At 36.8% G+C, this 64,772-nt stretch overlaps 1 protein-coding gene across 2 annotated transcripts; it reads right to left on the bottom strand.

The window, feature by feature from the left end:
• Nucleotides 1-4,216: 4,216 nt before the first annotated feature.
• On the bottom strand, nucleotides 4,217-62,210 carry LOC132108258 (endothelin-converting enzyme 2-like). Of its 2 annotated transcripts, XM_059514930.1 has the most exons (21): nucleotides 62,067-62,210; nucleotides 61,892-61,967; nucleotides 34,102-34,188; nucleotides 30,162-30,306; nucleotides 25,858-26,073; nucleotides 19,758-19,882; nucleotides 18,348-18,494; nucleotides 18,164-18,226; nucleotides 17,859-18,047; nucleotides 14,610-14,752; nucleotides 14,241-14,355; nucleotides 13,093-13,203; nucleotides 12,796-12,894; nucleotides 12,589-12,666; nucleotides 11,685-11,788; nucleotides 11,496-11,606; nucleotides 11,333-11,400; nucleotides 8,735-8,925; nucleotides 8,204-8,299; nucleotides 5,407-6,594; nucleotides 4,217-5,017 (listed from the first exon to the last, which is right to left on the bottom strand). In XM_059514930.1, exons 2-20 carry the CDS (start codon nucleotides 61,922-61,924, stop codon nucleotides 6,418-6,420), a joined length of 2,298 nt encoding a protein of 765 aa, XP_059370913.1. In that variant the 5' UTR covers nucleotides 61,925-61,967; nucleotides 62,067-62,210; the 3' UTR covers nucleotides 4,217-5,017; nucleotides 5,407-6,417. The 2 variants fall into 2 exon arrangements, with proteins under 2 accessions (XP_059370913.1, XP_059370914.1); XM_059514931.1 differs by lacking the exons at nucleotides 61,892-61,967; nucleotides 62,067-62,210 and adding an exon at nucleotides 38,071-38,174.
• Nucleotides 62,211-64,772: the final 2,562 nt, after the last annotated feature.

Raw genomic sequence — 64,772 nt, 5'->3', positions numbered from 1 at the left:
GCAGATCTAGACAGGTGGTGCTGGGGGAGGTGGAGGGTTAGTGAAATGGCATGGCGCGCTGCAATGAACTGATTCGATAGAGTAAGGAATTAATAGGTTACGTAGATAGAAGCAAACAAATGACTGGATGAAGCATTCGGCTTTAAGTAAACCAATCAGCTGCTCCGAAGAGTTTCATGACTGAATTATATATTTCTCTAGTGTTATTTCTAGGGCTGATTTAACACGCTCATTTGGTGTAATAATATCCAAAGAAAATAAAGCATTACAGCATTACATAAATAACTCCCAGATCTGTACAGATCCATACAGAATGATGACTGACGTGATGTAGCCTGTGGGAATGCCGTTTATGCCCGTAAAATTCAAGATATGAATTTATTTCCAAATAAAGCAAAAAGCAAAAGTGCTATTTTTCCCGAACATCTGCATGATTGTGAAAGTTTTAGACAGAATTGTCTGCAATTCTCAAATCCAAAGATATTCTTTATAAAAGTTAAGAGACAACTACTCCCTCCTAAAACAGTTGATTCTAACATGCCCCCACATGCCTACATCATGATGTGGGAAGATTTGCATAACACCACCCATATGTTAATGCAAAGAAATAAGGCATAATGAATACAGAATTATTCAGAAAACAAAAAAATTATAATTCTCTCACTATTGCCATGTCGTGGATATGCTGTGTGTTTTATTGTGAAAGTAAAGATACTTTGTTTGGCCTTCCAAAAGAGGACACGACTAGAAATCAGTGGTTAAGTTGTATTTACAACACTGTTTCAGAACAGTTCAACCCAAATATTCAGATGTGTGCAGAGTAGAAGGACTGTTCCTTGTGAGATCAGCCTACAATTCCGGTGTCTGTTTCTAAAAAGTGGGGCAATTCCAACTTTGCAAAGACAGTCTGGTGCTTCTGTCTCACAGTCTTTAAGTAGTTTTTAATATGTAAAGAATTGCCACTGATGATTCAAATGCCAGTTTTGAGCAGTGTAGAGTAGAGCTTGTTGTTTGTTTTTTGTCCAATCACAAATGCAGACATGGTTTTAAGTTTACACAGCGCGACATGCAACGCAACGCCTAAGAAGACAGTATAAGTCATTATAATCAGTAATTATGTCCCCACTGGATGCAACAAATGCCTCATTTGTAATGGGTTTTGTCTCGTCACACTGGGACACACGGCATCACAGTGAGGCATTCGGCCACTCACAACGCACTGGATAGCTGGCCAATCAGTGCACACCTCGCTTTTCAGAACAATTAATTTTGTAAAAATCGATTTCAGAAAAGTCTTTTACCTTAAACCTCATAAACACATTGCATTACATCAAATACAAAAAAATATTTTCCTTTTCAGTTGGTCAAGTTCTGCGTTACGTCAGAAAGAGACTGACGAATGGGGTTTCGCTCGAGAGTGTACCTTGGTCTGCGGGATTTGCATCGCGACCTCTGCCACTCTGTGTGGGTATATAAGTAGCAGTGCAAACAACTCGCATTCAAGCTTTCGCTTCGAAGCCGAGCACATCTCTTGCTGCTTTCACTGGAGTGTTTAGGCAATTCAAGTTTATTTATATAGCACATTTCGTACACAATGGTAATTCAAAGTGCTTTACATAAAAGAAAGTAAAATAATCATGAAGAAAAATAATAACAAAAATAAAACAAGCAATTTTAAAACTTTTAAAATGATTAAAACATTTACTTAAAATGAATTTAAAAACAGTTAGAAAATGATTTTACATAAAAAATTATAAAATAAAAAAAAAACTGTGAAAATACAGTGCAATCAGTTCGGACATTGCACAGTGCTCATTCAATAAATGCACAGCTAAACAGATGAGTTTTAAGTCTAGATTTAAAAGTGACTAGTGTTTTAGCACATCTGATCTCTTCTGGAAGCTGATTCCAGCTGCGGGCTAAAGGAGTAACTAAAGGAGGACTCCCCTTGTTTTGTGTGAACCCTTGGTATTTCTACCTGACTCGATCCTAATGATCTGAGTGCTCTGTTAGGCTTATATTCAGTGAACATATCTGCAATATATTTTGGTCCTAGGTCATTTACAAGCGACTCAGCTGGTGTTGGTGTGACGGGGCGATTCAGCAGTTCATCGGAGCTTCCTGCTTTCAGCTCCCATGTTCCCCTGAGCGCTTCAGCACCACTGAAAGAGCTACTAAAAGAGTTCGGGTTGTGTTTGCGTCTTTTTAAAGATGTCATTTTGTCATTGAGGGGATATGACCATCTTGGAGTTAAGATCAAGACTTGATTACCTTAAAAGGTATAGAGTCCCCTCTGCCACAACCCATTCTAGCTCTTCTTCTCGTAAGAGGGCTACTTCGGCTGGTGGCCAGGGTAATCTGAGGGTTACCATGTGGACTTCCTTGAGGGCATCTTTAACTGCCTGAAACCATCATGGTGTTTTCTCCACCTTCACTGCCCTCGAAATCGGAGCGGCCAAGGGGTATGCTGGGATTCCCCCAGTGGAACATTCTGTTGCACTACAATTGTGTCCTCAGAGCACCTCCACATGGCGTGTTGGTCCCAAGCTTCCCTCCAAGACCTGTAAGTTCTCATCCACGCTTGTGGCCAAGGCTTACAGAGCTGCGTGTAAGGCCGCTTCTGCCCTGCACGCCACCCTACAGGGGTCTCACTTATAAAACTCTCCATAGATTTAATCCTAAAATTTTATGTAGGCACCAAAGCTAAATTTTGCATACGCCCAAAAAGTTTTCAGATTTATAAAACCCTGCAAACCCTGCGCAAAAATATCTTTATAAATCCCAGTAAGAGGAAGATTGTGCGTATGTGCATTTCCACCTCATCTCCTCCCTGAAATCACCATATATGGACTTCACAACAGCTTGTTTTACTATGCATAACCTCATCTGCATATAATTTACATGTGAATTCCAAAGCACGTGGGGGCATGTTAGAATGAACTGTTTAAGGAGGAAGTAGTTAACAACTTTTATAAAGAATATCTTTGGACTTGAGAATTTGCAGACAATTCTGTGTCTAGCAGGTCCTCATTTTTGGCCTGGCCGGACCAGGTTCCTCGAACCCCAACATTGGCCAATTCCTCTGAGGATGGACCTTCTTACTCAGAGACGGGGGATCCTCTGAATTTTTGATTAGTAATATGCATTGCTTAGATCTTCATTTGGACAACTCTAAAGGTGATTTTCACAATATTTAGAATTATTTTTTGCACCCTCAGATTCCAGATTTTCAAATCGTTGTATCTCAGCCAAATATTGTCCTCCTAACAAACCATACATAAATGGAAAGCTTATTTATTCAGATAAACATTCAGATGATATATAAATACCAATTTTGAAAAACTGACACTTAAGGCTGGTTTTGTGGTTCAGGGTCACATATATTCCAACCGTAAAGAAAGTGAAAATAAAACAATTAAAACTGTCCTTTTTATAATATATATCCTTTATTTCATGATCATTGACAGTTCTCTAGGTGGAATGTTGCACTACACGCCGGGCAGAGCATTTTCCCCATCAACTAATATTTCAGGGAATGTCGTCTCATTTAAAAAAAAAAAAAAAAACAACAACAACAACACAATTGTAAGACAGTGTAACCTCTCAAACATCAATGCCACCAGTACAAAAGAAATATGACAACAAACTAGAGTCGAGTAAATGGTAAATGTACACTCCATAAATTAAATAAGGCAACGTCTTCATAAAGATGGGGAGTTTCAGTATTTAATGGTGAGAAGGTGGACAGTATCACTCTCATGTCCCATAATTCTGAACAGGATGCGTTGTGTGGCACATTTAAGGACATTCTAGATGTCAGAATATGATGGAAACCTCCATTCCACTCAAGCCAAAGCGCAAGTCATGGCTTGCATCCAGCAAAAACATTTAGATAATCAGTCAAAAACCTCTTTTGGGTCTCAAAAGGGAATTCTGCTGTTTTTGAGACCCCGGTCGCAAATAAAGCAGGTATACAACACTTAAATGGAATTTAAAGGCTTTGAAATATGTTGAAGTCTATATATGTATGTTGTATTCTGTAAGTCTACAGTTAATTATTAAGGCCAAAACCAAATGCCTCTCCATGGCAAAACTTCAGACTGGCATCTGCCCCACAGTCCTCATGGAGCCATATTTGATAAATATACAGAGAGGAAGCCAAGAGGTGTTCGGTCAGATGTACATCATCCAAGCAAACAAATCATTAAACAAACTTGTATTGATGGACAACATGAAGAAAGACTGACTAAGTAATAATTCACCCAAAAACGAAAATTTGGCCATCATTTACCTCATGTCAGTCCAAACCTACGGAAGATTATTACCGCCCAAAACAGGCATAAGATATTTCAAGAAAAGTTAATTCTGTTCTTTTCCATTCAACTACAGCATACAGTGAAGCACATAAAATGTTCATTTTTGGGATAACTATTCCTTTACCAAATGTGCACGTCACAACATGTACAGTGATTGTTAACAGCTAGAATCTGTGAATATTTGGGATGAAACATTGAGCAGTTAACCTCAATCTTAGCTAATTAGCACGCTCAGCCTCTAGCTATGCAGAAAATCGAGTTGAAATGTGGATTTTTTATGCCAGCTGTGGGAATACGATGCCAAACACGTACAGCTTGAGCTTTTACAATGGTGCAATTCAACTCTGGATTTCAAATAAACAAAAAATCAGCAGCATTCAAAATACATCAAACGACAAAAGCGGCCTGTGTAGGGAAGCAGAAGAAAAACTGGTCTATCACACACTCCAACAGCACAAACATTCAGATAAATGTACTTGCAAGGTCAATTTACAGCAACTGAAAAAGCTGGAGATGGAATCGCATACGCATGCAATCCAACCTGAAACGAGCGATTTCCAAAAATACAATGACGTCTGATGCAACCCCCTGAAACACACTGGGCATGCTGGGAAGTTTAGCAGACAGTAACAAAATGCTTTTGGGTGAATCTCAAAAAATGCCAAGAATTTGACATATTTCAATCCAATACAAAATCAAGCCTATTATTATGATTTTGAAAACATTTCCCCGACTAAAATCAGTTAGATAAGTAAGAAGCTCACAAAGGCTGCATTTATTTGATTAAAAAAAAAAAAAAAAAAAACGTAAAACATTATTACAATAAAAGTAACTGTTTTCTATTCAGATGTATTGTAAAATGTAATTTATTTCTGTGATGCAAAGCTGAATTTTCAGCATCATTACTCCAATCATTCTAATATGCTGATTTGCTGCTCAGGCAATAATTTCTGTTTATTTTTAATGTTGAAAACACAAAGTGTTGTGCTGTTGCAAATTTTTTGTGACAATAGTGAAATTGGATTTTCTGATGAAGAGAGAGTTCAGAATTTATTTTAAATTGAATAGTCTTCACTGTCATATATAAAACTGTGATTTTTTTTCAACCTCTGATTTATGTAGATTTGAATAAATAATGTATATACATTAATTGATTACTGTAATGCATTATTTATACATTATAATGTTTTATTAAATCTAATGGATTTGGGGGAAGAAACATGTAAAATTGACATTAAATAAAAAATAGAAAAATCCTAATAGTTCCAAAAACATTTTTAAGCAAATAATAATAATAATAATAATCTTTAAATTTTGGAGTGAAATATGGTGAGATTCACCCTTTCAGTGGTTTTAAGAATGTAGCATGACAAGTCACCATCTGTAGGCAAACAGTGGGATTACACTGGAATGGAGTCAATGAAGGCAAAGCAGTGCGAATGTTCACTTACACAAGGAACAAACCTAAAATTGTTCTTTGGCAAAAAGCAGTTTAAAATGAACATTTCATTTCAACTTTGTCAAGATCAATACATGACACACAGGATCGGATGAACAAACAGTGGCTCTCCCTATCGTTTCTTTGAAATCACAACTGAGAAACGGGCTTTCATCCTTGAAAGCTCTTCCTTCCTGTAGGGGGTCACAGATGCACTTCAGCACTTCCTGTGAGGTCGCTGCGAGAACATGAAACGTCCTGTGAAGTCATCAAGGATGGAACCAAACGTTTTTCTGTGAGGCGTTCCCAGCGGCATTGCGGAGTTAGATCTTCCAGATCAGAAGACGCGGAATCGGGCTTGTTGTGAATCAAGGGAAGAAGTGCACAAACACACATGTAAGCGTGGGTCGGGGCATCTCAGGGCCCCCCAAGTCCAGCGGACAAATAAATAAAGCGAGTCTGATATAGCAGAGAATTTGATATGGGTTGAACATCAATGTTGGCAGGCACTCGCCTCATCCTCCTGATTTCAGCCCAACTCCTCAAATAACTCGGAGCACATAAATAAAAAAACAGCACTTGACAAAGAGCCAGAGCTGTCTGTGGAGCGCTTTTTGGCCGGGCTGGTCTGTGCAAGCGCGCTGGTGTCTGGCGGGCAACGGTTCACCACACCTCGCAGCGGTGGCCTGAGTTCATGAGGGAGCCCAGCGGACACTGGAAGTGCTCTGCGAAGTCAGGCGAGTTGGACAGAGTGCCGATTACACGGTATTTGGGAGGGCTGTGAGGGTCTGTCATCAGGCCCTCGTGAGCACTTTCTGGTGTTCGGACTGAACACCACACCTGTGGAGGAGAGCCAGAGGAACGTGCATCTGAGACCATGTGTTTACAGTCAGAGCTCTGTGTGTGTATTTTTTTTTTTTTTAAATTTTATTGCTGCTGTATGGTAAAGTAGGCCATGCTAATATAGCTAAAGTATAATAATACTTTGTAGCAAGTGCCTTATTTGCTTCATAAATATCGTCTGTTAAAATATTGGTGACACATTGCAATAAGGTTGTATATGACTTACATCATATGTTAATTAATATTAATTGTTATCAATTTAATAATATCAATGAAATGATATAAGTATACACTAGGGCTGGGAAATTAAAACAATGCATTGCGAATCTAGAAATTATTCTGCATCAATTCTGTGATCTTCCGAATGCATCGCGTTTCATTCTCAAGTCGATCGTGAGCGTAGTTTTTAACCGCAGATGCCGCTCTACGTTTTAGGAACAACCGTAGTCTGCTGTTTCCAAATCCTTACACAAATTAAACCTAAAATAATTATTCATAAAATTTTGAAAAGGCTGAAGTGAATTACAAGGGTGTTCACAGTGGGCTGTGTTTACTTTAATCTCACGTCATAAAAGCATTCTGAGCCGAGGTGAAAGTACAGGTTCAGCTTAACGCACAAGTGAGTGTGTGGATAAAAACTAGAGTAGAGCGCCATCTGCTGTTCAAATCTAAGATCAGAATCGATCTCAGAGAGAATCGCGAGGCATTCTGAAGATTTTAGAATCAATCCACAAATTGATTCTGCATCGATTTATCGTCAGTCTATTAATATTTGGTTACAGAAATATCATACATTTAATATTAAGTAATAATCAACATAAATTTCTACATATCTTTATATATTAACATTAATTTGTTAACATGACAATTGTTTATAAATTATACAAATAACTTCTAATGTATTCTATAATTATTGTATGTTACATTTTTAACGATTTGGAAAGTCACTTATTCTCAGTTTATTTGATAAATAATCCAGTCAAAACATCAATATTGTGAAATAGTATTGTAAGCTGTTTTATATTGAATTTTTTTCAAATGTAATTTATTCATGTGAGAGAATAAGTCTTTAGGCTTCAGTGTCACGTGATCCTTTAAAAAACAATCTAATATGATTTATTGTTTTAAAAAATGTTTCACATTGTTAGTGTTTTTAATGTGTTCTTGACTTAATAAATGGAGCTTTGGTGCACAAAAATCTGAATTATTAAAAAAAAATTTGAAAAGCAGTATATGCATACATACATTTATTTTAAAACTGATACTTTCTTAATTGAAACATATTAACATGAACAACAATTTAAAAAAATGTTCTTAGTACATAATACCTAAAGCACGATCATGTATGTTAATGTGTATGTTAATGTACAGAACCTTGTTGTAGTAAGGTTTTATATAAATATATATATATATATTATAATTCATAAAAAAAATTATTTTACGTATTTAGAAAATGCATTCCATATTTTGTCTGACATGTAAAGTAAGGTTAGTATTTGGTCTCACAGCGTTTTTTTTTTTTTTGCAGTTATACAGTGGGTGTATCACATCATATTTGTTACTATTATAGCAAACTAATTTCTTTTTTATGTGATTCTTTCCATACCTGTGCAAAACCTACGAAGAAGAGCTGGTCGTTTGTCAGATTGACCGCTGGGAGTCTCTTCTCTTCGCCGTTCTTCTTCACCCATGAGCGATATGCCTGCAAACAAACAGATCTCCAAATCAGTCTATATTATCTTCACTAAACTGAACTGCAACACTTGCTTTAGCTTGAAAATAAATTCATTTATGCTGATGTATATATGTGACCACTAGGGGAACCTCGTGAACCACAGAATATTCACTAAGAAATTTCCTATGGGATGATTTTATCAAATGTAACTTCCTTCTCTAATGGCTTTAAATTACCATCCACTCCTATGGGGGACAACCACTCTCAGGCCTGTCATTTCAATTGTTAAAACATTGTGAATAAATACCTTGAGCCTCTAAAAATACTGAGAAAGAGTTTATAAGGCTGGCAAACAGTCCAGATTAGGACACGTCCTTCATTTCCTCAGATGTAGCCTGCACTTCTTGTTGTATATGTACATTTGGTTTTCCTAAACAATGCAAAACATAAAGCATAACCTACATGATAGGCAGCTTTCAGGCCGCCGTTGTCTGCGATGTTTTCTCCCAGCGTCTGTTTGCCGTTGATGTGCTCTCCGTTAATGGTGTACTGAGTGTACTGATCGATCATGCACTCGGTGCGGTTCTTAAACTCGTCCACCGAGGAGTTCTGCCACCACGGCCGAAGGTTTCCATCTTTGTCATACTCTCTGCCTGTAGAACAGAATTAAAGCATAATATGATGAAATATTGAATTGTCCTCAGTCTACCAACTTTCATAACTCAAACAGACTTTCAACAAAAATGGCTCTGCAAAAAGGCATGCATTTGTCCTGTTAACCTGATGCAAGATAATGCAAACGTTTTGCAAAGAAGCTTTGAAACTTTTTGTGAAAAAGAAGTGCACTTAATTATATTGAGTGTATTTTATAAACATTAAAGATACTGAAGAAATCTGAGGGCACTTAAGTGAACTTAAAGAGATACATTTTCATTGCTTCTAAAAACTAACACCATTTCTTTTAATCAGAATTTTTATTTTACAGAATATTGTCTTTTTGTGCTTTAAAGTACACTCATTTTGTTGTTTTAAAACTGTAGTGTGTTATTCAATTTTACATTTAAAATGAATATATTTTAAATGCACTAGATTGCAATGTCATCATCACAAATGCGTTACTGCAAATATATTTAAAATAGTGTTCTCAAATGATTAATCGCGATTAATTGCATCCAAAATAAAAGTTTTTGTTTACATAATATATATGTGTGTGTACTGTGTATATTTATTGTGTATATTTAAATACACACACACACACATGCATGTATATATTTCAGAAATATTTTATTTTTACATATTAAATGTATTTATTTATAATATAAATTATATGAAAATAAATATAGACGTAAATATACATGTAAATAATTTCAAAATATACTGTGTGTGTATTAGTATATACATAATATATATATATACACAGAACTCACACATACAATATACTTTGCAAACAAAAACTTTTATTTTGGATGCGATTAATCACAAATAATCATATGACAGCACTAGTTTAAATATAAAAAATACAAGTTTCAATGGAAATTATATTAAAGTATATTTTAGTTTACCATGAATGCTTCTTCTACTTTAGTTCAAAGATAACAGATTTATGAAATTACACATAAAGATGAAGTACTTCAAATAAAAAAAGAGAATTCTGTTGTTATTTACTCACCCTCATCTAGTTCCAAAAAAGTTATTTTAAAGGGATAGTTCACCCAAAGATGAAAATTTGATGTTTATCTGCTTACCCCCAGGGAATCCAAGATAAAGGTGACTTTGTTTCGTCAGTAGAACACAAACAGAGATTTTTAACACAAACCGTTGCTGTCTGTCAGTCTTATAATGGAAGTGAATGAGAATCACGTCTTTGAGAGTCAAAAAAACATACACAAACAAAACCAAATTTAACCTTGCGGCTCATGACGATACATTGATGTGTAAAGACAAAAAACGATCGTTCTGTGCAAGAAACTGAACAGTATTTATTTCGTATTTATGTCTGAACTGTCCTGAGCATGTTCTCAACAGCAGGCGTGTGACGCATCTTCTTCTTCTTCTTGCTTTGCAGCGGATCGCAGACTTATAAGTGCTTTACCGCCACCTATCTCTCAAGTGGACCATGGACACTATCTACAATCTCAATTAGGAGGATCAATGGTCCATTTGAGAGATAAGTGGCGATAATGCACTTATAAGTCTGCGATCTGGACAGTTCGGACATTGCGATGAAAATCAGAGGTAAAAAAACTATATAAATACTGTTCAGTTTCTTGCACAGACCGATCGTTTTGTGTCTTTACACATCAGTGTATCGTCACAAGCCAGAGGGTTTAATTTGATTTTATTTGTGTACGTTTTTTTGACTCTCAAAGCCGTGATTCTCATTCACTTCCATTATATGACTGCTAGACTGCAATGGTTTGAGTTCAAAATCTTTGTTTGTGTTCTACTGAAGAAACCAAGTCACCTACAGTACATCTTGGATGCCCTGGGTGTAAGCCGAAAAACATCAAATCTTCATTTTTGGGTGAACTATCCCTTTAAAGAATGTTGTTAAACAAACAGTTACTGGTAGACATTAATATTGTGTCCCCTTACCTTGGAAGTTAATGGCTACCAAAAACTTGGAAACCAACATTCTTCTAAATATCTTATTTTGTGTTGAAAAGAAAGAAACTCATACAGGTTTTGAACAACTTGAGGTTGAATAAATGACAGAATTAAAATTTTTGAGTGAACTGTGCCTTTAAGTGTGTCAAGAAAGTACTCTAAAGTTGAGCTACAGTAATCACACTTAATATACATTTATATTTAAAAAATATTTGAAATTAATTGCCATTAATATGCAGTTAAGGGTCAGAAAACATTACCTTCGGTCTCTACGCTTTTACAGAATGTAATTTCCAAATGTATTACATTAGTGCAGTGTATTATTAAAGGTGGAAAGTTTAATTCTAAGGGTCAGAAAGAGGATGAAAAATATTAACTTTTTTTGGAAGAAATCTTGACTAACAATATTATTGGGCATCAGTGGAAGACAAACATGTATGAAGGTGTACTAACCTTGGTCATCAAAGGCATGAGTTAACTCGTGTCCCATCACCACTCCAATGCCACCAAAGTTTAAAGCTCTATGAGACACACAAATCATCAGAGTTATAACAACCTCAGGAAGAAAACCAGGTCTGTTAGTGACATGCTAACTGCTGCAGGCATGTCTGCTCACTTGGGGTGATGCTGGGCATAGAAGGGGGCCTGTAAGATGCCGGCGGGGAAGACGATCCCGTTCTTGGTGGGCATGTAGTATGCATTCACCGTGGGTGGAGTCATGCTCCATCTACAGCAGACAGAAATCATCCGTCAGCTAACAGTACATCTCACATACTTCGATCTTAACACACACTCTTACACTCACTGGTCTCTGTTGGGCGGCTTGCGCAGCTGGTCTGCCATCACTCGTGCTGAGAAGTTATAGAAGTTGATCATATTCTGGAAGAAGTTGTCTTCTATAACCTCATACTACAAGAAAATCACATCATGTGGTCTGTTAGCTGGGATATTTGTAAAATGAATGAAAATTGGCACTTGGTATATTTTTAAATTCATTCACATTTAGCTGACACTTTTATCCAAAGTGACTTACAATTGCTATATATATGCACACCTCTGGAGCAACTAGGGGTTAAGTGTCTTGCTCAGGGACACATTGGTGTCTCACAGTGGATTCGAACCCGGGTCTCTCACACCAAAGACATGTGTCTTATCCTATATTTTTTTATTTGTGTTTGTCTGTTTGAGTCTTCTCACCCAGGCTGAATTTATTTGATACAGTAAAGTTGTGAAATATTATTACAATTTGTGAATATATTGTAAAATTGTATTTATTGTTGTGATCAAAGCTGAATTTTCTGCATCATTACTCCATTCTTTAGTGTCACATTATTCTTCCGAAATAATTTACTCCTCAAGAAATATTTCTGATTATCAACATATTTGTGGAAACTATGTGATACTGATACTTTTTTTCAAGATACCCCGAAGAAGAAAAAAAAAAGATTTATTTGAAAGATATTTTTGGAACATTGTAAAAGTCATGACTGTTTAGTTTTTATCAATATATTATTTTAGTATAATTATTTTCAGGAAGGGAAAATATATTGGCTCCAAACCTTTGAAGGGTACTGTTAAATTAATTGAATTCTTCTTATTTTAAATATTTCAACAATTTCAGCTTCATTCAGTAATGCTTAAAATCATTTAAAACTGGAAAAAAGTTCAGTGATGCTAAAAATGGAAACAAAAGCCATTTGCTGACTCACCCCGTCATACACATCATCAAGCTCTTTGGAGTCCAGAATAAAGTCTGGAAATCCGATCATGTCGTAGATGGCATCCGCCTAGAGCCAGAAAATAGACTTTATCCTGATTTTTTGGCAAGCAATGCAAAGTGTTTACAGTTAAGCTGTTTTTGCAGTCTTGGGTTATCCAGTCATGCTGCTGTCTCTGTAATTCTCACTCTCGCTCACCTTGTCCTTGGCAGCTTGTCGGGTCTGTTCATCCATCCAGTTCAAATCATCCAGCGCTTCTTTGAAAGCTGTGCGGATTTCATTGATCATCCCCTCCGCCTGTGTCATGACAGAACGATCGAGTTAAGAACTGTGTCATTTACTCAGCTGCCACATGAGGGCAAACACACTCCACCAGTGAGAGTTCGGATTCAACAGGAGGACAGAAACTTGCTGTTCAACATTCATAACAGCGTTTTTAAATACATATACAGTAGTTTTTAGTCTAAACATGACATATGGTTTTACGTGACTCACTATTTCTTTGCTCTGTTTGTCGAAAGTGGCTTTGACGAAAAGCGCACCCAATGCAAAACCAAGAGTGTCATCTGTGTTCCCAATGCACGTCTGCCAGCGTGGAGTGCAGGACTGAATATGAAACAGACATATTGACAAATGACATGCAGATGAACTTAACTGACTATCCTGAAACAAGCAATCATAAAAACACTAAATGGGCACCAGATTTGAACTGTGGTTGAGTTAGTTTGAAACATCTTCCTACTAAACAACAAAGAAAAAAGAAAAAAGAAGAAAAAAGCACATCATTCTAAAATTATTATTTCTTTTTATTCTGTCAAAATGGGCTCAACCCTCATGTAACTTAGGAAAAAGTGTGCCTAATTGTATTTACTTTGTACTTGTAGTGTACTTCGAATCTTGAAAAGTATATTTTTTTATTTTTATTCTGTACTTATTTAATATAATGTCAATCAAATAAAAGGCCACATACAGTAAGTCCACTTCAGAAGAGACACTTTAAACGGCTCTAAATCATTGCTTAATAATGTTTTGCACTAAGTTCAACTAACTGCATGTAATATAAATTTAAACTAGTGAATTTTGATTTATTGTAATTAACATGCAAAAAAGTGTTAGTACATTAAAACATTATAAACAGTTCATTAAGTTTGCACTTATATATATATATATATATATGTGTGTATTTTACAAGTATACTAAAGTCAAGTGTACTTCTCTTTCACAAGGGGTGATTTTAAATCTATATTTAAATCAATAGATTTTCTTCCTCATAAGCAATCCAAAAGTTCAGCACGTGCTCTAGTCTAATCTGTAAGTGAATGGGGACTTAAAAAACATAAATATATAAAATAACTGATGCTATATTTCAAGTCTTTTGAACCCATATAATTGCTTAGCATCAGAAACACACTGAACGTTTGACTCATTAAGTTTGAATATATATTAACGCAAATGAGAATTAGAGAGGTGTGAAAAAGATTTTCAGTGAATAATGACTAAAGTTTCATTTCAAAAGACGTTTTTTTTTTTTTGCAAAGCTTGACAATCCTAATCCCCATTAATTTCTATTATATGTGAAACGACAACAGAATTATCACTTTGGCATGAACCATTTCCTAACCACACACTCCAGCGACACACACCTTCTTCGTGCCGTAGAGGCTCTCCAGCAGCTTGTCCTGAGCGTTCTCAAAGCGCTGGTCCAGACTGGACGCTCCTTTCTGCACCAGATTCCAGATCATGTAATTATTCAAAAGACTGGGGAAGAAAGACAGAGAATGCATCCACATATCGAAAAACGGGACCATTTCTACATGTGCATTCATTTATTCATACAGGTAAAGAGAGAGATGGTGTTAAAGAAGCAGTAGAAATAAATCTATTAATATTCTCAGACAGGAAGACAGAAACGGAGACAGTGAGAGAGAGAGGCTGTTATGATCTGATACACAATCTAAACAGACGTCCTCTTCCTGAACTCTGATTAGCTGTAACCATGGAGACAGCCGTACCTGTGGTCGGTCTTGTTGATGAGATCCGAAACCTGTTGCAGGTATTCTTTAGCGTAGACCACCACAGGCTCGGTGTCGTTCAGCTCCAGCGGTGACAGGACGAAGTTCAGATAATCCAGCCATTCAACAGCTGGAGCCAGCACCTATGAACGAAACAACTCCTAAAGTCAGCTGAATGTTTTCATCCGAATGCACTAATAAGCCAAATGGAGAGCAGTGAATGGGGGAGTACCATGTTAAATTTGCCATCCCTCCCATAGATGCTACATGAGAAACACCCTCACATTAGCATTAACTAGTGATATAATATAAAGGTGATATAATACAAAGAATAGTGTTAAAAATGTACATACATAATATAAACCTTCAAGGACTTTCGATGCTGATGACTGTTAAACATGTCATCAGTCTTGTGAAAAGGGTCCATTGTGTTAGGAATGATTTTGGGCCACCCTTGACCATCCTGCTGGTGTGGATGCAGCATTACACAACAGCAAAAATGTTCAGTTAAGCCAAAATGTGCCAAAATTATGGAATAAATAAAAGTCTAACTTCATATCGGAGAATTACAACTTTATTTGTTGCAATCATTTCTTATAATAGTCTCATTCTCAAATTGTGACTTCATTTCCCATAATTGTCACTTTATTTCTCACAACTGTCTTTTTATCTCACAATAGTGGGGTTTCCATCCAAAGTTGTAAATTTAACTTATGCGCAAATTGGATTATCGCATAGAACATTTGCGAATAAGCACTTCACTTCCTGCTAAACTGTTGCTAAACACCACTAAGAAAAGTAGGAGAAGCCACTGAATGTAATCATTTTCATATATAATAAACAATCTATGCCTCAGAGCGACTGATTTCAGATGTGGAAGCCTGCTGTTTGGGAACGCAGTCATGGAAGACATTCTGGAAGGGAATTAGAAAAGACTTTGCTCAGGCATTTCAGAATCACCATAACATTTCATTTGCTCTGAAGTGAGAGTTTGTCAGGTGTTCCCATCCCATAGCGCAAAGTCACATGACTTTTTTGATGCACATGGAGGAATTTATTTGGCAAATGCGTTTCTATCTCCCATTATTCACATGACCCCTTAAGTCTAAAACCACCTCAAGCAAGTGTAAAAACTATTTCATAAATTAAGGGATTTTTTTATAGAAATTTGGCATTTCCATCACTCATTTCTGATGCAATACTTCAAAATGCATGTGACATTAAATCTCGTAAGTGTTGTGTGTTGTTTTAAATGTTTTTTTCTTTTCCTTCATGTTTTTAAGTTGAAAGATTAAACATAAAGTGGAGTTTGAAAACAACTTTTTTAATGTTCCAATTGTAACTTTATTTCTAGTAATTGTAACTTTATATGATCCTTTATATTATAATTTGATCTTCCGATGTGGCTTTCTATTTCACAAGCTGACCTTGTTTTTGTAAATGTGGCTTTATAACTCTCATTGTGAGTTTATATCTTGCAGTGTCACTTTAAATCTAACAATAACACATTTTTATTTCACAGTCCTGAGTTTATAAATTGTGTCGCACTTTGTGACTAGCAATTTGTCGTAATCGTCTCTTTATATCTTTCAATTGCAACATTATATCTAACAAGGAGACTTTATATCACTCATGATTATTTCACTCTCCAGTTATAACTTCAGGAACGGGGGTTATGATAATCAAGTGTCTAGTTTTGTGAAGGGGCAATGCTCTTCAATAAATCTTTTTGTAAGCCACCAATACATGGAGTGCTCCTTTTAATTTTGATCAATTTTCCGTAACCTTGGCTGTGAGAGCTCTACTTGTTTTGATACTTTCCCTTAAATGATTTCTCTTTCAGCCATGAAAAGGACTCGTGTTTAGATTCGCTCTCGCACAAATCGCTCAAATAATCAGCAGCCAAGAGCCAATAACCCACATGTTTGCATTCCTGAATCCTGGATGCAACTCTAGCCGCTCTGCCCTTGGGTGTAATACAGCTCAGACCTCATCTCCACTGCGGATTTATAGTAGATGAAAACAGATTAGCTGACTTAAATGGACTGTTTTCTCTCTCTTATGGTTATGAGAAGCTATGTTGTTTTTTAATCAACTCCAAAACCAAGTGAACCCTTGAGGATGCAAAATAAGAATTGACTGCTACAAGTCTTGGATAATCATTCAAACAAACACCTTTAAAGCTAAATTGTGTATTATTTTATTTTTTATTTTTGTTAAAATAAGGGCTGTCAATCTCAAGATTTGAGATTCATATTTAATATGTTTCAAGTGGCTAAATTAACATATGTATTCAATTTCTCTTTATACATCAATATGTTTAACACAAACTGCTACGGACTGATCGAAGAACACACTACTGTAGTTCCTAGAAGAGCATCCATTTACCATTTAATGCTAGAAACATTGCATTTTCACATAAATCTTTGTGTAAAGGGATCTTTACACATATGAGATTATAAGTCCATAAAGTGTTGGGAAAGGTGTTTATTATTGAATTACTTTTGTGTTCCAGCACATTCTGCTAAAATAAAATCTGTTGTTTTTTTTTTTTGTTATGAGCAAGAAGAGTAAAGAGCGCTGCTATAAATTCACAAATGGTGACATGGGCATGTTATTTTGTCTTCCTTTCTCAAATAAGAAGTCAGCATGTAAGAATCCTCCAGGGTGTCACCACACATCTGAGCTGCACGGCTGCCAGAGACGTCTGCTCATCACACACACGGATCTGAACAGTGACATCAATGTTTAATGTCTCGGGCTTCAGCAATGAAGAACTGCTGGGAATTTTGTAGCAATTCTGTTAAATAGGTTTTCTTAACAATTTCTCAAGAATTTGAATCACACTATAAATAATATACTATAAATAAAGAAAACATAAAAACGACTTATTCAGAAGATGCATATAGACTGGCCTTGTTCCTTTGATACGGACAGCAGACATCATTGAATCAGCGGGCGATCACAGCCACCCCCCCATCCCCGCCTCATTACTTCACTGTACAGTTGCTCAGCAACTGTTGCCATGGAAATCACAGGAGCCTTCACAAAACAAAAGTTTCCTAACCGCAGGTGCTCATAGAAAAAAAAATCTTAATAATTAAATTATGGAAAAAGCCAGAAGACACAAAAAGAGAATCAGTCGTGTTATGCTGAGCCAAGATGGGAATGATGGATGGATGGATAGATAGATAGATAGACCCAGTGACCCCCTCACAAGGTCGCACACACACACACACACACACACACCTGCAGATCAGCTATGGTTATCTTGTGGTAGATCTTCTCCTCGTCCCGCCGCTCGTCCTGAGGCACTGTGATGTTAGCCAGCACCGTCTCAAAGTCCAAAATCTGCTGCATCTGAACTCGGGTGGAATTCTTGTCTCCTCCCAACAACAATCCCAACTCGACCATGTAATCCAGGTAAGCCTTCAACACCTAAACACACACACACACCAGCACAGACAGCATTAGACATGCACTGCCAGCTGTAAAAGTCTCAAAAGACTCTTGACATTCCAGTGTAAACTGAGACGTTAAGTTCTGCTTCATACCTTCTCATTGGTCTTATTGAGATAATAATCTCGGGATGGGAGGAAGAGTCCTGATTGGTCAACCTGAGGAAACAGGAAGTTTACACAGGTGAGCAAACACCAGAGACGTGATAAATATGACAAATATCGTCAAACAAAACCTTTCAGCAGAGTTTATTAAACTTAATACAGAGAGTAAATGTACCTGAATGACATTACTGTTGGAGTTTTTTTGATCAACGCTGACACCGACAGTGAAGAAGGGCTGAGCTCTGTAGGGTCCAGAAACTATCTTTAAAACGTCCAGAAAGTTGTCTTTGTCCCAGGATTCTGTGATGTTCCAGCCCCCTATCTACACACACACACACAAAGAAAAACATCACACCCTATTTACATTATTTATATCTGTTCCTTGACATATTGTGCATGATTCTGCATCATTTTGGGATAAATATGTCCACCAAATGTGTAAATGTCAAACCAAGGCTTGGAGCAAAAATGTCCAAGAGATTTAAAATGTGGGGCCTACAAATGCCCACATGAAGTGAATCATCTTTTTTTATGTTTCATATGGTGAATGTGCAGAATGTGAAGAAAACTTCACATGATTTCAAAATTTGAAGCAGTGATTTCATTCAAATTTGCATAAATTTATATAAAGTAAAATAAAAAACCTCTCCATGATTGATGGCTAATTCCCATTCATTCTAATATGGAAAGCCAAAGTTCCAACTCACATTGGTTTTCTTGCTGAAATATGTCCAATTATGAAAGTAACATGAGCTGTGGTATGAATGCCATTTCATTCTAATTTTCAAATGAATAGACCAAAAGTATTTAGTTAAGCAAGTGTAAAAAAAGGCAAAAACTTGAGGAACATGAGTCCAGGCCAACACCTCATTAAAGCCAATTAAATCTGTCTCACCTCTGACAATAAAGCTATTCTTGGCTCTCTGCAACACTATTCCCTCTATCCCTGATGACACAAGATGACAGAAAGAGTGATAGAATGAGAGAAAGACAGAAGAGAAGGGCAGCGTTTGTGTTGAAAAGGCAGAGGCATTGTAGATTTTTGTCCTCCATCTTCCTCACCATACCTCTTTCAAACCTTGCAGGAGGCAGCTGTGTGTGGGGAGGCTGTAAATTAGCAAGATGAAGTGCTGTTTGACATCACTGCTTTGTGTCTTTAACATGGATTAATCTTTCAGGTCTGTACCGAGGGTAAGTTTCAAAGCTTGCTTCTTCAAAATGGCTGATTCAGAGAGATAGAAGAGCATGAATACGTCTCTCGCTGAAGGATGTCTACATAATTTCAAGGCTTGCTGATTTTAAACCGAGAGGAATTGATAGTATCGGTGCTCAGTTTAAATAAAGGAGTCTATTTTCAGGAGATGCACAGAAAAGCAATCAAAAAAACTTAATCAAGCATCAAATTAAATCAAAGGTCATGCAACAAAATTGCTGTTTTTGTGTCCCTCGTTAATTTATGTAAAATGACTGCAAATGAATAGGAATACACAGAAAAAAAAATGTTCCAGATATTACTGAAATGTACTGACACTGAGTTTACCCTGTTTATCCTCCACACCAGAGGGGGCGGCACAGAAACACTCACCTTTGCAATCAAGTCGATGAGTGGTTGGGCTCCAAGCTCTTCTATTCTCTGTTCATTAAGACAGGAAAGGTAGTAGGACTGTGTCTTCCTCTCTGCTTCACTGCTTGAGTTAAAGGTGCCATTTTCTACAGGAACACATAGGACATTGCATTTGAGTTGCATCACAAAATGGTAACACTTGCTGAGTAAAAGTTTCAGAGAGGTCCTATTATGCCCTTCTTACAAAACGTTACATAAGTCTCAGGTGTCCCCAGACTGTGTCTGTAAAGTTTCAGCTAAAAATATACCACAGATCATTTATTATTCTATGCTGTAAATACACATTTCTTGGGTGAAAGTAAAAGCATGCTGTTTTAGTGTGTCTCTCTTTAAATGCAAATAAGCTGCTGCCCCCCCCCCACCCCTTTCAGAATATGGTAGAGCCTTGACAGCTCAACAACAAACAAATATCTGTTTGTTTTGAATTATCATCTCTATTGTGTAAATGTAAATTGTCAGACAAACTCAGAATTGCAAGATGTAAACTCAGAATTTTGACTTTCTTTCTTGCAATTCCGAGTTTACATCTCGTAATAGTTATTTTCCCTCCCCTTTACATTATTTTTTAATAAGTTTCATTCTCAGATTTACAATCTGTTTATATCTCGCAATTTAGAATTTGTCTCGCAATTCTGACTTTATATATAAAAAAAATTCAGAATTGTGAATTTTTATTTTTTTATCCCATGGTGGAAACAAGGTTGCAGACAATGCTCTTCGTTCACTGTATGCATTCACCAAAACTACTACTTTTGTGTTTTGTGTGAAACATTGCGGTGAGTAAAACATAACAATTTTCATATTCTTTTGGCATTGGGATGCTAAAGCAAAATGGTCCTTCGCAGTAATAAAAGACAGGACATGAAGGACGAGAGAAAGGAAACAAAAACATCACATATTTAAGGGGGGCAGCTCGGAGCACCATTGTTAGGGTAAACAAACATGACAGCAGCGAGAACAACCTGCACTGGGTCAACACACAGGATCATGAAACAGCCAAATGAGTTTCTCCAGCTGCACAATGGATCCCTCTAATTGGCTCCCATCACTACGCATAGCATCATGGTATGTAAACAGAGGCAATGCAGGTAAAAGGAGTCCGAACTGGAAGAACTGCAACAAAGGGTCCTGGTGGCCATCTTTTTAATGTCAAGTCTATGACAGTTGCCTCATGCGACAAAATGTGACTAAATGCAGATGCCGTTGGCGAGCCAAACTAGCAAGGTGGTTTTCATCCTCAATAACCTTGGCCATCAGTCGCAGTCAAAACACTGTGTGACAGCTGCCAGTGGGATGACAGGCAGAGGGGAAAAGCACTGTAATACTGTAATGCAAATTGGACTCAACAGAGAAACAACCAGTGAAGGCCACCCTGTAAATACACCATGCAGGCTGACTTTCTGAAGAGTGTAAACACTGTGAAAAAAAACCCCACAAAAAAAGTGTTCACTAGTGGCCCCAACAACTTAATTATGATTACAGAGGTAGATTATTGATTAATAAAGACTTATTTTTTGCACAGTTCCTTGCACAATACTATGTTATGATCTCTTCTTTTTCTTTCTTTTATCAAGCACTTTTACACAACTGACCATTGACCAAAGTGCTGTAGAATATGCAAACACATAATAAAATAGTCTCAAAAATAAAACACAACACTAAAACCACAATAAAATAACAGTGAAATGACAAATGTCTATACTCCATTAAACGCTAATACAAGGAAGTATTCATTAAGCTTGTCTTTAAAAACACTTAGTGTGAGACAGAAGTGTGTCTGAGAGAAACCGAAGCTATTGCTACAAAAGCTCAATCTTCACTTCGTCATTTAGTTTTAGGAATCATCAAAGCCAGCTGGTCATATAATGATCTGAAAACACTTTTTAACCGTATTTCAGAATTTGTTTGTATCACATAATCAGCTGCATATGTATGGCTTTTCTGACATGGTAAACTTGCTCTGTAGTGCACCTGGTATAGCACTGGACTTGTGATGTAGAGGACTCGGGTAAGAGACCTGTGAAACACAAGTCGATAAAAAATCTAAAATGGCACACTCACATTTGCTTTTGTTAGTTCTGTATTGCAGAAAACGTGTGTGTGTGTGTGTGTGTGTGTGTGTGTGTTAGAGAGAGAGAGAGCAAGAGAGTGGTTTGCAGACCATTTCCATTTTTTTTTTATCTTAATATTTTGACAAAATTAGTTCACTGTTTTTTTTTATCATAGAAAACAAATTAAATTACCTTAAGAGTAATTGTAAATGTTGTGTTTATAGTGTATCAGAAAAGATAAACTTTATCTTTAAACATCTCAACCAAGAAAAGAGTGTTTGAACAAAAAGATAGAGTCGCAAATATGCACTCTCCATCCCTCTCTTGAACACACAATTATGCCTGTCATTGTGACCTTTGATTGGTGCTCTTAGTTGTCATGGCAATACACCTCACACTTCTTCAAAGAAGGAAAAATTGACTCTTCTCTTTGTGTTTTTCACACATCTGTGTTGTGTGAAAGAGATGGCGTAGTTAATCTACAATATGATCATTCAAGCAAACAAGTCGCAAATCCCTGAACCAGCTCTTAGATTCTCATTCCCCTCTGTTCTTGCTCATTTGTTTTTTCCGCGTCGTTTTCTCCTCCTAACAGTGCAAATACATTAAGAAACAGGAGGAAAGAATATTCAAGTAATAAATTCTCAGGGGAACAGTGGCAGTCCAATTACCGGTCAGCAGGTATGGTCTAGAGAGAGGACACACGGTGAGAGAGAAACGAGCTTTGGCACGACTCACTGCTCATCGAGCAGAATTCAGAGCTGATCTCATTCCGTTCCCAGAATCTGCTTGTGATTGTTTGTGTTTGCTGGGCAAAAGGTGACAGTCGGCCTGGTGCACTGGTACAAAGTGCTCATTTGTCTTTTTCGGAGGTGCTCTGTGTGAGGGCAAAGCACACTGTACTGCGTTGCAAATGCATACACTTACAAACACATAATCTGACTTTATGATTCTCCGCTTGTGTTTTTGTTTAAAGAATAATGTACTCTCAATTTGGTGTGTCATAAATTTATTTTAGTCACTGAACTATTCATATGTCTGCTGTGCTGTTTAAAAAAAGTAGACATATTTCTCTCATTACACCGTATCACATGCAGCCCATATTTTAAAATGCTGAATTTATTTGACCATTTTAAATCTGAAAAAATCTGCAACAATAGGAATGCAATAAATATGACAGTAAAGTATAATATTGTTTAATAAATTAATTTATGAAAATACCATGGAGAGTATACAAGAATATCATAAACGTGGTGGTAGGTTTTTATGACTTTTATGAGTCAGTAATTAGAGACCTAGTAACCCCCCATAACAAACTAGTAACACCCTACCTGTCAACTTAAACACCTTAGCAAATCACCAAGTAATGATCTAGAAACCATCCATAAAACTATGGCAACCACACAGAATATCCTGGCAACTGCTGAAATCAGCTAGCAACCTGAATACCCTAGCAACTACTTAGCAATTACTTAGCAACATCCTACCAACCACCTAGAAGACCCTAGTAACCTCCAACCAGAACACCATAGCAAACATCTAGAAATGCCCTGAAAACCATTTACAACACCATAGAAACACCCTGCCAAACACCTAGTAGTGCTCTGACAACCACTTAGCAATGCTAACCTAGCTATGTTTGGGAAGTCGTGGCCTAGTGGTTAGAGAGTTTGACTCCTAACCCTAGGGTTGTGGGCAATACCACGAACCCCCAGCTGTTCCCTGGGCGCCGCAGCATAAATGGCTGCCCACTGCTCCGGGTGCGTGTGTGCGTGTTAAAAGCAGAACACGCACTTTGGATGGGTTAAATGCAGAACACGAATTCTAACTAGTTAGCAGAACTCTGCCAACCACTTACAAGACCTTAGTAACAAGCCAACCAGAACACCATAGCAACCAACTAGTAAACACTCAGAACAGCATGAACACCTAACAATCCACAGGCAACCAACCAGAAAACCACAGCAACACTCTGGCAACCAACCATAACACACTAGCAAACAACCAGCAAGCACCCAGAAAACCACCGGAACTACCTAGCAATGCTAACCTATCTACGTTCTAAGAACCAACTATATAGCACCCTATTAATGGCCTGGCAACCAAACAGAATAACCTGGCAACACCCTAGCAATGCCCTGGCAACCACCTAAAACACTATAGTAAAAACCTGTAATCACCCAGAACAAACAACCAGCAACCATCCCTGGTAACTCCAAAAGAGACTCTTTTAATATAATAAATGTCATAATTACATTTGATCTTTTTTCGCAATATAGACTCCCTGGATGGAGTGTGATGTCATGTCTTGTTGTCTATATTCACTGTGAAGCTTACAATCTAGTGTGAGCACATACTTTATCCCTTCACTCGTTCTCAACATTTTCTTCCTTTCTCTCTCTCTCTCTCTGTTCTCTGACACAGGTCATTAGGGAATGCTCTTAATTTACTGTTCACTGGAGCGCTGCGTTCACCTCGTGCTGCATACACACGCAGACTCAAGAACCCCAATCCACAGAAGATGGATCATATATCTGAGAGTAATATGAGATCAAAAATATGTTCATGTAAGGCGAGTGTTATTAAATGTGCAGAAGGGTGAGAGAAGAGTGTGTCATGTGATTCTATGAAGCTAGCTGTGGGGATGATGCAACACACAGAGTCAATGTGATGGAGTGTCATTAGGGCAAAACAGCCGCAAGGACCCCAGTGTGAAAGTGCATTCATTAGACAGAGAGAGAGAGTTTGATTAAAGCCAGCGCATTACAACAGCTTATAAAACAGGCAAAGTCAAATTGAGCAACAATTAGAGAGAGAAATGAAGTAATGCATTCAAAAGTAAACGAGACTACATTAGCATTTCCTGTAAGGAACACTAGAACTTGCAAGGAAAAGAAAAAGGTCAATAAATATTGCCTCAGGTTTTTTTTTTTTTTTGCAGTGGAAACCAATATGGAAACATTGTGGAACATTGTAGTATTTAATATGGAAACGCCATGGCAACCATGCGGAAACAACCAACAAGCCGCTTTGAGTGCTCTGATAACTAACCAAAATATCCTAGCAACCATTCAGCAACACCCTGGCAATCATTAAGAACTATTGCCATAGCAACCACATGGCAGCACCATGGTAAGTGCCCAGAACACTGTAGTGATCATCTCAGAGAAACTCTGTGGCATCCACCCAGAACAACCTAACAATTACTTGCAGTGATCTTGCATCCCCTTAGAATATCATAGAAAGCACTCAGCAACACCCTAGCAATCATAGGCTTTCCATACGATAAGTTCCATGGGATTCGGGACCTCAGTTTAATGTCTCATCCGATGGAAGGTGCTTGTGACAGTATAGTGTCCCCATCACTACACTGGGGCGTTAGGTTTTACACAGACTGGCCTCACTTACACCTCTTTCTACAGCAGCCTAGTTTTCCCAGGAGGTCTCCATCCAGGTGTTGACCAGCTCAACCCTGCTTAGCTTCAGTGGGCAACCAGTCTTGGGTTGCAGGGTGATATGGTTGTGGATAATATAATATAAACTGGGACCAAGTTTTAAAGTTTTTCAAACTTTAACCTCGCATTTCTTTAAAAGTGTAACTGATAAAAACAAGACTTGCAGGTGCTCTACTGTAAACCCATGAGAGGTTGACTAATGGAGGCTTTTACAGTTAAAGAAACAGAGAACGAGTGCAGAAAGTCACTGTCCTTTATTGAACAAACAGACAGGGACAGATGCTCTCTGAGAAAACAAGTAATCAAGACACACAGAGCAGAATCGATGAAAGTTTCTGAGCAGATCTACAAAAACATCCCGAGCACAGTGAACTGAAGCGTAAGACTCTTTATAACACATAAAGGCAGCAGTTTTCTATTGGAATATCAAATAAATCATTTAAGAGTCTTTCTAAAAATATACTGTTGTGTGAACACTGAGTGAGATTTACTAAGCAAATCCCGTCCTACGAAAAGGACAAGCATGTGTGTGTGTGTGTGTTTTCCGGCACTTACCCAGCAGGTGTTTGAGCACAGCCTGGTTCTGGTCCCAGATGCTGTTAAATGTGCTCCAGCGGGACCGGCCATCTGGCAGGGGGTTTTTGCGGACCCATCCTCCACAGGCATACTGGTAAAAATCCTGACATGGGTCGGTAGAGCGGTCAAGAGCTTCCACGATCTTACTGGCCACAGTTACACATGCCTCCGTTAGACAGATACTACGGGCAGGATCTGGGGTTAAAGACAACAGGACATGCTATTTGCAATGCATTCAACTTAAAAAAAAGGGGAAAAAAGCCGATTATGTTGATTTTATGCATTTCAGGCATCTGATTTGGTCTAATATTCACACTATAATCGCCACCAAGAAGTAGTTTTATGTAAAATCAGCAGGTCTGGTATGTGACCAAAAGTGTGAATCCTGTCCACTGGCCAGTTTTCTTCACAGTGCAATGAACAAGAGATAGTAATAATAATAATAATTGTCACATTCAAGGCTTGCAAGTATTTGTCTATCAGGACAGATACATTAACAGGTGTTCATTCAAATGTTTAATTTTCACTCCAGGGCATTTTCCTACCTGCATGCCAAAAAAGTGTCAGTGGTGTCAGAAATGTTCACCTGCTTCTTCTGGGTTTTTTTATGCACCTACTAGACTGGAGTGTGAAGCATTCAATGGAGCAATAGGCCTATTTCACAACATGATGTAGGAAAACCAGAAGTAGGGGGAAATATTTTCCAGTGAAAGCACTAGCTTCATTTGCTTGCCGAACAATGGCAGAGTCCAAAAGTAATCAGTCGTGTAGCGTACCTTTGTGTTCTCATTCAAAGAAAAAGCAACCATCGTGAGCTGTTCAGTTAAGAGTGTACACTGTGGCTGTTTAGTAAAATATGATTTTATAACAATAATGAATTGTAAAACCACACTAATGTTTTAACTGTACAGTTGGTATGGTATTTTTGTTTAAACTTGTTTTGGCTCATTTCAAAAAAGTATTTCATGTTTATATTAAATTAATGTTTATACAAAATAAGTATGTAGAGATGACTTTAAAGAATATCTGTATTTCTTGGTTTCATCCATGGTGATATGAAAATGGAATTTAAAGGAGAAAACTCCTTTTTTTTTTTTTTTGTAGATGTAGTAAGTGTGAAAAAAAGTCATCAACCCACTAAACATTGGACGTCGGATAGAATTGTAGATCATGTCTATATTAGGTCCGTCGGTCCATGACCATTTCTGAACATCCATTTGGACGTCCAACCATGACCCAACTTGGACGTCATCTTGACGTTCAACATTTGTCCTTTGAACTGGGTAATTTATTTGGATGTCATTTGGACGTCTATAACAGGTGCAGAAAATTGACATAATTAATATGTAATATTTGTTTTATAGGGCCTATCAACATGATTAATACATGAAGAGTTCAGCCTTTAAGTGCCATCTGAAATTTATTTCTAGAATTATCATTTTTATCAAGCTTATATATTTAAGTTCAATAATTTCACTTAAATGGCAATGCAAATTACCTGTTAATTGTCATTTAAGTGAAAGTACTTAACTATACAGGCTTTATAAAAATGATCATGAACTCTCCACATACAGATTAATTATAAACAAACACGATTTATTATGTGAATGCCTATTTATTTATGCAGGCCATTTTTTTTTCATTTTCCTGTTTTTCTTTAACTGGTGTATTTAAAGTAGCCTAATCAGGTTATTTCTTTATGCATACATGTATTTTTGCATGTACTGTATCTGTTTATTTATTTGGAAATGCAATTTCTGGGAAATTATAGTTCAGAAAATAATTTCATGGTAGCATATATTAGGCCTATCCTCCTTATTTCTAATTTAAAAAGAACCAACAGCAGCTAAGAGACAGGCGAGGACAACTCTCTATCAAGGGCTTTGGATTTCAACTAAAGAGACAAAAACTGGTCAACATCAGGCAGCACATCATCATAACCCAACCAGTAAACGCCACACTGATTGGCCGAGGCAACATGACAGGCATTTCGCACGAGTGTTCAACCATTGCAAAATGACGGCACAGCTTTTCAGCCTGCATCAGCAAATTTATTTTTGAATAAAGATGAAAATGGTGATATTGAATTGTGATTTATTTGTATTTGTATTGTTATATGTAGTCCCATGTTTCCAGAGGGTGGAGGACATGTTTTCTGTGCCAGTTAATTTTCCTGTAGCTTTGTTTGGCTCAACAGCTAGTTTCAACAGGAAATGCATTACACCTCCATATGCATCTTCAGTTATCACCTGCTGCTGAGACAATCAAGTGGAGTTTTTGGAAAATGATCTAGTCCCATTTCAGAAGGTGGCATACTGTTCCAGATAATTTTGCAAAAACTCAATTTGATTGTCTCAGCAGCAGGTGATAACTGAAGATGCATACAAAGGTGTAATGCATTTCCTGTTGAAACTAGCTGTTGAGCCATATAAAGCTACAGGAAAATTAACTGGCACAGAAAACATGTCCTCCACCCTCTGGAAACATGGAACCACAGTTATAGAAGTTATAAAATGTCAATTGAGGTCCTGAAAAACCCTGAACACTGCACAGAGGTCAAAATTACCATTACTACATAAATAAATAATGTCATTAAGCACAGAAAAGCATTTTGAAACTCATTCTCTTTTGTTTTAATCCTAACTGCTGAAGGTGCTTCCTTACTAAATTATTCATTTACTGTTGCTATGGACTGTGAGATAACCAATAGGGTACGTTGAAAACCATTTTTTATAGTACCAAAAAAGATACTATTCAACATGAACTAAACCCTGTATTTACCTCAAGCTGATGTGGTTCCTCATGGTTCCTTAATGACCTATAACATCTGACCCTAATTACCACTTTCCCTGCAATAATATTTGAGACTGAAGTGTCCAACACACACAGTTAACAACAAATTAGCTTTTATTAAACCACTTTGGAAATCATCATGGCAAAGCATGCCAAATCATGGCAACTGGCTCATTATACATGCCTTGATAAAAATAAAAATAATAATAATAATAATTGCTCAAAAATAATTTGTAGCCTCAATTCGGATCTTTTCACCTCTCACTGAAAATTGTCAACAAAACAGACAACATATGCTATTCTGACTTTTGGCTGATAATTTATCAACTGGAAGAAAACAAGCTGTTTGCAGTCCATTATGATAGCGGATGTAATGGCGGCCATATTGTGAAACAGGCCTATGGTGGCTGCTATTATTGTTTTAGTATTGTTTTTTTTTTTACCAAAACTATTTAATTAGTACTAAGAAAATGGTCAAGGCACCACACTGTACTTTTTTATTGACAAGCTTGAACATACTACTTGTTAAAGTGAGTCATGATGATGTATGGCCATTGTATTCAATTCACCCGATTGATCGTTTGCAAAGACCCGCCCTCCTTAGTCACTGTTTCTATCCCTAGCAAACACTCACACTGCAAATCATGTTCTCACACAGTGAAGAATACATAGAAGAGCAAAAAGAAAACTGGCAATGTGCTGACAGACAATACAGAGCAGGTAACTTCTGATATCAAACAAGGTCTCAGGACTCTTAGCTTTCAAATGTTGTCATTTTTAAAGAAATCCAAACAATAAAGACCATTTTGTGGCTCTTCAATGTGCTGTGACAGATTACTGTATTGCAGGGGTGGGGAACATTGATCCTGGAGGGCCTGCGTCACTGCAGAGTTTAGCTCCTACCCTGAAAAAAAACAAAAAAAACCTACCTGTATCCTGAAGACCTTGATTAGCTTGTTCAGGTGTGTTTGATTAGGGTTGGAGCTGAACTCTGCAGGGACACAGGTCCTCCAGGATCAACGTTCCCCACACCTGCTGTATTGCCTCAGTTGAAACACATGAACTACTCCTCTTTTCATATTTACATAAATTACAAAATTAACATGATAAACGTCAGAAAGTATGTTATGTCAACCGTAAAAAAAACACACACATTTCCACCGAAGTCAATCTACTCCCCTGTATGATTTGTGGTTTAAGGCTAGAAGGGATACAGCTGATTGGTCAGATTGCCTGTCAATCAAACTCTTTGCAAACAGTCAATTAGATATTTGTTAAATGATGTCTCTGTGGTCCAAGAAGAAAGACATTCAAGTATCTACAAGGTAAGCACATCACCTGGGAATTCTATGCTAAATAAACATACTAAACTGCTGTCTTAAAAGCATAATCAGTATTTGCTTAATCAGTATTTCACAGCATCTTATTTATCAGTAAGTTATTATGTGTTACATATTACATTTTACTCCATCTGAGTGTTTGTTTGTTACCTCTGTTGTAGCGGACTCCCAGTGTAATCGCACAGCCGAACAGAGCTAGAAGTGAAGCGAGAAGCAGACCGGCCAACACTACTTCCAGTTGAGTTCTCCTGCCCAGTGGACCAAACAACTGAATACCACCCTTACGGAAGCCCACCTGAAAGAGAGTCAAATATTGATCATCTGTTGTTACAATTTGCTGGGACACATCCAAAACTATGTAGTTAAAAAAGTATGGGATGTTTTTGGACGTCATATTATGTAAATACAATGCTATATGCTTAGTCATTCATTGCCATGATACAGTATATATCTGAACACCATGGCATTACCATCTGATACCGACACTATAACACAACAGTATATTTTTGGGAGAATAAATGGCTGACAAATTGTGGCACTCCAATTTAAACACTTCAAATGTTCACATGGTGCAAGTTTAAGTCTGGCCAGTGACTAATAGTGATCTCATTCTTCCTTTTCTTTCTCTAATAAAAAAATAAAACATGTTTAAAACTTTAAAAAATGTTTAAAAATCTTCTTATGAAATATTCTCAAAAAAGAGCAATGACTTCTTGAGTAGAAACACTGGGAACATCACGTAGGGCTTCTGTGTCAAAATATACTGCACGTCTCTTAACATTATTCAACCACCAAAGAACAAAGAACAAGTCGCCTGGGGGATACCGTATCAAATACATGTGTATTATCATTGCTTGCATGGCAAACCAACAGAAGAGGTGTCACATTTCCTGTTTGACATAAAAGTGAGCAACAAATGAAAGGGGCCACATGAATCGATATGAATTAATATCAAATGTCATTCATAATTCAGTGTAGGAAATTCCCTGGAAATCTGACCTGCTGTTTTCTTCTGCTAAAAGCTATAATAATATGTCAACATTAGAAAGAATACAGGAAGAAAAGCTGCTGAATATTTCTCATGCTGTTTCTCTAAACTCATGCTGTTAACTGTGCTTTCTTTTCAATTACCCTACAGTACCAAAGTAATACTTTTAAAATGTGGTGGTACAGGTTTTCTGGATAATTGTTCATTTAACACTGCAGTCATTAAACACTGAACCATTTATGTCTAGTTTTTCTACTGTAAATTTATGACTTTTATATTAATGATCTCCATTATAATTGGCTATTCCTCACATATCAAAATATAGTTGCTCACTGGGGTCAAGTTGATGAATGCTGAATAGGCTGACATATAAATGTGAGTGGTAATGCATTAATGCTTTTATGGTTATAAGATAATATCTGTGACAAATCTTGCTAGGCTAGCTTTAACAGCTTAATTTAGTTTGGATTAATCTGGTTTGATTTAGAGGGCTTTCACACTGGCAGTTTAGTGCAGAACGGGGCACGGTTCAATGAAAAATCGCTAATGTGAACGTTGTCATGGGACCCTGGTGCACTGAGGTACAGAACCCGAGACTATCTGGAGAAGGTGGTCTGAGTTTGGTTGCGGCGTGGTTTGCATGAATGTGCAAGCAACACAGACTCGGGTGTGAACTTGTTCAGGAAGTAAAGTATCCCGTTTATGTGTAACACTGTAGATATCATTGTTTCCTCAACACACGAGAGAGTTGAGGTTGATTCCACACACTCCTAAAAGTCAAAATTAAATTAATTTAAATTAAGAAATTAAAATTAATTATTATACGGTGTATAATAGCACCAACATAACAATAGCACAAAAATTACAACTATGCTCAGTCGCGTTGTGTTCTCCATTTTCCGTGTGCGTTTGCGATGACGTAAGGTGACTGCAAACGCACCTGGATTCCATACAACTATTGAGTGTGAAATCAGACCAACGCTACAGGAGGCGCCGGGAACAATCGCGCTCGGGCTCAGACCGCAGCAAAGGAGCCCAGTGTAAAAGCCCTCTTACTGTAGAGAAGGACAGGAAAATAAAATAAAAATCACAACCACTAGAGTACTTCAAGGATCGGTACTTGGTACCTTTCTGTTCTCCAAATAATTAAAAACCATGAGACCTACACTCTTAAATATAAAGATTCTTTATTGGCATTGGTTTCATAAATAACCTTCAGAGTGTTAGTGATGAACACCTGCTGCTATTGAGAATTACAGAGGATTAGATGTTGATGTTTTATTGGTTAAAAGGATGCCACCATCATGGAGATCAATGCTTGCTTTAGTTGGGCTCTTGACCACAGTGTTAGATCTCTCTCTGCATGTAGTGTTGTGAAGCAGAGAGACCAGTGCTGTATTTTTTTATATATTTACCATGAGCTGGTTTGATTATGTCCAAAACACATTTAGCTTAATTTATATATTTAGGTTTTGCATAACCAATCCTGTTGACACTACAGCAGGCAAAGTGTTTCTCTAACAGCTAAAATAAATAATTTTTGAAATCTATGTGACACATTTATAAATTTGAACTCAACTTCTTTTTTTTGACACACACAGACATCAAGATCCATCATATGAATCCCAATAATGGTGACAACAAAATGTTTCAGTGCATCATGCAATGCAGTATGAATAATTATTGTCACCACTGTTAAGGATCATATGGTAATTGTTCATGTCTAAAAGCCTAATCAATAACAGGATTTATTTTCTCTTTCTAAACTCTAGCATTACAGTTTAAATTACTTAACAGGTGTGGTGTTTCTTTAGTAGTCAAAAGCAATTAATAAACCAAAGATAAACACACTGAAACAGAAATTTCAACCAAGAATGTTCCTTCATTAAAAGCATAATATAACCTGTTATTTCAAGACTTGATTCAGCATTGCACAAACTGTTGGGAAACAAATTTCATTGAATTATTAAAAGGCACAAGAGCCCAACTAAAGCAAACACTGGCCACAATTATGGTAGCAAGGTTTTTTTTTGCAGTTGATTTCATCCAAGGCTGTGGCTGAAGTCAGTTGTTGTTCTTCTGTTTCTCTTTGTGATGTTGTGATGTTGATTGTTAACATCAGGTGTTCATTACTAATGCTCAGTCATAATTTAATTATTCACTTAATTATCTCATTAACTTTTTGAGGACTTGGGATTTGACTTGAGACTTGCTTGTGACTTCAAAGGAAAGTCTTGGTTTCTCCTCTGGTGAAATCAGCTGCTGAGTTCATGGGTGGAACAAAAATATGTCAGTACTTTTTTTTCTAATTGGCCCCTGGACTTTCCACATCTGATAACCTTTAACATCCACGGAAGCTGTTCAAAACATGTTTTCCATGATACATCCAATGTAAAGAGCATAAGCGTTCTACAGCTTTGAAAGAGACACAATGCTAACTGCACACAAAAAAATGCTCATTCTGCTGGACCACAGTGACAAAGCATGTCCTCTACCCTCTTGGCACTGGACAAGGGTAGATTCTGCATGCTGACTTTGAGGGAAGCAGTATCTACTGTACGTAATATCAGCTAAACACCGGTGTGCATCAAGGCTTGGTGCTTGGCCCTTTCCTTTTCTCCAAATAATTACAAACACATATTTATCATGAGATTAAATATTAAGATTCTTTTTTGGCATCAATGGTTCCATGAAGAACCTTTTAGCATACATGCAAGCGTTCCAATGTATAGAAAATGTTGACAGACTAAAAGGTTATTTGGGGAACCAAAAATGTTTTTTTCTATAAAATCACTGCAAAAACCCCTTTATGGAACCTATTGAGAACAGCGTAACTGTCAGCTAGATTTTTTTACAGTAAGAGCATCCAACCAGACAGGGAACAGCTGAAATTGACAGAGCAAAATTCACTATCACAGCTACCCAGCAATTGTTGTTTCACCCTGTACTTTTCAAAGGAATTGTGCAACAGCAATACTTCTCACTGTCACTGAACTAACAGCTTAAATTATTGGTTTCCTTATTTGTATGTGGTATTGTATAAAATGTCTGAATGTAAAAATAAAATGTACACATCCACACTGAGCCCTAACCCACACCCACCTCCACACTATCAGGAGACATGGCTCCATCTGCAGAGACGTCTGTCCCGTCCTCCTCCTCAAACGTTGCACGCTTGTAGTTAGACATCTGAAAGAGACAGAGAATAATATGTATAAATATGTTAAAATATTACTTTTGTTAGCCCTAAAAGCCAGTGTTTACTCCAGAAAAATAAATAAATAGATAAATAAAAACATGAGAAGTGATGTGAACAGCAGCAGACAGGAAAAATTGTCCATTTTGCTGTTTTAAGTGACCTTCCAAAACAATCAGGCACTGGCAGAACATCTACTAAAGAAGTATTTGTGATTTATTTGTCGCTTGTGAAAAAAATGTTTAACTTTAAAGTAGCTGCCAATTGAGAAAAATGCACCATGAAATCAAAATAGAGCCTATTTACTTTCTTTATATTAAGTTCCCACAGAATCTACAGGAAACAATTTTGAAGGCCTTGAGGCGAGAGTCAAAGTTAAAATTCTGAGGACGAGAAATACTGCAAGAGAGTGTGAAATGGAGATGAATGTTGCATGGGGGGATTCCTTGTTTCCTCACCCCCATCGTGTACGTCAGAGAGGAATTTATACAAACACATTTACACACACACAATGTTCACAACTGAAGAGGTGGCTAATCTAAACCCAAGGGCAGCAATTTGCCAGTAGCATGTTTAGGCACCACACAACCCATGCAATAACATGGGGCCCATGCGGTTCAGGGGGCCCACCGCGGAACACGATTTCTTCCGATGGGAGTCGAGAACCGGCATTTTTTTGGACTGGTACCGATAAGCTTCTAGACACACAATACTGTTATCGATACTTATGTTGTTTTATCTCCGTTCTTCTGTGTTAATGGCGAATTAGAAGCTGTTCTCATAAACCGATCTCAAGCTGATGACACACCTGCTGTGAGAGGTTTGGCATGACATGCAGCGGCACCATCTCAATCTCAGTCCAGCGTGGGGAAAATAATTATAATGCTGAAGTTGAGGTAGAATTCATATTGCTTCATTAAATAACTGACAAAATTATTTAAAAAAGCTTTCTGTGAGGTGCAATTTTACAAACACCACAAGTTGTCCACGTGCTCTCTGTCTTTCCCTCACAAAATGTGAAAATGGCTTCATAGCACCACATTGTGTCTGCACTATAAGCGAGCTGCATACTGCACAGTTGACACAGGAATTGTCACTGTTTACATGCATCGTCACTAAAGTTTATAATTTGCATTTCTTTGCAAGTTTGGCCAGTTTTTAAACTCTCAGCATTCATACGCTCTCCAGAGAGAGCACACTCAACATTGCCCCATGGTAAAAATAAAAATAACATCAAACATTTAATTGCATATTTTTGATAAAAACAAAAGTCTAGAACCCCCCCCCCCCCTCCACCAATCAAAAAAAAAAACTCCTTCCCACTCCCACAAGAGTCACCTAAGAGGGGAATTCACCCCGTTTTAAAAAAAGAAACTCAGGCCCTGAATGAATGTCTGTAAAAATCCTGAATGGAGCATCAATAAATAAATAATTCTACATGTTAAAAGAAAGCCCTTTTTATCATGTTGTTAAAAACAGAGATAAAAAAGTCCCTCTAAAAGAGAAACACTCTCTGTTAGGAGTGATCACGCCCGCTCCCCTGAGAAAGTCAATTTTCTCTCTATGAAGAGCCTTTTATTTTAAAAATGTGCTTTATGTATCTTTTTCTGTTTGCTTGGAGGCAATTTGTAAACTGCAGTTATAAAATAATTTCACCTCAGCAGCGCAAAAGGACCGCCAACCAATTATTGAGTGCATAATTAACCCTCTGGAGTTGTTTCACGTGTATTCGCGTTATGAGTCATTTTCTCCTGATAACCCCGAAAAAGAACTTAAATTACACTTTTTTTTTTCACTTTGTTTTGATCGTACAGATAAGAGCAATACATCAATCGAATCTGTAAAGGGTCTACTTTTATTTGTATACAGACATAATAACAAAAAAACTTTGTGCATTTATAAAATAAAGATAACAAACAAGGTGTGCTGTCTGCGGCCTTTGTCTGCGCTGATCTTCATTTACCAACACGTCATTAAAATGACCTGTAACTCCGTGAATACTCAACGAAGAGACATGAGAGAGATATCTATAGAAAGCTTGACATGTCTACTTAAACTTAACTTAAACTAAACAAGTGCTACCAAAAACAAATATTATGTTAAAGTAATCCATATGAAAACAACGCAATGTCCCCTGCTTCTGGAGATCTTGAAAATTTCTGTTTTGTAAATGTTGTTTTGATTGATCTTTGAGAAAATTTTCAATTTTTTTGAGATATTGAATTTTTAATTTTCCTAAGCTGTAAGTCACAACCATCAGAATTAAAACAAAAAACTCATGAAATATTTCAGTTTGTGTGCAATGAATCTAGAATATAATAAAGTTTGCTTTTTTAAATTAAATTACAAAAAAATAAAGAACTTGTCCACTTGTCCATATTCTTTTTTTTTAGCACCTGTATACAGTATGCATGACTATATGTTTGTTGTATCAGTTGTTTTTCCAACTGAAAACATCCCTGGAGGTTTTGTTAAATCTACATAATTTCTGAAAGCAAATTTGTCCAGAAAGTCTAGCTAAGTAAACATGCAACAGACATAAAACACAGAGATCTACCCACAGGGGAACTCTGCTGGTCAAAGTTTGCTTTTCAAATCTTTGTAGAGTGTATTTTTCTCAGGAAGACAATGTTTCGATTTGCTTTTTGTTTATCGCTATATGTTTTATTGGTGATACTCAAGAGATCCGTATTGTAACTTTTTGTTCCTGTGAGTATGTACCCTTTTAAGTGATCGATAACAATGCAGATATCTAAAGGGCAAGATGACAAACTCACTGCAAAACTCACATACACAAAGCATGCATGAAATGAACATTTTATGCAATATTAACTCAAAATTCTATATAAAAATGAAATTCTTGTCTAAGGATGTCTAAAAATCTAAAAAAAAAACATTTCTTACTAATGCAAAGAATTTTTGTTGGGTTTTAAAACACACACTTTAAATACTTGCATTTAAGCCCTCGTCTCTAAAAGACAGATGACTATTGAAGGTCTTACACACACACACACACACATATTGTTTAGAGCAAGACACAGAAAAGCACTGGGAGCCCTGTGCAACATGGCTTAAAGTTCAAGCGGAACGCAACACTCAATCATCTCGGCTGTTAGTGTCTCAGCTGAATAAATGTTGTATCTTCACAGCCAGATTTTCCGTAAACTATTCCTCAATGGGCTTTTACAGGAAGCTGTGAATGATATTACAAAGACAAAAACTCTGACTCATGGTGATGTGAAACAAATGCACATGCTAAGCCCACACAAACATGCAGTTTAACAACTGCTAATCACTGTCTTGACATTTTCCCATAGTTGATTGTTTCCTCATAAGCTGTCAGTTAACACTTTAGTTGTTAGTCATAGCTTCACATGCTTCTTTGCAATGGCCGTGGTTGAGAAAGGGGTGTAGATTTAGGAGGTCAGAGCCACAATAACTCCCTCCAGAGGTCTGGACAAGATTCACCAGAATCCTGGGTGGCAGGTCACGGACGTTTCTCAGAGGAAGGAAAACAATGAAGGATGACTTGGTGTGAAATATTGAAGTTATTGAAGTTCCTCTAACTGACACATTCATGCCATGCTATCATGTGAAATTCAGTATTTTTAGTCTCAAAGTCTATCTTGGGAATAGCATACCATACTACAGTAACTATACCAAAAACTTTTAAATCACCCCCCCTCCCATTCTTATTCATTTATTCTTTTTTCCATCCTTCTGGATTCCTTATTATTATTTAGACACAGCTACTGTCTTAAATAATAACATATATAAAGTGTTTTTACAAACTCCAGTCCGGCTCAACAAGCAAACACATTGACCCGTGGTCACAGCAGACCAGATAAAGCCATTGACGGATGACCGAGACTCACCGTTCATCAGCGCAGTAAGACACCAGCAATCCAAAAGCAGAAGTGAAATGCTGCCACTGCCGTGGAACGACTGGAATAAACCACTGACTGGAGAACGAGGGGAGGACAGCCAATGTTTCGCTAACATGACACAGAAAGGGCAGGTCACTCGCTACTGTGGGTGAGGGATAGTGAGGAACTGATAAAGCCCACTTCTGAAAAGGAGACTCCTACCTCGGTTACGTTGGTAAGAGAAACACATGCATATGGGGAAGTTGTAAAACAGTCACTGAAGTTACAGTAAACAGTCATTGTGGCTTGAACCAGTGGTGAACGTCTGGGGATATGGGATAATATGGGATGCTAACCATGTGAAATCAGGAACAGATCATGGCAAACACTCTTCTGCATTTATTTTAGCTGTATTAGCACTTCTAAAAAGGTTTAAAAACATGAAGACAATAAAAGTGCTCAACACATCCCATTTGATTTCGATCAAAATGACTTCAATGCACATCATATCAGAATTACAACTTTACAGAAATGTTGAAGATGGCATAATGCACATTCATTAACAGAATTTATGTTTGACAATGAAATGCTAAAATCTTTGTTCCATCTCACCCTCGATGGACCTCCAGGCTGCCTCTCTACATTTTTGTTCATTTATCATCCTTCATCTTCTATAAATGTCCTCATTCCAGCCTCTTGAGAAACAGCCTGTATGACTCAATAATCTGCTTCTGTTTAGCAAATATTTCTGAAATACTTGTATTAAATATTTAGTTTCAAGCATTCATAGTCCACCATAGAATGACCTCCAAGCTTACCAGAAAACATGCTTACACCTTGAAAACATGTAAGTGTATACATCTTAATCATTATTATTATTAATCGTATTATTATTTTATATATTTTACGAGGTTAAAAGGTATTTTCATCGTAAATAACTATTTCTTTTTAAATATGATATCATAAAAGTTTTTAGGGAAGTTGTAGCACATGACATTTTACAACCATCTAATAAAAATATCAAATTGTCAGATATTTTAACAGACATACTTTATTGACCTGGATGATATCATAATTACATAATAACACGTTTCTGCATGTTGGTCGCACTACATAATTTTTTTGGTCACACCACATGAAATGATTTGGTGGATAAAGGTTTCTGATACATAATATTTTAACAAATAAAAAGGTTTGTTTTTAAGAACAATTGTACCACCCTGACATGTTTTTGGCTTCCTCTCCTAAAATTTTCTGTTAATTTATTGTATTTCAGTATTAATTAGTTTTATTTATATACTATTACAGTATTCATTAATATTTATATTTTTATTTTTTATCTCATATTTATATAGAATTTATTTAAATCTATTACAATTAAATACAACTATTTGTAATAGTTTATTTACTTATTTTCATTCTTATAATAAATATTTTTAGTATTTCAGCATTTTTTTGTAACATTGCATCATGTAAATGGTGTACTGGAGTCAGCGTTTACATGAAGTGTGCTCATTTTGGATTAAATTATCAGAAAAACTAGACGGGTGAAAAAAATCCCAGTGAGGGACCCAAATCCTGCCTTGAGTTTGCAGGCCCGTTCATCGGCCCATGTGTGTGTATAACACACAGCCATGGCTAAAGGTCAGGCCGTCACACACGTTCTCACTGCCCATCCTATCACCACGGCAACAAGCCCCCATCAAATTAACTATCACTAATTAAATCAATATGTTCTGTATCCTTTCAGCGGCCAATCAGATGCGCTCAGCAGGAACAGCTGTGAGGTGGTGTGGGGTCACGACTCACGAGCATCCATTAGTGCACCACGACACAATGATGCAAAACAGCAATATAGAGGTAATAAGAGAGAGAGAGAGAGAGCATGCACATGGAAGTTATGAAACCAGCTATAATTGTTATTTATGAAGGGCTTTTTAAAGCCTTGACGCAATGGAGAAAAACGGAAGGCTTCTCTACATCAGCCATGATACTTTTAAAGGTGAATATGATTTATTATCTAAACATACTCCAAACAGAGCGCAAAGAGTACGATTCCAGTGTTAGGAAAGAGGCTGTTTATTTTGAAGGTCCTTGAATATTTCAATACAACATAAAAGCTGCACATAAAATATCTCCATATATGCTCAGATATCACTAAAACAGCTATCATGAAAAAAAAAAAACAGTGAAAAATACAGTGATAATTTGGGAAATATAAAGGTGTGCCAATGCTTATGTACTGGCAAGTGCAATAATTATTTATAAATTATATTAAAAAATAAATAAATAACAAGCATTTTAAATAATTGATGTTGATTTTGAAATATTCAAATATTATGCAAATATATAACAGGCCTATTAAAATAACAATACAATAATAATAGTCAAGTCAAAGTTTTTTGTATAGTTTTGTTTACAATACACATGGTTTCAAACTGAAAACCATGATGTTAATGTTTATGAAATGCTGCAAATCATCACAACACATGCATATAACGAAACGCGCTGCAAATAGCACTGACCACAATGGAAATGTTTCAAGGAAACCTCAAAGAGTGTCGGACCCGGCTGGGATTTGTTTATCGTGCAGTGGCTACTGGTCAGTGGAGTTGTTGGTGAACTGAAAGGTGTGTTTTTTTTTTTTCATGGTGTTTTTTTAAACACCATGGTTCCTTTTATCTTTTGGATATTATTGCCTAAATAAGCTGAATAATTACATGATTAAATGTAAAACGTTACTAAAGATGGCTAACTTTTTATATCCTCAGCTAAATATAATTTCAAGGTTAATGAAAATAAATTTGCAATGCTTCATTAATTGTGTGCATGTGTTGTGAGGATTTGCAGCATTTCTAAATTTGCATGTGCTGTGAAGTATTAGCAGGCGTTTCGTTATATGCATGTGTTGTGATGATTTGCAGCGCGTTTCGATGTCAAACTGATGAAGATGTTTTCTTCATTTGCTGAAGTTTTTTTCAATTTGCATGTGTTTTTTTAAGTTGCAGCGTGTTGAGCTTTCTCGTCCACCGTGTATATACATATATATATATATATATATATATATATATATATATATATATATATATATATATATATATATATATAGTATATTTCACTTTACGTGAGCATACTGTATGTATGCAGATAAAGTAGCATATACTATATTAGCTAACTGTCCATATATTAATCAGAAATAATATATTTTCATTGGTATATCCATCACACATTTGTGATATTGTACACACATAACAGAATAATATTGATATTAGATTAGATTAAAGTAAATTTGAGAGAATATGACCAGGCAATTTTTTTTTTTTACATACTTTTGAAGCCTCAGGTACTATAACCACTGCCAGTGCATATTAGGAAATCATAAAATACTCTGTTTTCTACAAAATGAAGGAGGTTAACTAATAATAACATAGGCTGTTTACTAGTTGTTCAACAGATTACAAAACTCATGTTTTCGGAGACACGGATCTGATCATTTTTCAGATCAGCAAGAATGTATGTTTTTTTACATCAATGTTACTTTCCACGTATTACTTAAAGAGCACCTTAATTACTTCTTCACAGTACAAACTACTAGCCTAAATAAGAAAATCAGTAAAAAAAAATACAAATAAGAAATACACAAATTACAAGCAGATAAATACAATATAACAACGTTACAAATAGAATAAGGTTTAACAGTGTTATTCAGGTACAGAAATGTAATAAGTGTAAAATAACACTGCATAGTGTTCACTGTATGAATCAAACATTGATTAACATTAATGACAGACAGCAGCAGGTATTTAAAGGCTGCTGTCACTTTAAGACCGAATGCACAGATCTAATATACTGATACACATCTGATTCCTTTCCCAGGTGTTTTCATTCCCAAATTCACTGTTTATGAGGATGATTGCTGAGATGGGTATTTTAATATAATTGTATGTGTCTGCTCGAGCTGTAGGGGATTTCGGTGTTCGTGTGTTGTCTGAAACGCACCTCTGTGTTTCCGCACTTCTGGTGTGTGCGGCTGTGCAAAGAAAACAGTGCGCGAGTATCGAGTTCTCTTTCACCTCTTCTTGCATTGTAATGGTTTAAAATGCTGGACTGTTTAAACTGACAAGACAAAACACATACAAATGACAAACCTTCACTCTATGATGGTTCCATTTTGCAGGTTATACGTAAATTTGAACCCCTATCATTAACATTCAGAAATAGTGTCCCAAAAAGGTTGATGTAATTCTAAAAGCAAATAGCCACGTGTGTATTTCAGTTAACGGCCAACGAGAAACATATGGCGAGATGGAGAAAAAGCGCAGCCTTGCGAGGGGAAGGGAGAGGTTTTCCCAAGTTCCAGAAGCGGTGTGGCACTTTCTCTGCGTGGAATGTGATTGTTTGAAGTGGTTTCCTGAGAAGTGTTTTTGAAAGGAAACAGCTCGCTGGGGGAAGGCTGGCATAGCCCAACCTCTGCCCCTGAGAGCTAGAAATACCCTCTCACTCCTGCCCCGAGAAACCCACCCAAGCCAAAGCCACCTTGAATAGAGAGAGAGAGCTACACACACCGAAACTAGCGCTGCCACACACGTCCCTGCAGGCCCTCAGAGACCATCCGGGGGAAAGATGAAGTAACAAAGCCTGCTTTACACAGACAGCATGAGCAATATCCACATGAGAGGAATACTGAAGAGAGAGGGTGGGAAACACCGCGAATCATCGGCCTGCAGTCCCCCAAATGAAGGTGCTCAGACAGTCTGTAGCCGGCAGACATGGGTGAGGTCCAAGAAAAAATAATCACACACACGGACATAATTAGCTGCACAGTCTACATTGTCTGACTCGATAAAACATTACTACAAATATTCTTTACGCAACAATAGTGCTGTTTTTTTTTTTTGGGGGGGGGGGGGGGGGGGGGGTTGTATAAATGTTATTTGCTGTCCTTGTTTGCAGAGCTGCACAATTTGGTGTTTTTGTGTACCAATATTGCTCCAAAATAATACTACTACTACTAATAATTATTATTATTATTACTACTACTAAGTAAAAATAGAAAACTTGCAAATGTATGTACAAAAAAAGTATTTAAGAGAAATAACACTACTAATGATAACTATATTTACATTGTAAACCCCAAACCCCCCCCCCCACCCCTCCCAGGTCCTTCCACTCCCCCCTCCCACTAACAAACTCTGACCCGCACCAGTCACTTTGTGCATCATTTGTCTGCTCACTACATCATTCAGCATAGAACTAACGTCATTCTACTATCTCTTCAATCAGTTTAAATAAAAGAACTGCTCTCTGAGCCTTTTGTCACTTTTATCAGATTGAATAATGTTTTTTTGCACTACAATCATTTTATCAGCACTGGTTTGCACTCTATCTGCCATGTGGCTTGTGCTGCTTTATTTAACTTTTATTTTAATTTGTATTATTCTTTTACATGCCCTTATTTGTATAGTTGTATTTTAGATTTTATCTGTATCTATCTGTATTTTTAGGCTCTACTGTTAGTGATATCTGTATGCACCATGGGTCTGAGAGTAACGCAGTTTCAATTCTCTGTATGTACATGGGGAACAACTGACAATAAAGCAGACTTGACTTGACTTGAAATGGCAATAAAGCAGACTTGACTCGACTTGAAATGGTAAAATCACAACACTGTTTATGGCAGTCTTAAATTATTCATTTTCAAATGTTAAAGCATCAAACTTTTATTTTGAGGAAAACTGCAGGAAGCCTGTAGAGATTCTCTAAACTATATCACAATTTCAGTTAAACACATAAATATATGATACATAGTGGAATTTAAGTCATGTCTGTTCCATACGCAAAATGTAGAAAAGTATGAGACAAAAAAAAAAAAGTAATAACATGGAGATTAAGATAATAAGACTGTACAAATAAAAAAAATAAAAAAACAAAATAAAGAGCCTGGGAGTACAGGAAATTACACAATAAACAAAAACATTACAAAAGAAGAAAACTTATGATCTTTCTTTTATCTATTTAATATTAAACGCCTATTTTTTTGTTCTAATAACTGTAAACCATGTACAGTAAACAGCCTTAAAATGCGATTTACATTTACTGGAAAAATGTTGCATGAGAATTTAATCTGTTTACAGAGAGGCTTTTTGCTTACTTGTTTTTATATAGTTATATAAAAAACATTCTGTACATTTTAGCATGAATCTAACCAAGTTTAGTGAGTTTTATGCTTAAAACATGCAATGACTACTTGCCAGTTGGCTCAGTTCTACAAAAAAAAAAAAAAAGGTTGTCCCATTGACTGCACTCTTGTATTTCAGAGGAAGTGAGAGCATTTTCCAGTTTGATCAAGGCTTTGAGGAGTGCCCACACACACACACACACACACACACACACACAATCTGTAAAATCTTAACAGCAAATGTCAGGACCTAAGTGACCTTGCCTGATCATTTGAGGAAGTGGAATTCCTTGCAGGGTGTGGATTACACAAACAAAACACACTTACGCACGGAAAAGCATTGCCTCGCCAAAAGGGGATATTGAGCAGCTGGGAAAGCTCTGATAAATTGGATGACACCAGAGCTGTAATTAGGCCAGCGCTCTACAGAGACCTCAACTCACTGACATTACGACCCAATGTTTTTCTGCTCACGTGTTAACTTCATGCAGTCTTTTTATGGTTCTGTAACAATTGCATGAAGTCAAGAGCTTTAAGCTTACACAAAAATGAATGCTATATCATCATTAAGTCACTTTCATGTCATTACACACCCACATAATTTTCGTTCAACTTTGAAACCCAAGAGATTTCTGTCCATCCACTTAAGGTTCAATCCACCAAATTTTTTAAGCTTCAAAAAGTTCACAAAGACATCGTAAAAATAATCCATATGACCTCTTGGTTAAAGTCTTTAGAAGAGACACATCATTTTATATGATGAACAGATGTAACTGAGACACACATATAAAACAGATTAACACAGATACATAAAGCACATCAAATATGGTAAATGGAAGCTCAACTTTCTGAATGCACAAAAACAAATCTCTTTCAGAAAACTTGGATTAAACCAACAATATGGATTATCATCGAATCAAGTGCATTATGGATGTTTTGAAACTTTTGGCGAAAAGAACAGAATGAACAGAAATCTCATTTCATTTTAATAAAAGTATCTTAATGTGTGTTTCAAAGATTAACAGGTTTGAAACAACTTGAATATATATATATATATATATATATATATATATATATATATATATATATATATATATATATATATATATATATTAAAAATGATAATGAAAACGATTTTTAAAGGATTTAAAAAAAAAATCAATTTTCCCTCCATATATTTAAATCCATTCATCTCATATATAGAAAAAACTACACATATAACACAGTTTAGTAAAAATCAGCAAGCACATCAGTTGCCATTATTGTAATATGTATGCCTGATTTCTATATTCTCACTGTTTCTGTAATATAAGCCCAAATGTTATATTTTTGTGTGTTTTTTTTTAAAAACTAAATGAAGTGCAGAGTAAGTTTTTTCACTGATATGTTTGCTGTACTTTCTGCCTCATCTTTTGACATTTTAAGGTGTGGTGATTCAGTTATTCTGTTAAATGAAACAGTTCTTTATGACTCTTTATGAAATTACATTTAAATTCTTTAAAAAAGGGCCCTTCGGTCAATCAACAGATTGGCTCCCGCCCCAAACTCACTCCATTGGCAGTCAGACTGCTTAAAAACAGAGAAATGTTTGGAAGCAGCACAGAGTCACAGTCTTGTTCAGCTCTCAGTCAACACACATTACACTGAAAGAGTTTTAACAAGAACATTACACGCTTTAAGCTTACACCTAAAAACAGTGAATGGGTGAGCGAGCAAAACAAGGGTGTGAGAGAGAGAGAGAAACTGCTGGCCCGAGCTCTCAGTGGTGACACGAAACGGAAGTCAGGGTTCAGCAATCTCCTTTTCCTCTTTTCTTCAATTGATGACCTCTCTCCGAGACCCGCTCTATAACTTGCACATGCACACACAAACACACACACCTGTTATGCAGACAGAGCAAACCACTAATTATCTCTCAGACACTTTACTGCATCCAAACACTGACAGTTTCTGCTTAGCAGGACCCATCAAAATCTTTTCTAGGTCTTGGAACAATGAATCTCAAACATAAGCATTGACTACAACTATAGTCAGAGGGACTTATTAGTCTGAAAAGAAAGTTGCTCAAAACACTAAACCAAGCCTTCACTTAGGAAAGACAAACTACAAATGAGAACTTATTTTAATATCTTAAAAAGGAAATTAAATCGAGAGCAAACTGAGACCCCTGAAGTTGAGAAAAAACTTAATCGGTCCGGACATGTCAGCCATTTACCTTGGGAGACATGTCTGGACCTACGAAATTGTTTAAAAGTACATTTAAAAATGCACTTCATACAAAGAACACATCTTCTATGATAAACACGTTTTCATTCAGTCATTTCACATTTTTTGGTTCAAAGGGGGGGAAAAAGAGTCTTAATACAATCCTGAAATTCATTCAAAATGATGGCATAATTGGCTTGCAATCATCTTTATAACGTTTCCCTATAAAAAGCAGTGAAGGAATTCCTTTTAAAAATATTATTAATATTAAAAAATATTAAATCAAACTCAATGTGGTATAACCAACATGCAGGAACCCATTTGGAGAAAATCCTAAAACAGAGATGCTCTTTAGACCCTCATGAGTCCAGATCAATAAGTGTTCAATTAAATTTGTGCATTTAGCAGACGCTTTTATCCAAAGTGACTTACATGTTTTCTAGGATTTGTTCCCCCAACCTTGCGCTTGCTAACGCAATGCTCTACCACTTGAGCTACAGGAACACTGTAAGGTATAAATAAGTGTTAAGATATAAACTTATTCAGACATTTTTAGCTGTTTGTTCAGGTCAAATGGAGTAACCCTAAGAAATTCTCTTGATATTTTTGTGACTCCAAATGTCATTATATATATATATATATAAATACATATATTATTTAAAAATATATGTTTGAGTACTTTTTGAAGTCGAGAAAATTGAGAAGTTTTTATTTGATGGTTACATCACTTGACATTGTAGTGTCATTACACCAAAACACCAGTATCCTTGAATAAAGGATTTTTTCTAAGTTGTAAATAAAACATCATTAGCGTATTCTCTACAAAAAATACTACTTCAGTCTTTCTAATTAAAAATTTCAAATTTAATTCAATGTTGCTTGATGTTTATTCTAATTATTTGTGATATTTCTTAGAAATTTCTGAGTGGAAACTTCTGAGAATTTCTGAGTTTCTACACCATTTCTACATTTCTAAGAACTTCATCATTTTTTATATTTTGGGGGGCTAGACATAATAGGATGTAAACGCTGCATGAGTAATGCTTACACCAAATGTAGACAGCTTCAAATGGCATCTTGTTTTCATTAACTGCAAATAGTGATAAATGCTATTGACACAAAGAGTAAGCAATACTAAGGCTAAACTGTCTGAGAAATAATGGCAGAAACATCACCATAAACGTACTGAAACAGCCTGTAGTAAACACATATTTGTGCATATATTCTCACCGTCTCTGTTAAGTCAGCAACGGCTTTTGCACCCGGACAGCAGGACAACAAAACAATAAATCAATCCCTCATCCACACAGAACCGAGAACAAATACTGTATGTTCCTCACACGCCACAAAGACAAGAACGACACTGCTTTCCCCGTCTCATGTCCTTTTTTTCCTCTCTCTGTGGTGTGGCCTCCGTCACAGAGGGACCATAAACAGTGAGCAGAATGCTTTCAGACAGACCGGAGGGACGAATGAGAGCAGATGAATGCACAGAAAACAACACAAGCAGGGGAGTTTAAAAATCAGAGGGTCTGCGAGAGTAGGAGGGAGTTTGAGACACGGAAAATAATAAACGGGGGTTTTCTGAAGGGATGATGATAGCAGGAAAAGTAAACAGTTTCGCCAAAGAAAAACGCCTGGGGCGGTTACTTGATTCGTGCAACATCACGACAAAGCAGACGACAGTTCCTCTGCTTTAATAAATTAAAGTAACACCCAGAGAAAGAGAAAAAGTGAACTTTAAAAAGTGGTTGGTGCACATTGATCCATGGTGCTCATATGGGGAATGCAGGTTCAAATCTTGACGCAATATTAATTCATCTTTTAATGTTAAGTACACAGAGCCCCTAAAAAGATATGGAGATGGTAAAAAAAATAAAAAGATGGGAGGAAAAAAACATATTTTACTGATTTAGCATTCCCTCGCAAAACATTTGAGTTCACCTGAGAAACTTTTGTGTTTGTGATGGAAATAATATGAGATGGTCTTGTGATTGAACACATATGTTCTGCAAGCAAATGCAGATGTTCTGCAAAACAAAATTGTTGTGGGAACGCAATAGTTTTGCGAGAGAACGCCATTGGTCTGTGAGTGAGTATCACCATAATGCATGCACTCGAAAATTAGTCTAAATGACTCTTGCTTTGTTTTCCAAATTTAAATTGAAACTATTTTCCTGAATCATTAGTTGTAACATCTTAATTTGAATTTCACAGAATAGTCATATGTGTTTAAAAATAAATAAAATACAAGCAGAAATAACATGGGGTCAACCATCACACAGTTTATAACGTGCATTTACATCAAGCTATTTAGAGTATCCAGCGGGACATAACCGCACTCACTCCACAGAAACTCCCATTCAAGATCGCCCCACCAGCCCCTATTCCCACAGTCCTCTGGCCACTCATTCATAGGGACTTCATTCAGGCTGCCGGTTTAGAGTGTGCTAACCTTCTGCACCGTTAGAGGGGGCTTCCATTGTGGCCGGTTAAAGGGTACAGGGACAGAGAGCCGTACTGTTGTGGTACAAAAGGCCATTCTGTTCTGTGCCGGCGGCTCATCATGGCCTGATGTAGTTAGACACTTGAGTGCACTTCACATGAGCCCCCCTTTCCCTGAAAACCAATAAGCAGAACGTATGAAGACCTGCTGATAGCTGCTCTTTGTGAAATTATGTTTTTGGCAATAAAGTTAAAGCAAAATTCCATCTCCAACCCACTTTACTTCCATAATGTGAGTGTAACCTAACTGTCAATGTTGAATAATGGAAGGCAGGACTTGATTTTATTTGCAGGGAACTGATTAGATCATAAAAAGTGGGTGTTTTATAGTAGAATGGAGGCAGGTGGTTGAACGGAGGTGTAGAGAATTAAGGCAGACTGGTGACACTCGCTGAAAAGGAAAGTTGCACAGGTGCGACAAGTTACTTCATTTTGATTGCACTGAAAAATTTTTGAAATAACATGCACCAGTGATTTTTATTTTTATATTTTATTCAGTCCATAAAGTCTGAGACCACACTGAAACTTTATTTAAAAAAAATACGAAGGAATGATGTAGATTATAATTCCCATAGCTAAAACAGTAAAGCACTGGTCTAGAAAGATCAAGGTCATTGGATTGATTTCTAGGGAAAGCATGAACTGATAAAACATACACCTTTTAATGCAATCTAAGCTGTTTTAGATAAAAGCACCTGCCAGATGCATAATATAATATGCAATATTTTAAGCACATTTGTGACACTGATCATGTGAACACCTTTGTACAACATGTTATCATAATCATGCAGCTCGTTGTGCTGCTAGTGAAATTGTGAAAAATCAAATACTAAGACATTTGGAGAGAAGTATCTGTGAGGAATTTCATTCAGGATTTAGACCATATCACTGCACTGAAACTGCAGTCATCAGACGGCTCTTATCATGATCATGGTTGCATCATATTCTCAGAATCACTTGTGCTTAATGCTTATAGTACCGACCACCACTGGTGTAGTCCGGGGTATACGCTGGTATGCGGCGTATACCTACTTATTTTTCAGTCAGCATTGCGTATACCCACTTCTAAATCCCCCCTGATGCGCACCAGTCAGTAATATCTGTGAGCCAGATTGCCCATTTTTTCCTCAAGGATGGTGAAGCCATGACCCACCCTCCTCTGCCTCTAATTGGCTGGTACTCGCTGCTTTCACTGATGAGATTGGTTTACTTTAGGCATGAGGACTGATGAGCCAATCAGAGGCAGAGTAGGGCGGGTCATGCAGAGGAAAATATCGCTACTACCTCAGGTGCCAGTGAAAAAAAAAAAAAAAAAAAACTCAGGTGCCGGTGCCACTTGACTACGATAACGGGTCGGCAGCAGACCAAACAACAGATGAAGAAACAACACAAGCGGCGGTGTGCCACTCCAGTTGATGGAAGACACAATTCTGAGGTAAGTTTTAAGGAGGTTTCCAAAAATTATCATTATTTTAACTACTGGCAAATTGCCAGTGGCCATCGTGCTGCCTCTTCTGTGCGTTCTAGACAGTGCAGTGTGAAAGCTCCTGCAGAAAGCAAATTTGTCTGGAATATACTGTAGTATGAGCAAAGGTCAGAAACCCAGCTGGGTTGAGAGAGTATATCACTGTTGATGTGTTGTTAATGCATACATTTTTGTTAATTGTTAACTAAATATTGTTGTAACATAATGATTTACCGGTAAATGAACATGTTAAAAACAAAGCATTAATTCAAAAAAATGATGATATTCAATATTTGTAGCGATATTTATATATATATATCTAACGAAGTATTCTATATAAATAGTGTTCAGCTATTGAAAACCAAATAATTTCAATTTTATGACAGTGCACTTTTAAGTTTAGCTGATTGGTTTTGATGTTTGGAAGAGAATGATTTGTGTGTTTTATTTAAGATGAAATATGAACAAGGATGCATTGTCAACATCAGATTTGAAGTATTTTATTTAAATAAATGTGCAAAAAATAATCGAAACACCATGTTTGCCTCATGATAAATACATTTTACATTCATCCAGGCTGCTTGTGTGACCAGTAGTAACTACAAACTGCTCCTAATCAAGTCATGATCATTTTATAATAGTGAGCAAGTAGAAATGACAGATTTTTGGGTAAACTAAATCATAGTCTTACATGTCACTGTTTCTAAAACAGGGCTTTTTTCTGGACTACTTAAAAAAAAAAAACCCTGAAAACTGAGAGTATACCCACATCTCCAGGGACCACTACACCACTGCCGACCACAACATTGTCTTAAATAAGCTTGGAAATTATACAAAAACCTTCAATTGTAGTAACATTGAATACAATGTGTCACTTTATGAATGGTTAGGGTTAAGGTCTTGGTCTTCAGTTAAGAACCTGGGTGTACTATTTGATAGCAATCTGTCATTTAAAAGTGACATTTCTAGCATTTGTAAAACAATGATTGTCCATATTAGAAATATCTCTAAATTACGGTGTCAAATTGCGAAAAAACAAATTCATGCATCCATGACCTCAAGATTAGATTATTGCATTAATGTGTGGATGTCCTTCATGTTTTACTAAAATATCTAATTAAAGAAAACATTCTGAAGTTAATAAAAAATCTTTAGTTTATAGTTTCAGACTGAATGTTTACACTGAAAAAAAAGCATTTGAGCTATGTTCAACAGCAGTGTTAATGTGGCCATTCAGGGTAAAATTGTACAAAAAGGCATCTGCTCAGAGAATATACATTTTCTTTTCCGTTTGTTATGCCACCCTCGGTTTGAGTGTGTCACTGATTGTTTTTGAGAAAGAGAGAGAGTATATTCCTCAGGGAGCCCGAATGACGTCACCGATCTGGGCATCAAGGTTACCTCACTCCCCACACACAGACCACGAGAGGAAGAAGGGAGGAACGGAGGAAAAACAGAAGGAAGGAAGGAAGAGAAAAAGAGTCCAAAGGAGAGTGCAAAGAGTTTTGATGGGTTTGCATAAAACAGGATTAAAAACCCCAGATCACCTTCAGATTCAGTCTCATATACACTTTAACTTGAGCACCAGACCATTATTCTTTCTTTTAAAAACACAAACTGCTGAATAACTCACATTTGAAAGGAAAATGTAGGTCTCTGTGCACATATAAGAGCTACAGTGGAAATGCACCACAGGAATCATGGAAAGGAGCCGTCCGAACGTCACACTCCACTGTAAGAGCTGTTCTTCACAGCATATCGTCATCTATTAACTGCTTACTTCCTGTCTTCCTGTGAATTTCTGCTCGTGTCACCATGACAGACTTCAAATAGCTTCCCTTCTGCTGTATTAGCTTTCACACAGGTGTGTGCATAGAAACCTTACACTGCAAAAAGCATCTTCCTAATCAGTATTTTGTACAGTTGCCCAGTACAAATAAATTAACACTCTAAAAAAAATGATAAGTTTACTTGAGAAGAAACAATGTGAAAGAAGTGACTTTGACTTTGTGTAAGTGAATGTGTAAAACTGTAAATAATAAAATATTTGTATTCATAAAGCACCTTTCATACATTAAATGCCGCTCAAAGTGCTATGGAAGTTACACTAAATAAACTAAAGATATATTTTCTGGGGAAAAAAATGTATTAATATCCTATGCAAGTTTTCTTCTCAAGTGAATTTATCTTGTTTAGATTAAGGCTCTCAATTTTTTTCATGTAATTAATAGCCTGAATTTACATTAACTGCGAAATAAAAACTACAGTATGTGAGTAAAATAATTAGCTTAAAATGAAGAGAACAAATCATAACAATATTGTTCAGACCTAATAAGCAATCTGTAAGTGATCTTAACTGTAACTTTGCTGCGGGAGGATGTGATTAAGACAAAGAGGAATTGAGTTCTTCACAGACGACAAGCTGCTAACTAAAAGGAGAGATTGCAATGCTCTCTCTCTCTCTCTCTCTTCTGTCATTTTCATGCCAGATCTCAGGTACTGCAGTGCAGAGCTGGCAGAATGTTAAACAAGCATATGATGGGAACATGGAGGAATAATGGGAACACAGAGAAATAAAGAAAGTCAAAGGAAGGTATGAAATTGTACACGGAGGATAAAGACAGCAGGGTGCAATGCTGAAGGACGGAGGCAGATGAATATAGTATAGCTGGTTTGAAAAGATGAAAGGATGACATGGCAGACAGGACAGACCGGTCCCTATATCCATATCGACCCATTTACTCCCTTAACCTTCTCATCTGTTTACATTTATTTCAACAGCTGAAAACATAATTAACACAGAAGAATCGCTGTGAATATTTAATGAGTTTTTATAATCTTATGAGTACTGTTTGTAAACAAACTTTCAACTTGATAACACTTCAAACATCCTCTATGAAAAATATTACATTACTTATGTTTGGAGGCTCCGAGATGACAGATAACCATAAATAAATGCAATGAAGACTCTCTGACTGACTGATATATGAACTGAAGAGACACTCCTGACAGTTTACTGTGATTTACTTCTCTACAAAAGCAGACACAACATCACTATTTTTATTAAATAACAGTTGTATTTATGAAAAGTCTGTCTACTTTGTGAAACAACACAAGATTAAAGTTTCAGGAATGTCTCTCCAGCAGGTTTAGATTAGGTCAGAGGAACAAATTAAAAGAATCCAAAGGGAAAATAGGAGGTTAATTGCAAAATTACTCTCATCATATTCATACATCTATCACCAGAGCCTCTGGGAAGCAAAACAACAGGAAAGCCAATCTTAAAAAAACATGAAGGTTAATGCACGCTTCTGGTCTTATTACACGATTCATCTGTCGGTTTTTCATAAGTTTTAATAATATTTCAGGAAATGGATCTGCTTCCAGTTTTGACTGACATCTCCCAGATTCTCAAAAATAAAGGTTCTAATTTTTTTGCTAGAATTTTTCATGAAATATCTCTAAAGATCTATTTCAAGTAAATGCTGGTTAATGCTTAATATGATTAAAGCGCACAGTAGTAAATAACAACAGATTTTTAAAACAAGTGTAGTTAAGATACATTCGTTTTCAATTCTCTTGTAATTAAATAATAAGTATAGCTTTATAGTATTTGGCCTTTTTGAATTATAACATTTAAATTGTTATCGGTTTTTCATCAATGTTGGTGTCACGATCGTCAGCTGGAGTGCCCGTGAACTCCAGTAGAGGGCACTCCACCAGGACTCTGGCATTTTGCGTCCATTCCCATTTCCCTGTGTTTGTTCCTTCCGTGTCTGATCTTGGATTGTTTATACTGACTGTGATTCTCAGCTGCCTGCCCTGACCTCTGCTTGTTACTGTTTCTGATTTTGGATATCCCCTGACGCTGTTTTCTGCTCTCTGCCTGTTTGACCATTCTTGATAATAAAGAACTGCACATGGATCCGAATGTCTCTGACTCCATGTTGCAGTTGGTGCATATCTAAATATGTAATATTATGGAAGTAAAATATTATATTTATTTCACAATTTCATCAGCATCCAGCATTAAATGTGCTTGCCTGTTGAGTGGTGTTTCCCCTTCCCTTCTGTAAATTTCACAAATACATTGTGTAAAATGGAACCCAGACTCACTATAAAAAAGAGCCTCTGGCAACACTTCTGCAGAATGATAGCACGTGAAATGAAATGTGAAACATACAGACAAATGTTTAGTGAAAGGACCTAGGGTTAATTCTTTATCACAGTTTGAAAACAACACAATACCTACACTAAACCTACTCTAAATCTACCCAATAGTTTTAAAAAAAAATACATTTTCTGAAGCAACCATGCCATTTTAGCTTGCTTCTGCAAGTCCATGAGCTCATTTACTGAGTAGCAAGACTCATGTTTCACCGGACTCGTAGCCAAGTGCACCGCATCACAAGTGCAGTGCTGTACCGGGTGCGCTACCAAGCAAGTTTACCATGTCAGAAAATCAACACATGCAGCTGGTAGTGTTGCAAAAACTAAAAGGTTAGTTTAGAAAAATCCTGAAAAGGTTTTTTGAGGTTATACCATAGTATTGCACAAGGAACTGCACACAAATATATCTTTATTAATCGATAATCTGCTTCTGTAATCATAATTTTTGTGAAAAGGAATGAAAACCATTGGTGTTTTATTGCCATTAGCATTCACTCCAGCTGGAAACTGCAGTGAATTGGATATAAAAGTACATTTTGGGAGTTTTGCAGAGATGTATAGTAGATTAATTCAAAATTTGTGTCTGTGTGTCTTATTCTGTGGCATTAAATTATACTGTTTTTATTATAATGTGCATTGGCTATTCAGGTATCTGCTATTTAAAACGCATACTGATCAACTACAAGCCTAGATGTCTAGAAAAACCTAAATCCCCAAAAAACTCTGGTCCAATTAAACATTATTCAAAAGACCTTCTGTAAGAGACATCAGATGGCGACTGAGAAGGTGGATTGCTAGATCACTGACCTTAAATTGGGCCCTGAACACACACACTCACACACACACACCGGTACAGATGGAGTCTTGGCGTAGACAGGAAAGAGTGGCCATCTCCCTGCTCTCACACACCCAACGACAGGATGTACCGCCACTCCTGAGCCCTGAGCAGTGCTTCAGGGGTCACACAGGGGATGACTAGAGAGCACTCCACCGCCAAAGAGCTTAACAACGAGCCTTTCCCACAGCAAACCACACCCTGGAGTCTCCCTGTCTTTCTGATCTGGAGCCAGTTTTGCTCTCTCTTTAACGATGGTTACGGTTTGGATCAGGATTTGAGAAGCTGCTCCTAGATTAGAGCAGGAAAGGGCAGCTGCTACTCAAATATCATGTTATTACTACCACCATACCACAATATGCACTGCTAAGCCTAAACATGGGCTAAAAACAACACTTTTCAGAAAATGATGGGTTAATTTTCAGTAAACATTGATGGAGATATTACGCTTGAAGGATAATTATGCAAACAGGATGATGCTGGTTACATAACCTCTTTATCTTCAGGACCACATAATCCAGTAACTGTAGACACAAGCCAGTGTGTCTCTGGCCAAGTCAAACATCAGCAAAGCCTGGCCCAAAGTTTACTGCAAGACCCTACAACAACACTACTAAACAATAGCATCATATAAATGCGTGAAACCTGCACAAAATGGATTCTGGTACAATCTGCATGATGTAGAAAGTGCAGAAACAAAGAGGAAGGCAGTAGAAGATAAGATAATCTGTCAGTGGCTTTATGCCCTAGAGTTCATGCTGAACCAGAGAAGCAAATGTAGCGAAAGGTTTGATGCAATAGACTCCAATGTACTGTAGTAGCACCCAATATGAATAGCAGAGAGGAGGGTCATTGCTTTTGGAAATCCAGTTTGCCATATTCCCAATTAATTCAAACTGTACTGCACCATCAAAACGGTTATTATACATTCTGGTCTGGCAAAAGAACCTTAACTCTTTCCCAGCCATTTTTTTTTACGTTGCCAGCCACCACCAGCATTTTTGATCATATTTACAAAAGTTTAATGGCACCCAAATAATTTTTTTTAGGAATATCTGAGCATGAAACAAAGAAAACAACAGAAGAAGAAACAAATTATATTCTAGCTAGCTTCATGCAATCTTTTTTTATCAACACCTGAATGTGTGTAAGTTTCATGGGGAAAAAAGCTACATTTTGAACAAAAGCTAACAAAAAGATCAGATTCAGAACAATGATCAAAACAGATTGCTTCCATCAACACATCCAAAGCTTGCACAGTCCTAAACCACTTCATGGGTCATCATTTCATTTGGTACGCTACGCAGTTTTGATTAATTTAATAGTTAATTTTTGATGATTGTGTTATTTTACATATAATTACATATGCGATCGCTTGTTTCTGCCAATTAGATGCACCTATAATTCAAAGTATGAGGACAAAAAATATGCCTGATGGGATCTAAATAAGTCATATATCATAAGTCATATGATATAGTTAAGTACTATGATACAAGCAAGAGAGTGCCATTTTCCTGAACAATAGTGCAAATGAGATACGAATATACAACCCCTTAAAAGAACAAGAAGTTATTATCGAGTGAGTTATATAATAGGTAAAATATTGAGCTTTCTTTTTTTTTTTCTGTTCCACCAATGAAAATAGTTCCATACAAAGCCAGAGCAGGACATTTGTGCATGAATCTGTTTCTGAACAAATCTTTTAGCTCGTCTGTTCTAAATTCCTCCTCACAGATTTCCCCTTCTCAGGGAGTAGGAAGCAATGAACACTGTGTAGGGATCATATCATAGCCACTTGCTTCATTTCCACATGAATCAGCCATTTTCAGCAAAGCATTTGAATTAATGATTCAATGAAACACTCAATAAGACATGGACTTGCCGTCACCTACTGGTGGTTTAAGTGTCATAATTATTAATCCATCATAGGCCTGAACTAGCCAAAGTACCAGCATAAAAAAAAAAAAATTAAGAAATTAAGAAAAAAATTTTTTTCATTAAAATAATTAATGAAAAAAATCTACAAGGTGTATATATATATATATATATATATATATATATATATATATATATATATATATATATATATATATATATAATAATTTTTTAAAAAATATATATATAAAAATAATTTTTTGTCAATGTTTCACACAGCCCTATTGTCATCATTTACCTCCCCTTCATACCGTTCCAAACCTGTATGAGTTTCTTTTTTCTCTGGAACATGAAAGAAGATATTCTCAAAAATGTTTCAGTGTTTTATTGTCCATACCATGGAAGTCAAAGAGGTTCAATACAATGTTGTATTGGAGCCATCTTACTTTCACTGTATAGGCAAAACAAACAAACAGTGGAAACTTTTAAAATTATTTATTTCGGGTTCCACATAAGAAATAAAGTCAAATGAGTTTGAAACAACATAACTTTGAGGATATGATGACAGAATTTCTTATTTTTGGGTGAACTATCCCACCCTATTTCATGAGAAAACATAGCTATTTTTACATTTTGGAGAAGCAATGATTTCATATTAATATGTATGATTTCATTTCTTCAATTTTTTGAAAAAAAGGCCCACCACTAAACCTAATCCTTAGTGGGACATAGGCAGATTATGAAGTCATATGAAATTTGCCACGAATTTTGCAAAATGTAAAAATGTTTCTATTTTGGAACAACATTCTACAAAACTGCATTGGTTTCAGATGATTTGCTAAATTTGTATACTTTACTGAAACTGTTGAAACATTCACTAAAAGAACAAGGGAACATGCTCTACATTCAGTATGTTGTTGAGGGGGAAGACGATGAACATGAACATATGACATTAGTACACCGATCTGGAACACAGTGTACGACATGTTTCAGTCTGCAAATAAATTCTCTTGCTGATCCAGATAACAAACTTGTGTAAATGGCTCTCTCTCTGCTAGCAGTAATTGATTTACAGCATCTTGGACAGGCTAATTAGAGCCGCTCCATCATGACCTCTGAGCACTCCTCCCAGATGACAGAAACAGTGCGTGTTTTCATGAGTGCATTCACATCTGCTCTTGGCTACACTGAGTCTTAGTTATTAGTGATGATTGCTAAAGATGGGTGATGGATTCTCAAAAAACCCTTATCCTACGTATTGAGCTTTAGCGAGTCCCACACTGTTTGATACGGACATGAGTGATATCTGAGACTGTGTGGGCTGCTGAGGAGAGGAGTGCTGTTAGACGCACAGTTCTTGCCTGGCAAATACACTCTAAAACAATCTGTACAAATAGGCCACAACGTATTATAATAATTTCAAGCAATTTTCCACATTTTACAAGCGTTTTACTCTGTCATGAACTGTTCCCTCCTGGTGGAATGACCTGCCCAACTCAATCTGAGCCGCTGAGCCTTTCCTCATTTAAAGACAACTATTCCATCTTCATTTGACCCTTGATCTCTAGCACTCTCTATTCTAATTTGTTTCATCCATTTGTTTTTATTTATTAAAAATATTATAAAACACTTGACCCTCTAACACTTGCACTCTCTGTTCTACTTCTTTTCTAACTATTGTACTTGTTTTATTTTTGTTTATTATATAAAAAAAGGCCCTCTAACACTATAGCATTCTCTATTCTTTTTCTATTCTTTTTTGGCTTGTTTTATTTTTATTTATAAAAAATATCCTCTAACACTAGCGTTCCCTATTTTTTTTCTATTCTGTCAACTTGTTTCCTTTTAATTTATTATATAATAAACCCTTCCATACTGCATTAAACTAATCAAAACTTGTCACCACACTTACATGTTATTACTTTTTCTAGATTTTGATTGCTTCTATTGTCCTCATTTGTAAGTTGCTTTGGATAAAAGCGTCTGCTAAATGACTAAATGTAAATGCAAATGGTTTATGTGTATTTTGAATTTTACACTGCATTGTTTTTTTTGTTTTTTCCAATAAACCCTCAGCTGATCCATTTCTGTTTTGTTTTCCAAAGTGTATCCTCATGTTTTGTGTATCCTCATATTTACTCTGCCAATTTCATATATGTTTGTTTTGTTTTGTTCAATTCAATTAAATGTTTCCACACATAACAGACCTAGACTACATAACATATAAGTTATCTAACAAAACATTTTATTTTGCATTAACACGACTCATGATTTTATAATAACCTCTGATGTTTAGGTTTATCTCAAACCTAGAATCAACAAACACTCATGAAATTATATTGCTATTTTAAAAAGTAACCATAATTAAAAGTAAGATTTTGCAGGAAAATGGCATATAATTAGAATATCATCAAAAAGTTGATTAGTTTGACTAATTCCATTCAAAAAGTGAAACTTATATTATATGTATATTATATTCATTCATTACACACAGACTGATATATTTCAAATGTTTATTTCTTTTAATTTTGATGATTATAACTGACAACTAAGGAAAATTCCAAATTCAGTATCTCAGAAAATTAGAATATTGTGAAAAGGTTCAATATTGAAGTCACCTGGTGCCACACTCTAATTAGCTAATTAACTCAAAACACCTGCAAAGGTCTTTAAATGGTCTCTCAGTCTAGTTCTGTAGACTACACAATCATGAGGAAGACTGCTGACCTTACAGTTGTCCAAAAGACGACCATTGACACCTTGCACAAGGAGGGCAAGACACAAAAGGTCATTGCTAAAGAGGCTGGCAGTTCACAGAACTCTGTGTTCAAGCACATTAATAGAGAGGCGAAGGGAAGGAAAAGATGTGGTAGAAAAAAGTGTACAAGCAATAGGGATAACCGCACCTTTGAGAGGATTGTGAAACAAAACCCATTCAAAAATGTGGGGGAGATTCACAAAGAGTGGACTGCAGCTGGAGTCAGTGCTTCAAGAACCACTACACATAGACGTATGCAAGACATGGGTTTCAGCTGTTGCATTCCTTGTGTCAAGCCACTCTTGAACAACAGACAGTGTCAGAAGCGTCTCGCTTCTAAAAGAACTGCACTGCTGCTGAGTGTTCCAAAGTTATGTTCTCTGATGAAAGTAAATTTAGAATTTCCTTTGGAAATCAGGGTCCCAGAGTCTGGAGGAAGAGAGGAGAGGCACACAATCCATGTTGCTTGAGGTCCAGTGTGAAGTTTCCACAGTCAGTGATGGTTTGGGGTGCCATGTCATCTGCTGGTGTTGGTCCACTGTGTTTTCTGAGGTCCAAGGTCAGCGCAGCCGTATACCAGAAGTTTTAGAGCACTTCATGCTTCCTGCTGCTGACCAACTTTCAGGAGATGCAGATTTCATTTTCCTACAGGACTTGGCACCTGCACACAGTGCCAAAGCTACCAGTACCTGGTTTAAGGACCATGGAATCCCTGTTCTTAATTGGCCAGCAAACTCGCCTGAACTTGGTGTATTGTGAAGAGGAAGATGCGATATGACAGACACAACAATGCAGAAGAGCTGAAGGCCACTATCAGAGCAACCTGGGCTCTCATAACACCTGAGCAGTGCCACAGACTGATCGACTCCATGCCACGCCGCATTGCTGCAGTAATTCAGGCAAAAGGAGCTACAACTAATGAGTGCTGTACATGCTCATACTTTTCAGTTGGCCAAGATTTCTAAAAGTCCTTTCTTTGTATTGTTCTTAAGTAATATTCTAATTTTCTGAGATACAGAATTTTGGATTTTTCTTAGTTGTCAGTTATAATCATCAAAATTAAACGAAATAAACATTTGAAATATATCAGTCTGTGTGTAATGAATGAATATAATATACAAGTTTCACTTTTTGAATGGAATTAGTAAAATAAATCAACTTTTTGATGATATTCTAATTATATGACCAGCACCTGTACCTGTTAGGTTACATCTATATCCTCGCGCGACCCCCCAGCGCTCTAGTTGCCATGGTAACGTACGCCAGTCCGTAAAGCGTCGTGCAACTCGAGATGCTCTCGTAGCCACTCCCTGTAAACACACGAGCGAATAGTCTCGGACAAAGAGTCAGCGAATAAAAACCAGTCGCTCTTGTGTCGGATAAAGCGCTATACAGAAAGGACGCTGTGGTGTTCTGGAAACCGCTCGGTCGGTGGAAGTGTCACTTAGAAACAGAGTTTGTATGCGTCAGAGAGCAGCACTAACACGCATCTTCTTTCGAGAGCATTTTGACTGTTTATTTCCCTTAAAAGTGTTCTTTGTGATTAATGACGCGGAAACGACTGTGGGAAACCCGAATATAATTAAAGCAGTTGTTAAAATAAATACAGCTGCGTTGTAAGCGAGTATAAAATGATTTGTCGTGAGTTTCGTTACATCAGTGCTTGCGCAATCCAAGAGTAAACATTAAAAACAGACGCGCGATAACCACTGACGCGATATCTCTCCAAATGTGCAGAATTCGCCTTATTCCGTGCCAAGGCTCAATTGAGCCCGTGCTCTGCCCGTGAGACGGCTTGCAGATGTTTCTGGTGTAATGAAAAGCATCAGTGCGACTCACGTTATTTCGTAAATCTTGCAGCGCTACACTCATCGTGCAGCATCGGCGCTCCGCACGCGACTAATCCATCCTGCGCCTGAAACAAACATGATCAACGAGTGTTAAAACCAGCCTTCATCCCTTCACATCTGCAAACACTGAAACAGACTGACAGACGCGATGCGTTATAGCCTACCGCTGAAGGTTTTCAGAAGACGGCGCGCATGATGGGAGATGTGCCACCGCCAGAGACCAGCACGTCCTCTGCTCTGTGTATTACAACATAGAGAGACGTCTGAGGGACATAGATAGAGATCAGCCTGTGCTCTCTCTCTCTCTCTCTCTCTCTCTCTCTCTCTCTCTCTCTCATTCCCCCGCCCCTTCGCTCCGTGCCCGTGATTGAAGGCGCGCTCTGGATGGATTGGGTTGATGACTCTGTCAGGCATCAAGTCAGATGATGAGCGATAATACCCTCTCTCTTCATGTACTATTAAAAATCGTAATTTCCCCAGTATGTAGTTCTTGAGCTGTTATGTGCTTCTGACGAGAAGAGACGTGTTGGTTTGTGGAGCATCACTAGAGCTTTCTAAAGAACCAGCCTATACTAAGCAGCTGGAAACCATTTAGGTTCTAATTTAAATGTAATTAAAATTAACTAAGAATTATTATTATTTAAAAGTGTGTGTGGCCGAGATACATCTATTTGGAAATCTGGAATCTGAGGGTGCAAAAAATAAAAAAAATAATAAAAATAAAAATAATCCAAATACTGAGAAAATTGCCTTTGAAGTTGTAAAAAAAAAGCAATACATATTACTATTCAAAAAATTATGTTTTCAAATATTTACGGTAGATCAAAGCGTGCACATTCAACAGGCCAGAAGCTCAGTGTGGGTGCTCAACCATAAAACAGTCTCAAACAAGAAAAGCAAAGTTGCTGCTCCATAACTGCCAAATTAGAAAATATGATTGTCTGATGAAGAGCTTTTAGACTTGAAACATCAGCTGCGAAAAAAACATAAATATCTTCTACATTTGGAGCTGTGGTGTGCCAACTTTGCTTTTCTTGTTTGAAATATTTGCAGTAGGAAATTGTTCATGGAACATGATCTTTAATTAATATTCGAATGATTTTTGGCATAAAAGGAAAATTGATCATTCTGACCCATACAGATTATTGTTGGCTATAGCTACATATTATACCCCAGAGACTTAAGACAGGGTCACAGATATGGATTGTTTTGCTGAAAATCTGAATATTCATATACACATAATGTGAAATACTGTTTGATTTATTTTGACTGATTTATTTAGCAATTGGATTGTAAATGATGCCTCCAACATGATCTCAATCACTGTGACTATGTTGCAGGGCAATGTTCTAAACATCCCGGTAAAACAAATGTTTGCAAGACATACAGATATAATCAATAAGTTCAACACTGTTGGAACAGAAGAATCTTAACCCTACAAAGCCTGCTGTATCATATTTGATTGCTGGGTAACTGATTACATCTACAAGATTTAAACATAAATTAATTACTTATAATCAGATTACAGATACTTTTTATGATTGTTTTTCATACAGTATAATATATTTAAAACCTGGAAGACTTTGTCCATGTCATTGCTACAACATTTGCATGTATTCTGATGTTATCAATAATCCCATTTAAATCAGTTAACAAGTTAGGTCAAAAGTAATCTGAATACATTATCTAAAACGAGTAATCTACCATTTACATCAATTTACATTACCGACTACAATTTTCATCAAGTAATTATTAATCAGCAACAGACTATAATGTGTAAGTATTCTACCCAGCTCTGTTGATACTCAAATTTTTAAGGTCTCTAAATTTTATACATTGCTGAAAAGCGTGTTGTACACAATCTACTACATGCCTTCTGTTGTCTAAATATCAGCATCTGCACCAAATTGCATATTTTTGTATTCTTGTATTCATGATGTCAGTCTACGCAGGGTTAACACTGGCCCTGGGGTCATGAGATCCCCATCAATGGGTTCCCACAGACAAACATACATAGCTGATTGAAAACATATGTTTTACATGACTTAAGCCTCTCTCTCTCCCTCTCTCTCTCTCTCTCTCTCCCTCTCTCTCCCACCCCCCCACCCCCTCCCTCTCTCTCTCCCTCTCCCTCTCTCTCTCTCTCTGCCCCCCCCCCCACCCCCACCCCCTCTCACTCGCTAATATCTCTGCATCTTGGAGGTCACCCAACCGCTGCATGGTTTAAATGAAATGAGATCTGCAGTAAAGTGCTGGCCCAACATCAGAAATAGATCAGACTGATTGTCTTATACACAAGACAAAGATACAGAGACAAGTGTATCCACCAAATGTGTTTTAAGACGTCGTCCTTGTCTGGATCCATCCTAGCATACATAATATAAAGTTTACTGTTGACTACTATAGTCAATATAGCATGTGAAACCATATGCACGATGCAATACGGACTTATTTTGGTGTTATGTGACCTCTACACATTTCTTAGTGAGTCAGGTATTGATTTATGGACTTCTCTTAGAGTGATATATACCACAAACCTTCTAAAGTAAAGTTTGCATGATTAATGGAAAATAGACCGTCTTTAAAATGTTGTTTTCCAAGGAAAAAAATGAGAGAAAATAGCAAGTTAAATGACATGAGAGGGAGTTTATTTTATGTTCTTTTTTAATTCTTTGAAATTGTTTGTTTTTATTCAATTCTAAGTCACTTTGATCAAAATTATCTGCTAAATGAAAAATGTGTCACTTTTTTATTATTATTATTATTCAACATTAACTTCCGAATCACTCGGCAACAATACTGATGTATGATCAGATGATAAAGAGAGCAGAACACTTTCAGAAGGAAGAAAAGAAACATCTACCAAAGAC

The sequence above is a fragment of the Carassius carassius genome, chromosome 28 (genome assembly GCF_963082965.1).
Source record: "Carassius carassius chromosome 28, fCarCar2.1, whole genome shotgun sequence".
Taxonomy (NCBI): Eukaryota; Metazoa; Chordata; class Actinopteri; order Cypriniformes; family Cyprinidae; genus Carassius; species Carassius carassius.
Note: the sequence above shows the minus strand (reverse complement) of the source record. Positions and strands in the feature narration are given on the sequence as shown.

Coding starts and splice junctions, on each gene's coding strand:
- LOC132108258 (XM_059514930.1), bottom strand. CDS start 61,924: ATGAGTGTAGCGCTGCAAGATTTACGAAATAAC. Junction 11,607..11,684: donor AAGCCGCCCAACAGAGACCA/GTGAGTGTAAGA, acceptor TGTCTGCTGTAG/ATGGAGCATGACTCCACCCA. Junction 6,595..8,203: donor TCTTCGTAGGTTTTGCACAG/GTATGGAAAGAA, acceptor TCTCCTCCACAG/GTGTGGTGTTCAGTCCGAAC.